At 34.0% G+C, this 72,089-nt stretch overlaps 1 protein-coding gene across 1 annotated transcript; it reads left to right on the forward strand.

The window, feature by feature from the left end:
• The first annotated feature begins 16,587 nt into the window (after positions 1-16,587).
• Positions 16,588-45,776, forward strand: OPRK1 (opioid receptor kappa 1). Its single transcript, XM_051970201.1, has 4 exons — positions 16,588-17,009; positions 17,727-18,048; positions 32,974-33,326; positions 41,821-45,776. Exons 2-4 carry the CDS (start codon positions 17,792-17,794, stop codon positions 42,351-42,353), a joined length of 1,143 nt encoding a protein of 380 aa, XP_051826161.1. The 5' UTR covers positions 16,588-17,009; positions 17,727-17,791; the 3' UTR covers positions 42,354-45,776.
• The last annotated feature ends 26,313 nt before the right edge of the window (positions 45,777-72,089 follow it).

A 72,089-nucleotide genomic window follows, 5' to 3' on the forward strand; every position in this document is an offset into this window, starting at 1 on the left:
GGCCAAATCAAAGTCCAGAATACAATTGTTGTCATTACTGTAGAAATGAAAAAAAAAAAATGAACAGTGGCTGACCTGATTTCCATCATGGTATTTTGCAACTCATCTTCCTGAGCAAAAATCCCTTTAAGAAAATGCTCCAAATTTTATGTTAGCCATTTTAGCAAATATCGCCTATTTTATAGATTAAATATAATTGGACTCAGAATTAGAGGACTTGCATTCAAATTCTGATTCAAATACTTATTCCTGATACAACTTATTCTTGAGGTTCCAGTTTCTTCATTTGGAAAAAAATGTGGGTTTGGTTTGGGAAAAGAGGTAGAAGATTACTTGTACGACATTGTAAAACAAGATTCCTGAATATTTTTGCTTAATTGTTTTTTTTTTTTTTACATTATAAGGGATGGTTCAGTCTGGGACTAGTGGAAAATGACCATGATACAAAAACAAAAGCTACTAACAAAACATATAACAATAAGAATTTTAAAGCAATATTAAAGGAGAGTTCATTTAGACAAGTCATTGAGAAGTAATTACAGTATTTTCAAATCAACAAAATATCAATATTTGTAATTAAATGAAAATTAGTGTTACTTTTGGTCCTAAATTTTTTGACCTAGTGACTTTCTAAAGTGTGGATTTTTTACACATTAAAGTTAAATATATGAAAAAGCATATGGATAAATATGTTATGGCAACATAAATTAGAACATGATGTTCTACTAGTTTTCTTAGAGAATTCTATAAAATAAAGACTGTGTATAGTTTTGTTTTCTTTGTGACAATGCATCTATATTATTTATGCTGATAATTCATGTATGTAAGTGTGATTTTTCTAGGTAAGTAGTACAATGGATAGAGTGCTAGATCTGGAATCAGAAATCTCTAAGTTTAAAATCCAGCCTCTAACTCTTACTCATGGTATAAGCCTGGGAAAGTCATATGACCTCTGCCTGTCTTCCTTTCCTCATCTGTAAAATGAAAAGAATAATAACATTTATCTCCCAGGGGTATTGTAGAGGTAAAATGAAATAATATTTGCAAAACATTTTGCACAATTCATAGTGCTATATACATGCTACTTACTGTGGTTATTATTATGATTCATGTTATTATTATGGTATCATGATATAATCATATCATGACCAATTTTAAGATTATGTTCCTGCTGTTTCCTGGATTGGAATTTCTGCCATGAGTAGGATGTGGTGGCAGAGATGACCAGACAAGTAACACAAAACTAAGAGAAATCTTTAGAAGCATCATTTTAGAACAGAAGAGACTGGCTGGGTTCCCAAATACTTCATCAATTGAGGTAAAACCCTTCTGGGAGGTCCTATCAAGTGAGAATGGCTTCAAATGCAGTTTAGATGAGTTTCTGAGTTTTAATCTACCTAATTTCAGAGAGACTCATCATGAGAATCTGAGAAGCACAGAATTTAAGAACTGAAAGACACCTTGGTGAAGTCTGTTCTAAGACAGGCCTTAGATCAGGGATTTACAACTTTCTTGTGTGTGGTAAGTGTTTTGGGCATTCTAGTGGAGCTTAGGAACCTTTCCTTAGAATAATATATTTAAATGAAGAAAACAAAATACATAGGCTCACAAAGGAAAATAATTATATTTCATTATATTCATACAATTACATCCATAATATACAATATAATATATTCATATAAATGTATTAGTTAAAGCTCTCACCTTGAAGGAATCCTAATTACCACATATATATTAAGTAATCAGGGAGGGATGGCATAATATATTTTTGGGGAAAGTATAATAGAAACTATAGGATCATAGAAAATAAGAAGAAGATAATAGGAACTTATCTAAAGTTGGAAGTGACCTTAGATGTCATTTATGCTACCTTTCTGTTGTGGGATATGAATCTATGAATCAGACGGAGTCAAATGCTACCTCTTCCTCAGGTGGATTGGTTTGAAACTCAGGCGCGACTCTTTAGGACAAATACTAGGTGTCAGCCTCTTGATCAGCTCTGGACTATGTAGACATCTTGGACTATATAGAACTTTCATGTGGGCCAGCTTTTATTGGGGGATGTCAAACATTCCTTGATAGAAGAAGGAAAAGGGAAAGGATGCTCACTTATACTTCTGTTCAGTAAACCATATTGGTTGCCTGAACATTTGAGCTTTGAGTCATTTGTTGTTACAGGTGAAGCAGCACTCTTTCAAGATATCCTTTTTCCAGATGAGAAAACTAAGTTCTAGCTACAATATTTGACCTACTTAAGGCCACCACATATGTAGTAAGTAGTAAATTTGAGCTCAGATTATGGGACTCCAAGTTGATCTTTCTTTCTATCCACATATAAAGAGATGACAATCTGTGTCAGGAATGGATATATTTTTGTGGGCAAAATGATGGATCTTTGGAGAACTGGGATAGCACATTGAGATAACTTATTTTTAGGAAATAATTGCTTAAGATGAAAATAATCCATTTCTGTATCTACAATCATAGTATTCTCCAGTCACATTTTCATTATGATCCTCATCTTGTAAGATAATATTCTGGACTTTAATGTCTTTATTGGGGCTCTCTTACTTAGCTCAGTGCCACTTTCTAACTTATTCATTGCCTCTTGCCTTTTATAAGCACTTATATTGCTTAAACAGGTGAAAGATTTCTCATATTACATTCCCTTGAGAATATTGTTTCTTTCAACAACTTATTAGAATTGTGAAAACATCAAATTTAATTCAGGTAACAGTATTTTGGGTCTCAATTGTATCTTCTTTCCCTCCTTTTTTTCTATTTCCATTTTTCCCTGGAAATATACATGGATGAGGTTTTTGTGGTTTTGTGTTTTGTTTTGTTTTTAGTTGATCCTGATACATTTCTTTATTCCTGGAAGCCAAAAATCATGTGTCTTATTTATCACTGTATCCCCTTCAATGTCTAGCCCTTTGCTTTGGTTATAGTTGGCATTTCATGTTTCTTTAAGGAGTTATTTCATTTTAAAAATATGGCTTCTAGATGTATATCCAGCCTGCTTCTCTGAACAAAAATCTATTCATGTCTGTTTTCCCAGAATTATGTAAAAATGAGCAACATCTGTGCCCTAAGGACCCACGTGTAGAAGCATCTGCTGAAGCTAAGATTTTGCAGATATTCCTTATTTATACACTGTCTTCAAAATTTATGTATATTAGAGGATTATAGACTTGAAGATCTAGAGATAAAAGAGACCTTAGAGGTTATTTGATCTAACCTCCTCAAAGTACAAAAGTGAAGCCCAGAAAAGTTGTGGCTTGTTGTAAATTGTATGCATAGGATTTGAACATAGATCCAGCAATTCAATTCATTTTTCCAATTCTGGACTTTATACTTCATTGCCCTGCTTCCCTATGTTGTGTTACCCTAAGTGAATTTTCCACATAACTGAAGATTAATTTCTTCTTTATTTACTTAGAACTTTTTTTCTAAGGAGCTAACAAAAAAATTAAAACAGTTTTACTTATAGTTTTGAATTTCAAATCTCTCCTTACCTTCCCCCAGGCCTTGTAATTAGAACTTTTGATGCAAATCTTTAAATGAATTTACACATAACTACCTTCTGAAACATGGGATCCTTAACAGGGAATTTCATTTTTTCCCCTTTTTTGATGAATTAATGTCAGTATGTATTATTTAATGAATGCTTATTGACGATGAAGATAGATTATCCAGGGTCAGAGTAACAAGAAGCATTCAGACCTACCTATTTGGTTTATGGTAATCTTGAGCTCATAAATAGCTCACTTAGAATGATCAACACTATCCTCTGACCTCTTATTTGATAGAAGGCCCTAATGAACTGCCAGTTCCCATTCTCTATGGATGGTCTTTGCTTCCACTGGGTTCCCATACTTCAGCTTCACAACATCTGTTCTTGTACTATGCTCCAATACACAACCAAATCAAGTCTGAGTTGCCATTTTCTCCTGCATTGCCAGGTTGACAATTTCCAATTTGACATCATAGTTGCCTCTAGGATTGCTTGAATGCTGCCTTTCAAACCACTATTTTGCTGTTTCCAAATAAGCTGGATGTTAATGTAAAATATTGTTTATTGTTCTGTCATTGTTATGAGTACACATGAATAACAATTAAAAGTCTGGAACCTCAAATCCAGATGTATAAACACCATAGTCATTAAAGTAGCTTCCAAAACCAAAAATGGTCTTCAAAGGCTTGTAATTCAATCAACTTCCTCTTTTTACAGATGAGGGAATTGAGGCCCAAAAAAGTATTCCCCTATAAATGTGAACTAGACTTCACACCCACATTTCCAAATTCCAGAGATAGTACCTTGTTCTCTGCACCATAACCAATACCAAATTATGGTATTGATTTTGTTGGGACTTCATTAATAGAAATCCAGGTAAAGAAATTTCTTTCATGGATGTAAATTGGCCATTGCTCTGCCACATGTAGTTTTTGAGAATTGCCTGATGCACTGAGAGGTTAAACAATTTCCCCCAGAATCACATAATATGTATCAGATAGACTTTCTGACTCTGAGGCATGCTGTCTGTCATCTACTTTGAGTCATCTCTATTGATTTTTTTGACTAAGTAAAAGAGGCCATTCTCTGCCTCATTTCTTACCTATCCTTAACCATTGATTGAGTTTTGCATCAGTCAGAGACATGTTAAAACCTTAGCTTCAAAAGGCCAAGGTTTCCTACTGCATCCAAGGTCATCTCCAGTTATCTTGTTCTATATCTTTCCACTGGATTGCAAGATAGCTCTGGAGGAAACATGAGGTTGATGACTGCACAGCTCTCCCTCACTTCAATTCACTTACATGTCATGACATCACCTTCCTGATGTTATGATTTTCAATAATGAAGGACAAAAAATAACATCTATATTTTTGTTCATCTAGATTGTATAATGGCTAAGGTATTAGACTTAGGGTCATGAAGTCTTGATTTCAAATGCTGGCTAAGACTCTTATTAATCTTAGGTGATTCATTTACAATTTTTTTCATCTATAGAATTGAGATAATAATAGCACCTACCTTACAGAATTGATATGAGGGTTAAATGAAATAATGGATATAAAACTCCATTTAAACCTTAAAACAATACAAACATTGTAGCTATTATTGTCCATCAACATTTTCCATTAAAACTAAGCTTCATTATGAAGTTTTGGAAGCATTTGTTCATTCAACTGTGAGTTGTGTGAATCAAATGTATAATTCCTATCCAATTTGTCTGAAATCCTATAAAGCTTGACTAAGAAGGGTAACAGCGCACAAAGGAGTAGGTAATAGGAGATTTTGTGTGCTAGGAAGGAAAATTGAGGAGGCTTATAGTATAAGAGAAGAGAATTGGGTTTTGAATTAATGAAATTGCATTAAAGTATAAGATCCCAGGCTGAAAGACACCTCTGAGACACCCTTATTCTGATCATTCCTCTATTGGTGAGAAAACTGAAACCCGAAAAGGTACAATGAAGCACAAACTACATGTTAGAATGGTAAGTCATTAGCTCTTCAGACAGATGACATGGTTTCAGAGCCTATCTCTGATACTTCCTATTAATGTGGTCATAAATAAGTAACTTACCCACCAAGCCTCAGTTTCCTTTTCTGTAAAATGATGGGGTGTCACTGGATGACATCTAATGTTCCTTGAACATTTTACTCTATGGTTTTATGATCTATGATTTGTTCAGGATCTCATGAGTAATAGAGCAATGATTCTAGGATTTTTAGCTCCAGTGCCATCATTTTATCTATTATTGCATGTTAATTCTGGACAGTTTCTTGAGGCCTGCTTCAAATAATTACTTCAATTCTTCCTAGTTGTTCTTGTGTAGGTGATATTATATTCTTTATTAGTGATATTAGCCTTTATGACCATGTAGATAATTTTCTAACTTTTTCACAAGTACACCACTCAAAAGTTATATCTTTGTTTCCTATGGAAACTGCTGATTGTGTATTTAAGACCACATCAATCAACACAAGACAATTAAATTGACCATTTTAGCCATTTTGACCAAATTACCAGTTATTTTAGACAAATAACTGGTCTGACTAATTTTTTCCTCCTCTGAATTACCTAGTTATTTGGAAGACACTTAGGGGATGAAGGAATATGATCGCTGTCTTTAAGTATTTGAAGAGCTAAAACTACTAGAAAAAGGATTTGATATGTTCTATTTGGTATTAGAGGACAAAAATAATAGAATGATGGAAGCTGAAAAAAGCCAATCTAGGATTGATATCATGGGAAATTACATGATAGTTATAATCAAAAGTGGAATGTGTACCTTCAGGATGCAGTGGCTTCCTACTCTCTGAAGGTCTTCCAATAAAGACTGAGTGACCATTTATTGTACATGTTGAGAGAGGAAAATCTTCTTTGTGCACAAGTTGTACTAATTGGCTATTGAAGTCCCTTTAAACTTTTGACATTCAGGGATTTTTATTTTGTAAAATGACTCATTTTAGTGTTGGGTTGACATAGCTTCAAAACAATCATTATCATGTAACTTTTGATTGTCTAGAAACTAGGAATAGCTTAAATTACAGCTAATTAACATTCAGTACAGTTCCCAATACAGTGCACTGATGAGTGATAGTATCATTAAATCTGTAAATGAAGCCTCAACACTAACCAGTGTTTTATTGCTTTCTGGTTTTCTGCCTTTATCCCCAATTTATTTTCTTTCCTTATTTGGTATTAATCCTAATAGCATAGAGCTTATAGTCTTATTTTATTTCCAAATCCATTAACACTGGAGTAAATAGCTTTCTGTATTTCTATTTCTTTATATTGTAGATTAGAATTGGCATTGAAACCAACGTGATGATGAAGTTATTAGCATCTGTGACTTGTATGCTATCATTGAAGACTAGTTTAACCAGTTGAATGAATTAGTCTGTCCCTATCCCTAAAAATACTAGATTTGGCTGTTGTGAGTGTTTATGTCACACACCCATGTGCATTCACATATACAAATAGTTTCTACATGTATGTATAACATATAATATATACATGTATCTGCATGTATATTATATTAATTATATATAAATAATAAAATATTAAAATTATATAATTCTTCCTTCATTTTGTGAAACAAATGATGACTTCCCATCTTTAACTTATTTTTCTAGGAAAGGGAATTCTGCTTGTTTTGCATTTGTTATATGAATTCGGGCAGCCTTGGGGGTTTCTTTTTTTGTCCACCTATTAATTAATCAATTTATTTGCTTTTTATTTATTTTTTAAAGTTATACGTGTACATTTTTACATATATCCATATGAGTTTTATAGGAAGAGAAAAATCAGAACAAAAGGGGAAAAACACAAGGAAAAAAACAGAAGGAAAAAAAGGTGAAAACATCATGTTTTGACTTACATTCAGTCTCCATAGTTCTCTCTCTGGTTGCAAATGGCATTTTCTATCCAAAATTTATTGGAATTGATTTGGATCACTGAATTGCTGAGAAGATCTAATCTATCATAGCTAATCATCACACAATCTTGCCATCTCTGTGAATAATGTTTTCCTGGTTCTGCTCACTGCACTCAGCATCAGTTCATGTAAATCTTGCTAGACTTTTCTGAAATCATCCTGTTCTTCATTTCTTACTTTCATATAACAACACATTCAGCCATTATCCAACTGATGAGCATTTTTTTGTTTTCCAATTCTTTGTCACCACAATAGAGCTGCTGCAATCATTTTTTGCACATATGGGTCCTTTTCTTTTTGTTATGATCCCCATGGGACAGAGAATCAGTAGTGGCACTGCTAGATCAAAGAGTGTGCACAATTTTATAGCCCTCTGGGTATAGTTCTAAATTGCTCTCTAGAATAATTGGATCAGTTCACAAGTCCACCAACAATGCATTAGTTTCCCTTTTTTTTTTTTTTTACATCCCTTCCAACACTTATCAGTATCTTTTTAAAAAAAAATTTTTATTGACAGAACCCATGCCAGGGTAATTTTTTACAACATTATCCCTTGCACTCACTTCTGTTCCGATTTTTCCCCTTCCTCCCTCCACCCCCTCCCCAAGATGGCAAGCAGTCCTTTACATGTTAAATAGGTTACAGTATATCCTAGATACAATATATGTGTGCAGAACTGAACAGTTCTCTTGTTGCACAGGGAGAATTGGATTCAGAAGGTATAAATAACCCGGGAAGAAAAACAAAAATGCAAGCAGTTTACCCATGTTCTTTCTTTGGGTGTAGCTGCTTCTGTCCATCCTTGATCAATTATCATTATCTTTTTCAATTATTTTAGCCAATCTTATAGGTGTGAGGTAGTACCTCAGAGATGTTTTAATCTACATTGCTCTAATCACTAGTGACTTAGTTTTAATATACAATACCTATTGTCTTTACCCATTGCTTAAATATTTTCTGTGCACATTGGTAGCAATTAGAAATTCAACATGCTTTTTGAAATGGCTTGGAAAACTAATTTCCTCCTTATTTTCTTCTCATTTTAGTGATTTAGACAAATATCTGTCACAGGTCAAATTTACATATTGCACAAAATATTCCTATAGCTTTTCATAATCAATGTGGTGAAATAAAAGGAACATTGAAATGGGAATTAGATGATTTGAGTTCTAGTACTAATTGAGACACTTAGTAGATTCTGATTCCTGAGTAAGCTACTCTACACCTCAGTTTATTAACAAGTAAAATGGAAATAATACTATTGAGTGTCTCTCAAATAGCTGTGAAGATCTAGTGAAATAAAACAATATAGAAAATGCTTACATAAGTCTTAACACTTTATATAAATGTGGGCTAATGTTTTTAACTTTTCTGAATTCTATGTTCTATAAAAATGGAGATAAGAATATATATGATCTATCTCAAAGGACTGCTAAGAAGTTCAAATAAAATATGTGTGAAAGCAAATTTAAAATGATAAATTTAATACCCTTCAAATGTAATGTATTGCATTCTCTAAACATTATTGTTTATATTGTTTATGCAGTACAGAACAGATTTTGAGTTTATCACAACAAGCCAACTTCAAAATTATCTGCACCATTATGTAACATTCATATGCCAATCCTGTTCTTGTTTATTTTTTATCATCTTTTCAAAAGCAATATTTTATCACACTTACTCCCTCTGCTGTTCATATTCCCTGATTCTCATATTTTATTCAATTTGGCAACATTAAAGAAAAGGAAAACCAAAATCCATTTCTGTAGGGTGTAATCCTAAAATATTCTTGCAATTTTTACTTCACTCTAACTTCTCTCTCTTGAGGACCTAGTATGTGGAAAGTACTCTGAAAATTGCAAAATGCTCTTATTAGTATAGTTTCTGCTTACAATATTTTCTTTTTTAACTCTCTTTTTTGTATTTTCTAGAAGCAAATTTTAATCCTGTTCTAGGGCCACCAGAGCCTGACTATGGCCTCTGGCTGTCAATGAGTTTGAAGAGGATCATTGTGATAAGAAAGAGGAATCAGGCAGAGCTTATATGATTATATGCTATTAGCTATTGTGGTTGCCTTGCTTTGTTAGGAGCTTAGTCTTTAGATTCTCAGAGCTATCTAAATAACTGTTAGCTTTGTGCCATCAGGAGCATGTTCAACAGTGTCATCAGGGGAAGGCTGTCAATGAGCTTTAAATTGTTTACTTTTTTTTTTTTTTTACAATTTCATGTCACCTTATATTTGTCTTTTTGTCTCTGATGTATAGAATACTATTAGCATATTGTTATGACAAAACAAGTCTCTCAAATCTTAGATTTTGTTTGTGTTTTTAACTTATCCCATGGAAATTCAAGCCTCTTCAACAAATACAACTATATACAAGGAAATGGAAAGGTAGTATAGTTAGTAAGTGTATTTGTTATTACTAATACAAATAATAATAGCTGTGTAAAACATTTCATCAATTTCCCCTTCCAAGCCCTAATACTAGTCCTTGAAAAGTATTAGAAAAACAAAATAAAACAAAACACAATAGATATCATTCATTACTTCCTGCAGAACTATGGAAGACAGTATGGTACAGCTGATAAAGAACAAATGTTGTGACTAGAAATTCATAGATTCAAGTGCTACCTCTGAAAAATACTGACTGTACACTAGGCTTTTATTTAACCTCTCAGTGCCCTCACCAATTAAGTGTTTTAGGTGCTAGCCTTCCTTGATTGGGAATTTTTTTTTTAATTAAGGATGTCCCTATATCAGTGAAATAACAATTCAAGTCTTTATTCTTACCACTTTCTTTGCCTAGAATGAGTGGACCAATAAATAGCTAATTAGAATATGCCTTATATTTCTTTATCCTGCTTATGTAGTATATGTGAAGATAAAGATAGATAACTATTCTATTGAGTGCCTAACTGTTAAGTCATTAGCTAACTTGTTAGCAAATTGAAACACTAAAAAGTCTATTTGCCTCCTAGGAGAATTTTGAAGCCTGTATCTACCCCAAACTAGCAAATCGATCATTTTAGCCATTTTGAACAGATTATCAGTTAGTTTAGTCAAATAACTGATCTGACTGATTCTTTTCTCCATTTATTGATTTGTCTAGTTGTTTGATAGACAGTCAGAGGTAGGGAAGGACATGATGACTCATTTGAGCTATTTGAAAGGCTGTTACAGGATATAGGGGCCAATAAGGGAAGGAATTTCTTCCTATTCAGTAATGGAATGGAGCATTCCCTTGTAAGGTTGCTTCATATAATCTGATTGTGGGGAATAAGGGTTGGACTAATAGTTCCCATCTGCTTCTTTTCTGGGCACACTGAATTATTACTACTTTCTCTCTTTATAATGGTTCTTTTTTTTTTTTTTCAAGAGGAGTTGGAAAACATATAAAGGACTGCTTGCCATCTAGGGGAGGGGGTGGAGGGAGGGAGGGGAAAAAAAATCGGAACAGAAACGAGTGTCAATATAAAGTAATTATTAAATAAAAAATTAAAAAAAAAGAGGAGTTGGAAAGTGCTATGTGGGTAACCTGAAAAGTTCAGCTACAGAAAAGTACTTTTAAATGCAAATTCTTAATTTATTTTGATTTTGTAGACATGACCCAAAAGTCCTGTCTTACTACAGCATATTCTTAGATATTATGGATATTCATAAAACAAAAGGTATCCAAATACTCATTGTCTTCCTTAAAACCAATAGCTCTTACAAAACAAAATGGAAAATTAGAACATTATAATACAGTGATCTAAGTGGTCTAGTGGTTTGAGATGGCTTTTTAAAATACTTTCAAAATTTTACTCTTGATGAATTGTGAATTGGATTGGCTAAATCTAGGCCACTTTCCCACTTGTGACCCTTTCCAGTTAAATTTCACTTTTTCGTCTTCATGTCCTTGATATTGCTAGTCAGAATGAATTACTATCTGTTTCCCAAAGTTGGTATGACATTTCTAGCCTCTAAACATTTGTGCAGGCTATCCCCCATGCCTAGAACATCCTCCACTTTTTCATTCTTTTCTTCCTGAATTTTCCTTTTCCTTTAAGCTTCTTCTAAGGTGCAACCTTCTCCATGAAACCCGAGGTCCACAGCTGAAAGGATCCTATTCATCCTCAAATTTTCAGCACCTTATTTGGATATCTTCCTTGCGTTCATTATATTTTTCCTTTTATGATATTTGTCTGCATTCATGTGATAACCTGCTTAGTAAAATCTTAAATCCTTAATGAAATGGATGGTGCAATTATTTTATTTTTACCTTTGTTTTCTCTGTGTAGTATCTTGTTTCTTCTCTAAACTTAATATTTGCTATCTTTAATTTGAGTTAACCTCAAAGAGTTTTATTTGTATTCCTGTTGAGTATTCATAGAAAGAGATCCAAGCCTTGTGCACCAGGGAAGTACAATACATTAATTTAATTCTCATTCTACCAGCATTTTGTATCCATCATCTAATAATAGCCTTGGAAGAAACAGATGTTGCATTGACTCATGATTTTTGACTGCTAAGAGTCATGAGCACACAAACTTCTTATCAGTGAATGTATTCAGTAGTAAACAACAACAAAAAACCAAAAATGCATTAATACTGGTTGTGAGGGAAATTATTTCTAGCCAGTCCCTTGAACAACCAAAAATTGAGACAGGATGAGGAAAATTATCTCAGTTGTCAATATCTGTCTTCTCTGACCTCAACAAAGCATGGGCCAATCTGATTGCAAAGAGAATCATAAGGTTTAGGAATATAAGGGACCTTAGAGATCTAGTGCCTCCTTATCATTTCATAGGTGAGGAAATCTGAGCTGGAGGATTATAAATGGCCAAGCATTTGGGGGATCATAGTGAGCATTATTCAATGTTTTGAGTTAGGAAAGCAAGATTAAATTACCTACTGCACAAAATAGAGTGTCAATTACAAAAGGATTTTCAGAAAGCATTTACTTCTGAAATGTACCTAACCAGAAAGGGACACGTTTACTTAAGTACAATATGTCTGAGTTTGAAAAGGCAACCTTGGTACGTGGTTTTTTCAAGGAGATTGGAAAAAGTACAATAACAGTCAAGAACATAGTTATTCAGACACCTCCTCGCCAGTGCTATTTTCCTTTGAAAGGATCCTGAAAGCAAGAAGCAGCTAATTCCCTGTGAAAAAATCTAATAGATCTTGTTCTAAGACTAAAGAAAGAAAGGTAAATGGAGGCCAATATAAAGAGAAGGAACTGGGACCCAAGATAACCTTGTGCCCTGCTTGCTAAGAAATTGTAGATAGGTGATGCAGATTTCCTGTGAAATTAGGAGTTTGGCACATGCATTCAACTTTACTCCTGTTAGAAGTCAGGGCTTGACCCAGGGAATAGCACAACTAGCATTTGGGAATTATAGAATCATAGATATAAATCCAGAAGAGATTTTAGGCAAAGGATTCCAAGTCCTTCATTTTATGAATAAGAAAACTGAAGGACATAGATGTTAAAATAACTAGGAGGTGAAGTACCTAGAGACTGGACTGTAAATCAGGAAGATTTCAATTTAGGTCCAGTCTCAGACATGTGCTAACCTAGTTGAACCTGGACTAGTCATTCCTCTGTCTACCTGTTTCCTCATATATGAGATGAAGATAACAATATCACCTACCTCTCAGGATTATTATAAAGATAAAAGTTGTGAGATAATAATTATAAAGTATCTTGTAAAATTAAAGTTCTATACAATTTCTAGTTATTATTATTATTATTAATCATGTGACTTACTTGAGGTCACACAGATGAAATTTGATGTGGAATGTGAACTGAATTCTTCCCATTTTTAAGGCTGGTACCTTTACAATGCCTGTTAGCATGAAATGGACTTCAATTTACCTTTTGGAAGGCCTGGATCTAAGAGACCAAATAGAATTTATCATCAATGTCTATGTTACATATGAATAAAGGATCTGCTTCTATTACCTTTTATCTGTGCTTAGGAAAAGCTTAAAATTAATTACCTGAAAAGAAGTAAATGAGAAACACAGTCAGGAGAGTTACTAAGTTGGTGGAGAAAAGGACAACAAACAAAATAAAATGATTAGAAGGAAATGTACAGATCCTTAGATGGATGAACGATGACACATCTGGGAACAATACAGGGGAAGAGCAAAGATTAGCAGCTACTTCCTGGAGATCCTGATGGGATACACAGGCAGGTTGTCTGATAGTCACAAATGTTAGCTGATATTGAGTGGGTCATATTATTTTTTAAGTTATGTTATTTTTAGAAATTATATATAACATTGTTTCCTTAACTTTAAAAATTTCACATATTGTAGGCATAGCTCATCTATTATATTCAGTAATTGCATTTTTTCCCTCAATGGAAAAAATTTTGAATTTGGAATCAGAATAGAGTTTGAGCTGGTGTTTATTATTGCTATGAAACAACCTTGTTTATTTACACTAACAAGATGAGGCAAGGCACTGAAACACATTTTTAAAATAATCAAATAAGCACAAATGTTCAGAGGAAGATAGCAGGTTGATTCCAAAGTCTCATTGTCCTGTTATCCATAAATGGGTTATATGTTCTAGTTTTTGCCAAGAAAACCCTAAAGTGGCATCATATAAGACTGAAGTGATTGAACAACAATAAGAAAAACAAAAAGGGAATCATTTCTGTTCTAATATTGCTCAGAGATTCATTCATTGAAGCAGGAAAACTTATTAGGAAATAGGGATAGTATTACCAAACACATGGTAGACTAAGAAAATAGCACTAGAGATGTTGCTAAGTCCTTGGGAACAATGTTTCCACTACCAATGCTTGTGACAATGAAACTGTGGTCTTAACATTAGGGCAATAAAGCTTACCTTAGTAGGTGTAGTTCTTCAAGGGTAGGGTTCCTTTCTACTTAAATCAAGTGGGTATTTTGTCCTTCTTTCCTTTACATATTTGTGATGAATGGTGAGGAAATGAGCAAACAGAATTAAATGACTTGTCCAGCACCACACAACTAGTAAGTGTCTATGGCCACATTTGAACTCAGGTCTTTCTGACTCCAGGCTTCATATTCTATCCACTTCAACATTTCAATACCTTTCCTTCCCCTAACATAATATATAGCCATGTCCAAAATTTTGTAAGAAGTTTATTTCCATGTGAAAGAAGTCAATGACCCCAAACCAACTTTGTGAATTTAACACAAATCATAATTATTTGACTCAAATCTACTAATTAATAAAAATTAAAGTGAAAATAAGTAACCTGAGGACTTAGAATGTGACATTTTTCTGTATAGTTTTACCAATGATAGATGCTTAATAAATCTTTATTAAAGAATTAAGTGAAGGTTATCTTATATGTGCATCTTGTTTTTGGCTTTTTTCAAAGCACTTTATCATTGCCTTGGAGGTAAAAGGAAACTTAAACACCATCTAGTCCAATTCCTTCAATTTAAAAGTGAAGAAAGTAAAGAACCAAAGAGCAAAATTATTTTCCAAAGGTCAGATAATAGTAGCAGAATCAGTATTTGAACTCAGATGGATTTCTAATCTACTATTCTTTTTTTAACTATATCATTTAATGAATACAGTCTTGAATTAGTTTTATTGTTAGAATGTCACCCAGGAGGAAAAGTATACACATACATATATACACATATATATGTAGGTACATATATGTAAATGTGGATGAATAGAATTGTGTATGTATATATATGTATAAATATATGCACACACATAATATATGTGTGTGTATACATGATCTAAATACTTATGCAAAATATAATATTTTAAAAGGGTATTTGTCTTTATAAGCTTTATCCAATCCTGAGATTAAATTTTATATGATTGAGAGCCAGACTCCACAGAAGCATCTGGTCTGAGTGTGTACAGAGAGATACTCTAGTTTCCCTTAGCAACAAGGTCCACCTGAAGGCCTTTAAAATGTTCCTCCCATTTAAGGTTTCATTTTATTCTAACCACTCATTTGGCAAAGAGTATAGGCAGACAGATGTTTGTATATTTGTATGTATATATGCATATGTATATAGGCATTTATAACCATGCACTTTATAAATTTATACTCTCTCCATAAATTTATACTCATTAGATATATAAGTATATGTACAAAATGTATAGATATAATGTTGGTATATATAGTAGATATATGTATATTTATATCTATATAAAACTAAAGGAAATAGTTTATCTTTATGACTATTTGCATAGCTAAAAGACTTAATCAAGTTTCACAATACCAGTAACAGAGAGGAAGGATGTGTGTGGAGCTAATAAAACTATTATTACAGTCAGGATGAGGGAATTTAAAGATATTGAATAAATAAAAGTATGTTATTTAAGTCAAATCAGATTTTGTAATCTATTCTTATTATAACTGAATATTCTCACCTCTTTTCCTAAGCTATCTTAAAAAGAAGTGTCATCTCTAGCTTTTCTTCTGACCCAAAGAAATTATTTTCTACAAGTTGTTCTTACACAGTTACAAGATCACAGATTTAGAGCTGCAAGGTACCTCAAAGATTATTCAAGCTCACACCTCCATTTTACACATGAAACCTAGACTGACAGAATGCCTTCTGCAGTGTCATTAGGTAGTAAACAGCAAAGCTAGAATTTGAACTCAAAGCTTCTCAGTCTGCATTCATGTTTCTTTCCACTATGTAGTTCAAAATATACCATTCACAGTATTTCCTAATATTGTTCCTCAACAACAACCTCCTTGCTTATATAAATACTGAAAGAACCTACCTTCTAATCATTTCCAAATTAAGGGAAACAGACATAGCAATCCCTAAATTCTGGGTTATGAGAACGAAAGAGAGGAAACTATGTTGAAGCACATTCACCTTACAAAGAAGTGCACACTTTGGGGGTGATTTTTATGAAATTAAGGAGGTATGTCTGGATTGGACCAGGAACGTCTGTATTTCTCAAGCAGAGAACACTGACTGAATGATGCTGTGTTGACAACCTCAGTTAGAGATTGTTAACTGGCTGTGTCTTGAAGACTTGGTGATGAGGGCAGGAACTTTGCCAAGTGTGTAAAAAGCAAAAACAAAACAAAACAAACAAACCACAATAGCAGCAACAACAAAACCGTACAGTTTACTGCAGAGTCGCCCTTTCTCCTCTTGTCTACCTTCCTCTTCAGTGTCTTGGAGTTGAGTTAGAAGTCATGTGAGCCTGACAGCCTGCGAGCTGCTGCGGAGACAGAGCTAAAGGAGAGTGTGAGCCCATTAGTCCTGAGCGCTGCTGGCTGGAGAGACTGGCAGAGAACTGGTGGTGTCAACAGGAGCCTGAGCCAGAAGAACTACAGGGGAGAAAAGAGAGAGCCGGCAGTGGTTGCTGCAGCTCTAGCTGTAGCTGCTAATTCACAACAATAATCACAACAATAACAAAAAAATCATTGCTTTGCTGCACTCTTGGTTCACCTCATGGCGCAGACGTGCCAGCATATCCAGCTCTGAGACTGTCCGGCTACGGAGTATCTGGAGGACTTAAAGGAGTTCAGCTCACCCGGACTTTGAAGAGGCACTATACAGGAACTGACGGTCCTGTAAGGGGAAAGAGGTGAGCTTTGTGGGATTAGGGGATTTTTTACACTTCATTGTTCTTGGAGATGTTGAGTTTATCCTTCCTCGGCAGTCTTCTAGAGGTTACATCGGTGTGGATATAATTCAGGGACAGGGCGCGTTTGTAACGTAACACGGGAAGAAGGGTGAACTCCCCTGTGGCTTCATGGCATATCACTTAATTCATCCACAGTCTGCCAAGGCTAAGGAGAACACAATTTGTGAGTGAGTGTGTGTGTGTGTGTGTGTGTGTTGTGTGTATACAAAGACTTGCATACTAGATCTGTACTCTAGTCTTCCTTATTTAGATCTAAGGCTCTGTCTAGACATTTTCAGGGGGGTGGCGAGCTGATGTTTCTCCCAGGGAGTGGGGTGGAGCGTGTGGACTTAGATCCAAGTAAAAAGACTCTCCCCTCCCAGGTAGCTCTGTGCTACGCATAAAAGAGTTGTGGATTTGGAATCAGTTTTCATTTTGGCACTGCGACTAACAATACTTGCGTGCCCTTGGGCAATCATTTGCCTTCCCCGGCCCTCAACTGATCATCTGTGCAATTCTGAAAGAAAGGGTTTGGGCTATATTACTAAGATTTTTTTCGCTCCAGATCTATGGTGCCCTGTTCCTTTATGCTTCATGAAACTTGAGATTTGCGTAAGGAAAAGTTTAATTCGAATTTGCCCTAGCATCTTTAGACACTTTCTTTTCTCCCTTCTTCAGGCTTCGTAGCTTCTCCTGACTTCCGGCCTCCTTATTCTCTTCATTCTGCTACAGCTTGCCTCTCAATGGAATCCCCCGTGCAGATCTTTCGCGGGGATTTGGGACCGACCTGCCCCCCAAGTTCCTGCCTGCTGCCTAATAGCAGCAACTGGTTTCCAGGATGGGCCGAACAGGATAGCAATGAGAGTGACAGCTATGAGGACCAGCAGATGAACCACACACACATCTCCCCAGCCATTCCCATCATCATCACAGCGGTCTACTCCGTTGTGTTTATAGTGGGTTTGGTGGGAAATTCATTGGTCATGTTTGTGATCATCAGGTAAGAAGAATGAGAGACAGGAGAGAGAGAAAGGAAGTGGACATCCTGTCTGCTTTTTAGAGAAACCAGAAAACTGGCAAAAGGGTGGATGGGTCTCCTTAGGCTAGGCGATCTGGAGCGCCCCCCGGAGAAAGAAAACTCTTAATGTGATCAGAGAAGAACAGTACAAGATTCTGCCTCTTGGGGGTGGGGAGGGAAGGGAGGGACGAGGAGGAGATAGGTCCTTCTAGGTGTCATACATCTGGGACTTTTGTTTATTCCCTTATGTAAAGATTTTGTGGAAATACATTTTCCTCTGGCAAACACACACACAATTCAAGGCTTTTTATGAGTCATCAGATTAGTGTTTTCGATAGTAAAGTTAAAGTCCAATATTCTATTAAAGTCTAATGATATATATATATATATATATATATATATATATATATAATCCTTTCTAATAACTTGAATTCCACTCTATAAATTACAGAAGAAAAACAAGAATTATTATGTTCCAATATTAACAGCTTTAGTTAATAAACCTTTTGACTTTCCTAATTATATATTTTGATGGAGGGAATAATGGATTTCTGAGATTTGACAATATTACTTTGATGTTTTCAGCCATAAAAAAATCAAAATCATCAGTCTTCTGTTATATTTTGAGAGGCCTCATTTAAGGTTTATAAATGTCCCTGGGTGACATGGATATGCTGGCATTCTGACTGCTGAGATCATTTAATAAGGCTTTGCCCACTTTCAAAAAGGCTTCACTTGTGTCCTGATATAGAATATTGATAAATTAGTCGCACATCTCTGGGACTAAATATGTGTCAAAACAAATGATAAAATTTAAGGAAGAAATGAAAAATGGTAATATACTGATTTCTCTTATCCTGGGTTAAACACAGGATCTTTATTTTTCCTGTTCTTAAGAAGAACAGAAACCATAATAACTAAGCTATGTAATCAGTAAACTTTATTCTTATTCCCTGATATTAAGTTGTATTTTTCCAAATATGCATGAAATCACATTTTTTAAAAGCACAGTCTGTTGATTAATCTCTGATGTGCATCTTTTAAAACTTATTTCACTCACTACTGGGATTTGTTAAACTACCTCAGTACATTTGTTTCTTGTAATTTGTTTCATGTTGCTGGAGTTCAACTAGCATGAAGGAAAGGGATAAAACAAGAAGGAACCTAATCAAAGAACAAAATGTATCTCAGTCTTTATTAATTTACTGTTAATCTCCATGAAAAAGATTATATGACTGAAGGGAGCTAAGAATGCAATTTGTAATTTTAAATGAAATTTCTTTTATGACACAAATGAAAGTTATTAATGGTAAATCAATATATACACATATATATATATATATTTCTACTTCATAAAATATGAATGTTCTTATTAAGAAATAGACAACATTATTGTTGTATTTACTAAGTGATTTATTGAAATCAAAGTGTATGAAAAAACCCAAGGAACAATGAAAAAGATAACCTTAGTGGATAAGCATCCAAGCTGCTTATCTTTTGAGATATCATTTCAAATATCAAAAGGAAGCAAAAAGCACTATGCAAAAATTGTTCATGAGTCACTTAAAATTGAATGGCAAATATGCATTAAAAATCCAAGGCAATCAAAAATTAAAATATACAAGATTTCACATCAGGGACCGATGCTCTGGCAGGAAGCCAGGCTGATACTGAGATGGTAAGTGAGGGCAAATTTGTCCAGCTACATGCAAGGAGCTAGCCAAAGAACTGATCAGATATATTTAACCTTAAATCAAAATTAGCTCAAAAGAAGAATTTTTCAAAAGTTCCTTTGGGGATTAAATCTAATAATAGAGATTGTGTTCTTTGAATACATTCTTGAATTAAAAATTAAAATCTGAGCTTCATAGCTCAAGAGTATATGGCAAGGCCAAAAATGGATCTGAGTGACAATCAAGGGATTAAAAAATATAATCTTTGTGCAAAGCTAATATTTAGCTTAGAAAAAAATACACTAAAGAGTTGAAAGGGAGCAAAAATAATAGGTATTATAAGATCAATTGCTTTACATCTTTTCAGACAAAAGAAGTAGAACACTTACTACATTATTTTTTATCACACATATATGCATATATATTATATATATATATGCATCATTTTATGTTTGTATATATGTATATGTATATACAGACTTACACACACACATACAGATGTCTATATACAGCAACAGTCACTGAATTTTATGTATGGGAACAGTGATTTTGAATTTGTTAAACATTGGATGTTTTCCTAGAGAAAAATTGTCTTTGTGAAGACCCCACCCTGCCTTCGACAAAAACAAACAAAACAAAACAAAACAAAAAATACCCCACTAACCTCAAATCTAAAACTAAATATTCCATAAAAATTTGGCTGTCAAAAATTCATTGCAGTATAGTAAAAAAAATGGGCCAAAATGTAATATGAGAGGCCATATGACATGATTGCTAGCAACCTGTTTTGAGAGTCAGGAAAATCTGGGTTCAAATCCTGCTTCTGACAAAAAATGATTATGTGACCCTATATACTGCCAATCTGCATTGGTAAAATATATTTCTTTATGAGGCATTTTCTACATCAATGAAATCTTAGTCCTGTGTTTGTGTGTGTTTGTGTGTGTGTGTGTGCGTGTGTGTGTGCATGTGTGTACATACATAAATACTTGGATTATATAGGCATGTATGCTCATATAAATGTTTATAAAAAGGTATGTGTATATGGTAATATGGGCAATTAAGTGATACAGTGCATAGAGCACTAGCACTAGAATCAGAAAAACCTGAATTCAAATCTAGCCTCAGATACTTGATAGTTGTGTGACTCTAGGCAAGTCACTATTTGTCTCAGTTTCCCCATCTATAAAATGAGCTGGAAAAGGACATGGCAAATCATTTCAGTAATTTTGCCAAGAAAACCCCAATGGGGTCATGGGGAGTCAGACATGACTATAACAACTGAACAACAACTGTGTATGTATAGACACTTTATCATCTCTCATATATATATATATTTTTTTAGTCAGAGGATTCCCAGATCTATATATCCTGCCTCATATCCCCCTGAGTTTCAGTTCTATTACACACTTTGATCCAATTAAACTGGCTTTGTCTCTGTTCATCGTAAACAAAATACAATTGCTTGACATTACTTTACATGTATTAGTCATTATATAAGTGCTTATTCTGTCCCCCACCCCAGCACTTCTCACTTTCCATGACTTCCCATTTACAGGTCTAAATATATCATCACCAAAAGTTTGCTTCACAATAATAGATACTTATTCCTCAAGGAGATAGTGATTTTTGTTTGGGGTGCAAGATTTTTTATAAGCTAGGCAAGAAAAGAATCAGATAAATGATAAGGAATAACTTTGACATAATATATTTATATAAATAGAAGTAATAATAAAAATAGCTTAAATATTATAGAAATTCAGGATTGTTTTATATTATAGAAATTCTAAATGTTTTTTTAATCGGATCCTAAAGGAAACTCAGATCTATGTCAGATTTAGAATAATAAACTATTATATTTAGAAGAAATTTTTATAACTATCTAATGTAACCTTGCACTCAATTCAGAATTCTTACAGGGGAGAAACTATGAAGAAGAAAGGTTGTTTGAATGTAAGGATGCACTAGAAATGTATCTGTGATGGAATAATGTAATACCATCTTTATGAAAACTGAAAATTTTCAAAAATGTACTTGTACATTCAAACCTATCCAGATGTTCAACATTTTATAGATGAAAAAAATTATTTTCAACTTTCAATTTGCAACTGGCTCTTAGCTATTATAAAAACAATTGTGTATGTAGTAGAACCATGAATTGCATTGTAGTTGAGCTAAAGACAGATTCATAAATAATACTAAGAGCAACTAGAGTGAACATTCCTAATATATTTCTCTTTCTTTTTCTTTTCCTATCTGCTTGTCTGTTGCTGTCTTTCTGTCTCCTCCTCTTTGTTTCTGTCTCCTCTTTGTCTCTATGTCTCTTTCTCTTTCTGTATCTCTCTGTTTCTCTGTCTTTCTCTATCTCTGTCTTTGTGTCTATCTTTGCCAGTTTCTCTGTCTCGGCCTCTGTTTTTCCTTTCTCTTTTCCCATCTCTCTCTCTTTTACTTCCTCTCTCCCCCTATCTCCTTATCTCCCTCTCTTTGTTTTTCTGTCTTCTCTTTACCCCTTTCTCTCTGTCTCTCTTGTATAGGATTATATAGATGTAGTTATTCTCTTACTTGCCACAGCAAAGATATTAGAACTCATAATTTTGGCAACTGTAATACCTGTCTGCCTTAATATGCAGGGTAAATGTTCCAACATCTTCCTAATTGTAACCTGGTCCCTTTATCCTTTATTTTTGCACACGTGAAGTTAATAAAGGCAAGAAAAAAAAGGGTTTATGAACTTGGACATTTTGCAATAAATGAGCAATAAAAGTAAGGTAATTGGAACTAATTGGACGTAATTTATGCTCCTTGATTAACTTAGTTGCACATAAACATTTGCTCATATGCATTATCTATTTTCATTTACTGGATTTTGTTGAAGCCAAATCAAGATTTTTTTTAAATGCCAGATTACTTTCCCTTAATAAAGAAACAAATTGCAGTGACAGTGCATTTAAATGGACATTTAGCAAATTTCACTGAAATTCTTTGAAGGTGTTTAAAGAATTTAGTGAATTGGATTCTGATTATGTTTTCAAATTACTCTGACAACTCAGATGGAGCATCCATTAATTCTTATTATTTTAGATATTTTTGAGCATAAAACCCATACATATTACACATTTAAAAGACAGGACTAGGGAAAAGAATAATTATGTGGGCTTATAGATCAGTGCCCCACATTTTCTCTAACTTGGTTTGTCTGTCCCATTTCTGAAAAATATAGGTTATATTCTCGCTAATGCTTGTCATTCTTTTCAAATAATTAATTACTTAGATAATTATACTAACCTTTCAAAACTCAGGATACTGCTTAGTGATTTATTAATTGATTGATCAATTAATGCTACTTTGTATATGATGTTGTCTTTTGGATTATCAAAATTTCCTAAAATCAGTTGGTTTTTGGGGAACCCTAAAGAAAAAGTATCATTTTAGATACCTTTTCTAACCCAGAGGTATCTTTCTACTGGTCTCCTAAAATAGGTAGAAACATGGTGAAATGAAAAAAAGAAAAGAAGAAAAGCTTTGGCCTTAGAATCAGAAAACCTGAATTGGAATCCTGATCCTGCCACCTTTGACTGTGGTCAAATATATTAAGCTTTCTGGGCCTTCCTTGACAGACATTTAAGATTAAACTACATTGTCAATACATTCTATCACTTTCTTAATTTAACCTTCTCCAACAACATAGCCAAATCTAGACCTAATTTATAATATTTGCTGATTTCCAAGATGAAAATACTCATGTTGGAAATATAACTATTAGTTCTCTCCACTCAATACAAACTATCTCTAGTACATCACCATTTTACCTTCTACTATTTTCCTTCACAATTCCCATGTTCCATGATTTTTCATCTGCCCTAAGATCATTGATAACTTTAAGTCTTTGAGTGGCTCTTGTTACCTAGAATTCCTACTTTTTCCTAATCATTCAGTTCTTCAAGATACAATTGAATGGTCTTCACTTGACCATCTAGAACAAGCTCACATTTATGAAATGATTAATACATAGGGAAATATTGTGGTTTGGTAAAAACAAATCACAGAATCTTAGATTTAGGAGGGACTTCAAAGATCATTTCTTTAAACCTGAGCAAGAATTTGGTCTATAGCATCTTTCCTAAAAAAATGTTTAGCATGAAGAACTTTATTATCTCTCATAGAAATCCATTTCATTCTCCACAGGATTATAGATTAAGAAGTAGAAGTGCCCTTAAAGGTTATTAAATCCAACCCTTTTTTTACAGATGAAGAAACTGAAATTGAATTACTTGACTAAAGTAATCATCCTCATTCTCACTCTCATCCTCATCCTCATCCTCAAAAAAAATCAATATGACACCATTAACATATGGAGTAAATATCAAAACTTCAATTTGAATTACAGTTCTGTAATTTCAAGTTAATGCTTCTTTTACTGTTCCATGCTACCTTTAATTATTAGACATTTTTCCTTAAGTTGCACTAAAATTTATCTCTCTACAATTTCCACTGACCATGTATAAGTCAGGCTTTATTAGATTGCGAAGCAGGGCAAGTATAATTCCTCTTTCTTGTGGCAGTTCTTCAAACATGCATTGAACACAACTATCTTGTTTTTCCTGTTTTTCTCCTCTAAACACCCTTAGTTTCTTCAATTGATGCTCAAAGATATTATGGAGTCAAAGTACACATGTATAACTGTTGTGGTGGTGTGTGCTTTAAAAATAGTTCTTCATTATGGTATTATAATTTGCATTTAGAATCAGATAGGCAATAATCCTCTGAATGTTAAAGTCAGCTGTAGTACTTGCCTGTTGCCTGACACTCAGCAAGAACATTGAGCAAAGAAGGAAATAGTTGGGAGACCAATATATATTGTCATTTTAAGGATTGCTTCTGTTTTCCAGCCTTCCTTGTTCCTATGCCTGTTTCTCAACTGGGGAGAGCCTCATTTTCATCAAAGCCTTGTCTGAAGATCTTTATTCTTGGCATCTCCACAAATAATTTAGCTCCCTTCATCATTTGCATAAAGCAGTACAATTTTCTTCTCAGAGAGGCCAACTTGTTAATTTTTTTTTTTCTGCAAAGAGCTATCTACTTTTGGTTTTAGATTGCTATGTGTTTGAATGACCTTTAGCCAAATGCCCTGAGAAATAATCTCCTATTCTTGGATCAAAGAAAGCAGGGAATAAATGTCTTCTACTGTCTGACTCAGAGCTGAGGTGTAAAAACCAATTACTGCCTTGCTTTTAACTGAAATCCACAAGTAGAATGGTTCATCTTCTCTTTCTGTTTTAATGGCTCTCAGCTTCCTTCTCCAGCATTCCCATATGCCACATCCTATGACAATTCCATAGTGTAATGGAGGGTTTAGGTCACAGATTGTGGTTTTTTCAGTCATATATACTGGGGTGTATGCAATGAGCAAATGAAGCAACTTAATATTGATCCCACCTCCAGCCTTTTTTACGTGAGCCAAACGTTCTCTCTGGGATGCCCACCAATTTACTTGAAATAAAAATAAACTACTAAAAAGTCCCATCTGTGGAATGAAAAGCATGTTTGGTTTGAATAAAATAGAGAAAGGCAATCAGGGTGAGTAAACTACTTATAGATTTTCCCCAGAAAAGTAGTACTATACAGTCCTAAAGCATAAAAATCTAATAAATAAGAGATATTTATTAACTTTTAGAAATTTACTAGGCAAGTATTTCATGGATATTCAATTAAATTCTTATCTCCTTGAAGGCATGTCCTCTTGTATTTTTTGACATCTCCCACAGCAATTCACACTGGCTACTACTGTCATAGACAATTTTCATTTTATGGCATTTGGGTTACCACAGATTCTTGTTTGTTCCTATATAGGCTGTGACAGAATATAGACTCTGTACTTAAAATAATAACAGGTGTATCCCCAGTGTCTGACACACAGGAACTGCATAAGTGAATGCTTTATCTTTCTGAATATCTACCAAATAAATTCTGGGAGATGCACACTAGAAGTATTATTTTCATTTTTACAGATTATAAAACTAGGAGTTCCAGGTGTTAAATGATTTGTCCAGGGTTTGGAGCTAATGAATGGTAGAGGCAGAATTTAAATCTACAGCTCTGCTGACTTCAGGTTCACTGACTCTCCACTATACCTTCCTGGCTTTCTATTCTCTTATGGTAGCTTGTCCCTTTATCTTTGCCATCTTTGAATATAAGGAGTTAGGACTCCATATATAGTATTAATACTACTTTATTCCCTGTAAAAAGTGGGGGGTAAAGGAAGGGCAGTGACTATGAAGAGCAAATAAAATTTCTGAAAAGGCAAAAGTCCTAATAAACTAGGAAAAATAGTGTCAATTATATGCCTTATATAGCTTTTATATGAGATAAATTTGGAGGTAAAAGTATTATCCATTCTCAAACAGTATTTCTCAATTCTTTTCTCCTAGATTGTAAATATATAATAATAGAAAAAGGAAGGAAAATGACATTCTTCCTCGTGCCTCTGAGATTCGATAAGGTGGCTGGGTTCAGGGTTGAATGACTTTGTCAAATTAGCATGGAATTATTACCAACATGATGCCTTCACAAAAGACTCCAAAGTCTCATCTTATTGTGGAGATAACTTAGGAGAAAGTTATAGAGGTAGAAGGGGAAATCTAGGAGAGACTTTTTAGCTGGAAAGTCTATACTACACCATCTAAGAAACTTATACTACAACAGAAAACTGAGGGTTTACTTAGTTAAGTATAGAGATGCTTATTGCCAGAAGGCTGCCCACTAGAGGATGATTTTTTTTTTTGAGGGGAGAGAGAAATGAAATTAATCTCATGAAATAAATGAGAAGAAAATAAGACTGATGAAAATTTAACAAACCAGCTAAGCCACATTGTCTTAGGAATATTCATAGGTGATACTAAAATAATATAGATACAATATAAAATCGAATGCATCTTCAAGCATTTTTTAAAAATTTATTTTTACCAATGATTGTGGTGTTCTCTTCTTTTTTATATAATATGTGATGGTTCTCTGGAAGAGCAGGTTTCTTGGGGAGGTTTTCTGGAGGTAGCCTTAGTTTCAGTTCCAAGTAATAATCACTTCAAATACAGCCAGCTGATAAAATCCAAACGTTTATTTTCTCCTTCCAAGTCTTGTCTCTTTCCTTGGGCCTGGGTAGCTTTCTCAGAGGGCTATCTCCTTCCTTGGTTCCAAGAACTCTTCCAGCTTCAGCCTCCACTCTCTCTGAATCTTGGTTCAGCCCAACTGCAGATTAGCTTCTCAATCTCCTAGAGTGCCCTTTGGCCCTGAGAGCTTCTTGCTTATATGCTGTACACTGAATATACACCAATCATTATATCATTAGGAAACCATTATTTGTTGTAGGATTAAATCAATTCTAAACTAGATTTAAACATTGTTTCTTCGATTCCACTTAGTATTTTGTTTCAAGTTCTGGCCCATAACATCTCCTTGCAGGATCAGATCAATTATAATGAACCATGCTAAATTAGATAATTATTGTCTCTATCAATTCTAATGACTTAACACTTTGTAAAGATTCCAACAAATGATGAAGATGGAATTCTCACATCTGGACTATGTTACCTTCATACATGATGTACTAGACAAGGAAATACCCTTAAGAAAAGGAAGGCAGGAGAGGGGCTGAGTGTCACTTAATACATACACAAGAAATCTTTAGTCTTTTAAAGTCCTATGTGATAGATTATTCTCCAAATGTTTATCTCCTCAAAAAAGGCAAAAATTTGAAAGAATAGCTAACATTTAAATAGTATTGTATGGTTTGCAAAGTGCTTTACAAGTGTTATCCTTTTATCCTGACTGCAGCCTGGCACTCTCTATATTAAGCCACCTAGCTTCCTTGAATCCCATAATCGTTTTCTTTAAATCTCATAATGCTACATAGTCTTCTTATTGAATTATATATAGTAATTAATCAGATGTCAGTATAATTATCCTTACTGGAGAAATTATCCTTTATTGTAGAAAACAAAAAGTTAATGAAAAAAAAAAATATTGTCTAGACCATGTAATAAAATTAAATGGATGGCCTATCATACTTAGGTTTGATAGTTGTTTCTTTTCCACACTGGAGGAGGAGCGCAGGTTTACCATTCATGACTGTAAATGCTTTTTGGTCTCCTGGTGTTTTAATAGAAGACTTCATGAAAATAGTTCTTGTAAGCCTTTAGGGAGTGCTTGGCACTCTTGGAATTAAGTTTTTTTTTTCTATAATTGAATTTAATTGATGCACAAAATATTTGTCTTTGTATTTCAAGTACAACAGGAATTTCATAGTTGTTTTCATCATATTCCATCTGATAGAATATCTTATTCTGCTATATAACTATACAAGGATTTTGGTATTTTTTTTTACCATATCTATGATTTCATTGGTATAGTGAACTTCCAGTGAAGAAACTCTACCAAATATATCAGTTGATTGTTGTCATTTGGTCCTTTTTAGTTGTGTCTCTTTCGTCTAGACATGATTTTGAGGGGTTTTTTGGTCAAAGATACTAGAGTGCTTTATCATTTCCCCCTCCACCTCATTTTACAAATGAGGAAATGAAGTCAAACAGGGTTGTGACTTACCCAAGCATACACAGCTAGTGAATGTTTGAAGCCATATTTAGACTCAGGTCTTCTTGACTGACCCAGAGCTCTATCCACTATGCTACCTAGCCATCAAAAGCATGTTACATAGTATCTGCTTAGAAACTTATATTTTTAGGGTTGTTTGGGATTCCTGACAGATTAGGTGATTTACTCTGGGTGGCACCGAAAGCATGTGTCAGAAGCAAGATGAGAACTCAGATCTTCCAAATAGTCATGCCATTCACCATTCACTGTCCTAAGCAGCCTCTCAGTCCTTCGTGCAATTTCATAAATCTTTACTCTTCTCTATCAAATTAGTATGTGGCACTTCATTCATAGCTATTCTTTATAGATACAAATTATAATTTCTTTTATTTGGCATAGAACATGGTTGTTATTCTTCTAGTTTTTATTGTCTATTTCTAAAGTTTTTAACCAGAATTTTTGGTGTGCCATATATTCAAGTATAATGCTAGTAATGGGAAAAAGTCCATTTTATTTCCTATTTTATCCATTGATTTTTATGTTTAAAGAACTTAATGACTGGATCTAATTTTCATACCCGTGTTCCTTATTTTGCTCTGTTTTCATCTTATTTCCTTATATTTTTCATATGCTACACTCCCATATTTTGTCTTTCTAGCTTTGTTTTAATTATAGGAATCATATTTTTCATTCTATGACATATCCTTGACCACAATGATGCTCATTTTTGAAGAAATGTTAATAAAGCATAACTAACTATATAGATAAAATATTGGGCTTAGAGTTAAGATCTGCAATCAAGTTCCGTTAGTTACCAGCTGTGTGACCTTGCACAAGTGTTATTCACTTCTGAGCCTGTTTCCTTATCTTAAAGGAAGGACATTGTATTTCAGGATATCTTCTATCTCAAAGGAAAAAAATCCTAATCAAGTTGAAATAGATACCTAAAAGTGAGATTGACTATTTTCTTCTTTTAACTTTTCTGGTAATTTGTACTTCTCTTATTCACTGTCTATATTCACTCCATTTAATTTTACATATGCCCCCCTTTGATCTTGTAGGTCCATTCAGAAAAGGTATTACATCTTATTTACCCTCAACACCTTTCAAAGTTCTTTGCAAATAATAATGATGCCCATCAATTGTCACTGTGGAAGACATTTTGGATGAGGAGAGATAGGTGGATTTTATTCTCTCTAAGCATGCTTGTATAACAAAATTTTTTGAGAGATAAAGTTGAATTGTGTGTAATTTAATTCCGTGTAGTTAATCATTTTATTAACATGTAAGCACATAATCAAAAATGCTTAAGATCCCTCCTGGAACCCACTCAATGCTTGGAAGAACTGGCCTTTCTGAGTATGGCCATTACCTCTAATTAGTTAACAAATAATGAGAGAATGGATATTATAATGAGAGATGGGCATATTGTAATAAAGAGACTTATCTATACCCATATTACTCCACATAAGGTTATCTAGACAAAAGGGAGAATCTACTTTTCCCCAGATCTGTCAGAAAAAAATACAATGGACCAAAATCTATCAAGTCACCAAAATTAAAATTTTGTTAACTTTGAACAGATTTGAGTTTTCTCTCATTATTAGTCTTGTATTTCACAGGCCCTGAATAATCTATAGGGGCTGATTTCTGAATGAAGATATAGAAAAGGGGAAAAACCTTGATCCTAATTCAAAATTGATTATTAATATGAGAAAAATAATAACCTGACTTCAACATTTGGAAGGACTTCTCCAGAATTTTCTGGCTAGTTCCCCATTCTCTAATCTTTTTCTTGCCACTAAGAGGGTGGGGTTGGGGAAGAACAAACCTAAAGGCTCCTAGGCTGAGTGACTGGCCTACTTAAGGTGAGAGTGGGTGGAAGTTTTGGTTTCATGTAGATTACTTTCTTTGACAATATAGAAAGTTTAAAACCACATTATAAATAAAATTCATAAAAGCTCTGAATACCTGGGAAATCTTGATTTGCAAGCTATGTTGGTGAACATCTAGACAGCTGAATTTAGTAAAATCAATTATTTTCAAGTTCTTCCTTCCCTTTTCTTCTCCTAACACTATAGCAAAAAATAGCAACACAGAAGGCAAAGAAAACTCTACCTAGAAAATCATTCTTTAAAAACCCAAATAACCATTAAGCACTATTTGAAATAACATAAATATATTTAACAATGAATCTTACCAGTCATTGTTTGTAGCAATAAAACTGAAGAGAGACATGAATAATGAAATAAATTTGTCATTGTTTCAGTGGTTTCTCTGAATTGACATAATTTAGTCACTCCCTGCTGGATATTGTTAATAAGCCCAGTGTTGATCCAGGGGAAGGCTCCAGCTGCCTTGGAAAGCATATTCATTCTGCGGTTCCTTTTATAGCATCTCCTGCTGCTCACTGTCTTCATTCCTCTACAGAGAAATTTCAAAGAGGTCACTGTAGTAGAAAATTCTATCTTCCAGTCCTTACCTTGACTTTTCTAGCTTCCTCTCATCCCAGATTGGGAAGAATCACAGGGTATTGCAAAAAGTCTTAGTGTAATCTTAAGCTTAAACTTGACTTTTTGGAATATATTGTACAAAACTAACTATTTAGGTGCTTTTTATAAGGCAACCAATCCAAATTTTGACAGAATGTTTATTACAATAGTCATTTATTATATGTCCTCAGTTGCTGAATTAAAGAGAGATACACTGTAGAATTGAGAGGATGGGAGAAATAGAGATTGAGGAAGTTGAATATACTGACCATCCATTTTAAATAGTCATATACACACAAATTCAGAGACAGAGAGAGACAAAGACAGTGAGAAAAAGAGAGACAGACAAGAAAGATATATAGAGAGACAGAGTAAAAAAGAGATGGAGGGAGGGAGAGAGAGAGAGAGAGAGAAGAGAGAGAGAGAGAGAGAGAGAGAGAGAGAGAGAGAGGGAGGGAGGGAGGGAGGGAGGGAGAGAGAGAGAGAGAGAGAGAGAGAGAGAGAGAGGAGAGAGAGAGAGAGAGAGAAGAGAGAGAGAGAGAGAGAGAAGAGAGAAAAAGGAAGTAGGAAGAGAGAGAGAGGAAGTAGGAAGAGATATGAAGATATAGTGTCCTAATAATATTCATGAATCATTGCTTTATATTTCCTCTGTTTCTCCTCAGGTCCTTAAATCTATATCCAGAAGGAACCTTAAGGTCATTTAACCTAACTTATGCATTTTAAAGATGAGAAAACAGAAACCTCAAGGGAAGTTAAGAAACTTTTCTCAAATTGCACAGTGGGATATAAAGCCAGTTCTTTGGCTCCATGGTCTATGCTCTTTCTCTTGTCCCACACTGCCTCCCTTTATTCTCTGTGTGCTACATTTTATTCTTTTCAACAGAATCATTGAGGCGTCATCCTAGGATCTTAAAAAAGAATTTATTAGAAGTTTTAAGAGAGGTTTTTCCCCTTTACCAGGTACCTTCTACTTGTTACATTCCTCTATGTGACCACTTATATTTTAAAGTATGAATCTTAATGAAACAAGTATCTTATCAATATATGACATTATTCCCATATCACCACTGTTTCATAAGATAAAAACCAAAGGCTTAATGTGGTAATAATAATGATAATAACAACTAGCATTTATATAATACTATAAGATTTGCAAAACATTTTACAAATATTTCATTTCATCCTCCCAACAATCCAGGGAGATAGGTGCTATGCTTATCCATATTTTACAGATAAGGAAATTGAGGGATGTAGTGGCTAAATGACTTATCCAGGACCACATTCTAGTATCTGATCTGGGATTTAAAATCAAATCTTTCTTACTCCAAATTTGACCAGAGAAGGAAATCTAGAATACAGTTCTGTCTCTATCACTAATTAGTGATAGATCCTAGTATGGTCTCTCACACAGAGTAGGATCTCATGAATGACTCAGGACAAGTCATTTAAGTTCATTTTTCTTACTTATAAAAAGAAATAATTGGATTAGATAGTCTCTTGGGTTCTTCTTAACTTAAATAATATTTCCTCCATTTCTCATGTACAGTTTGCCTACCTTTATGTAAGGTATGTGTCACCTTTCTGTCACTTTCAATATCATAATTTGTTTTTGAGTCATGCTCTAAGACTTAACAGCCTCTAACATTATTAATCCTGGTTTACTTGTTTTATCATTAAATGATACTCTTCAGTAGCTTGAAGCTTTGGAAGGAAGAATTTATGAAACAGTCAAAAAAGATATATTACTATTTTTATAAAATATGCATTCCAAAATTTATTTGGAAGAATATTTGATTTTATGTATCTGTATCTATATCTATCTTTATACACACATATATAATATATATATATACCATATATATACATAATATATGTAGTTATACTTATCTTCATGTTAAAGAGGAGGAAATTAAAATATTCAGTGACTCAGGGACAGCTCAACTTCAGAATAAAGAACCATATTAAATCTATTCCAGAATTTTTAGCTTCAACATTTCTAAGGGTTAGTCTAAGACGTTAGATCCTTCTAGATCTAAAATTCCATGGTTCTATGATTTAATACATAAATGTGTGTGTATATGTATATATGTCAGACATCCATAAATATATATCAGATACATGGAGATTGAAAAATGGAATTTTCTTTTGTATTGCAGATATACAAAGATGAAGACAGCAACCAACATTTACATATTTAATTTGGCTATGGCAGATGCATTGGTTACTACCACTATGCCTTTCCAAAGTACTGAATATCTGATGAATTCTTGGCCCTTTGGAGATGTACTCTGCAAAATAGTGATTTCTATCGATTATTACAATATGTTTACCAGCATATTCACATTGACCATGATGAGTGTCGACCGTTACATTGCAGTATGTCACCCTGTCAAGGCTTTAGACTTCCGCACTCCCTTGAAGGCAAAGATGATCAACATATGTATCTGGTTATTATCATCCTCAGTTGGTATATCTGCTATAGTCCTAGGGGGCACCAAGGTCAGAGAAGGTAAGTATAGTCAGCATACAACTCTTTCAATTTTACCTAAACTTTCCTTCCTCCTCCCCACCAATAGAAAATTCTGATGCAGAGTACAATCAGAGATAATCAATTGAGGAGACATATGAGAATTCAGAGGAATAAGGAAAAACTTCTTATAGAAGGTGGAAGGAAACTAAAAGAGAGTGATGTGGGGGAAAAAATTTTGGGCATAGAAAATAGTGACTTTCTTCAAGCAATCATTTTAACCTGTAGTACAGGGTATCACTTTTTAGTTGATATTGTAGTAGATGGAGGGCTGGATTTGGAGTCAAGAACACCTGAATTTGAAACCTTCTTAGCTATATGACTTTGGACAAGTCATTTAATCTCTTTCTTGCTCAGTTTCCTTATTTGTAAAATGGAGATGTAAAAGCACTTGGCAAATCTTGAAGTACTACTTATTATCATTAAGCAAAAATTTTTTAAAAGGTTTGAACTATTTAAAATACTTATGATTCCTTAAGTATGGAGTATCTATACTTCTTTATCAGGTTGCAGTTATGAATTACTTTGATAAAAAAACAAACAATAAAGATAAAACATTATCCAGTGACCATTCTTTCGTTGCCAGGCCCCTTTGAATTTATGTAGTTATATCTTTAGATGTTAGATAGCCATTATGTTACCAATTTGATTTAGATTCAAAATCTCTGTTTCATAGGACCTTACAGAACTAATACTTCTCTGATATAGTCCCTGAAAATCTAGGGTTAATTACATTATGATTATTCCCAATTTATCCTGTATTTAGCCTGTTTGTACTTGGCCATTTGCTAGTTTTCTCTACCATTAGACATCAAACTTCTCGGGAACAGAGGCTGTCTTTTGTCTTTCTTTGTCTTCCCAAAACTTTGAACAGTCTGGCAGGCACACAGAATACTTTTAATGAATGTTAATTGACTGGATAAGACATAAAACTAAAACATCAGAATAAGACATCAGAATAAAACTTAAGTACAAGTAGGCATGAAGTATTCTTTGAAAAAAGTAACTAAATTTATCTACAGCAATTTAAGGTTCTATGGAAGTTTACTTATACCATTCATTTCATTATTCCCTCATCACAGCCCTGGGATAGATGTTACAAGTATTATGATCCTATTTAACAAGTGAGAAAAATTAAATCTCAGAGAGGTTCTGTTTATCCATTGTCACACAACAGAAAGAGACTGTGAATCCACAACAATTCTGTTTACAAATCTGGCATTCTCCTTACCACAAGATAGTACTTTAATATAGGAGATATAATATATGATAGAATACCATTGGCTAGAATAAAGTATATTTGCGATTTTATTTGTTTACATGGCTTACTTTTAACTTTGTAAAATAGATTTGCCTGAAAAGTTTATAAACAAAATATAGTATAAGTTTATAATGATAATAATAGAATTTATATAACACTTTTAGGTTTGCAACTTTACAAATATTATTATATTTTATCCTCAGAACAACCCTGAGAAGTAGGTGCCATTATTATTACTTTTTTTTAGAATAAAGAAACTGGGTCAGTTAAAGGTTAAGTGTCTTGTTGGTGGTCATATAGTTAATGTCTGAGGTAAATTTATTAGATATCATATATATGGAGATATTAATGGAAAAGAATCTTTTTTTAATTTAATTTTTATTTAATAATTACTTTATATTGACACTCGTTTCTGTTCCGATTTTTTTTCCCTCCCTCCCTCCACCCCCTCCCCTAGATGGCAAGCAGTCCTTTATATGTTGGATATGTTGCAGTATATCCTAGATACAATATATGTTTGCAGAACCGAACAGTTCTCTTGTTGCATTGGGAGAATTGGATTCAGAAGGTATAAATAACCCGGGAAGAAAAACAAAAATGCAGATAGTTCACATTCGTTTCCCAGTGTTCTTTCTTTGGGTGTAGCTGCTTTTGTCCGTCATTTATCAATTGAAACTCAGGTCTCTTTGTCAAAGAAATCCACTTCCATCAAAATATGTTCTCATACAATATCGTTGTCGAAGTGTATAATGATCTCCTGGTTCTGCTCATAATGGAAAAGAATCTTAACAACACAATATGAGTTTTAACTAATCATGATCTATTTAGATTTTTTTAAAAAGTATAGACAATTCAGACAAGAAATTTGCGCTTAAACAATTCATACAACTAATAAAATAATTCATTTTTCAATTGAGTTTATGTGAAAATTCACATGAAAACTCAGTTTACATTCGTCATAAGAAGAGAATGAAAGAAAAGCGAATCCTTAGAATGACATTTTAAGTACCAACACCCATAAAAAAACAATAACAACAAAAACAGACTATAGGAAGAAAAACAGTACCTAAATCTTTAAGATAGGAAATCACTTGCCCCTCATTCCCCCAGCCCCAAGGGTGAAAAGAATTATTCTTGGTCACACTGATTTTCAGTTTGGTACATAAAATAGAAAAGGAAATGGATATGACAAACACATAATTACTTGGAGTGCCTATTCAAAGGCCATGCTGAATGTTTTGTGTCCCATGAAACAAGTTCATGTGCTAAATCCCTATAAAATAGACTGGGGCTTTCCCCTTCCCTCCTCAGTAACAAATCAGCACATCTTCAGCAGCACCATTTATTTAGTGTTGTGCATGTGAGAGTCGAGTCCACTCAGAATCACAATCACAGGAACCAAATTAATAAATGAGAGATAGACAAACTATTCAGGTTTAGGTCATTAGCTCATGTTCCTAGCCAAACTGGATCATTATTCTTTTCACTCTATTTCTAGGTTTTTGTATCTCTAGGGTAAAAAGTACAGTTATGAAAAGAACTGTGCTCTTAATAGAATTTCATTTTTGCTTGCAGAACAATCATTTTGAAAATTATAGATGATATTTCTCTCCCCAGCAATTGTGTAAGTGCTAGAATTCATGAATACTTGTGGGCACAGGTAATTGACTACATATGGCTATAAAATACTTTCAAGGTCATGGCTCAGGTACATGTTCTGAAATAATAACATATCTTATATGGTTAAAAAAATTAATAAAGTACATGATGTTTTTCTCTTATAAAACTGTGAACTGAATTTCCAACTTAGCCACAGAAGACTATTGATAAATATTTCAAGAGATACAAATTCCACTGCCTGCCTCTCTCTTTACTCTCTCACTCTCCCGCTCTCTCACTCACTTAGTCTTTCTCCATATATATCTGTTCTTTCTGTGTTTCTCTGTGCTTCTCTTTGAGTCTCTGTGTCTTTGTCCCTCTCTCCCTCTCTCTGTCTTTCTCTGTTTCTGTCTGTGTCTCTTTATGTCTCTTTGTCTCTCTCCATCTCTCTCTCTTATTGTCTGTCTGTGTGTATGTGTTTCTGTTTCTATCTGTCTCTCTCCATCTCTTCCTCTCTGTCTCTCTCTGTCTTTCTGTATTTCTATTACTCTATCTCTCTTTCTCTTCTCTCCCTCTTATTTCCCATTTTCCATCTGTGCTATTTCTTCAACTCATGCTGGTTTGACTCTCCTTACTCCCCTGCTCCTGGGAGCTCCTCAGTAACAGGCATTACATGCATTCACAATCACACTTGGTTCTAACTCTAGATGATGCAGTGAATAGAGTATGGGCCTTGAAGTCAAGAGGACCTGAGTTCAAATTAGGTCTCACATACATAACATTTACTAGCTGTGTGACTCTGAGCAAGTCACTTAACCTTAGTTATCTCAAAAAAAAAAAAACAAAACAAAACAAAAGAAAACAAAAGAAGAGAAGACATATTATAGACATAAACACACTTGGAATTTGTTTCTCATGTCCTCTCTTAGGTTTTTGTGCATAAGTAGATGTCAGAGATAAAGTAAGGAATAACATATATATGTCAACTATACAGTGTGAAGAAATGGGCTAAGTGATAGAAGAAAAATATAAACACATTGAAAGCAGAATCTGTTATTGTTACATTGCATTTATTGGGTACCAAATCAGCACAGAAAAATGTATTGCTTTTGTAGGGCACTTCAGGGTATAGTGAGCATCACAATTTTTCCTAAGAATTTTCTAAGCATAGAGTTTCAGTATATTGCATTAAATATTAAGTATGTTAGGAATTTTTGGTAAATAATATGGTGAAAAATTATATCTATAACCAGAGAAGGAATTGATTGTATTTGAATACAATTTGAAGCTTTCTTTCTTTCTTTCTCTGTCTCTTTATTTTTAACTTAATTTTTCTTGAGGGTTTTTTTTTTGTTGTTGTTGTTTTTTTTGCATCAGGGGGGAGATCTGTTTTCATTCACAACTTGACTTTTATGGAAATGTTTTGCAGAACTTCACATGTGGTGTCTCAATTGTGGGTGGGGATAAGAGAGAAAACCCAGAACTCAGCCATTTTAAAAACAACTGCAAAAAATTTGCTTGCATGTAACTGGGGTAAAATATTAAATTTCTAAAAAAAGGAGAAAAATAGAAAACACATTTTATGAAGACTATGGACAAACTGGTGAGTAAATATGATGATAAGGGTATCTCTAATTAATGCCAAATGAAAATGAATTCAAGAAACTGTGGATGTTTAGCTTGGAAAATTGATGACTTGAGATTTCATAGACACCTTCAGGTGTTTGAAGGATTGTTACATAGAAGAGGATTATACTACTTGATCTATGAGCAACTTTCTGAGACAAATTAAGACACTTTATGGAAGGAAAAAAATCTTTCTAACAATAAGAATTTCACAAAAGTAGCAAGTCTGCTGTGGGTGTTGGATAATTCTCTCTCCCTGAAGATTTTTAAAGAAAGGCTGGATGACCATTTGGGTATGAGGTATATAAAGAAAACGACTGCTTAAGTGCAGGGTAGACTCAATAGTCTCTGAGATCCTATGATTCTGTCCTTAAATTCTCTGGACTTCAGGTTCATCTTCTGTAAAATAATGGGGATAATAATAGTACTTATTTCTTCAGGACATTGTAATGAAAATATTTCATAGACCATAAGACCTTCATTTAGGTTTTTATTAGAGTGCCCTTTATTACTATGACTGGTAGGTAAATGGCTAAGACCTAAAGTGAGGAAGACATATAAGTTCAATCTAGCCTTATTGACTGTGGCCATGAGTAAATTATTTAACCCTATTTATCTCAGTTCCTTATCTGTAAATTGAGTTGGAGAGGGAAATGGCAAACTACTCATTAGCTTTGTTAAGAAAACTCCAAATTGGGTCGCAAAAAGTTGATTAAAATTGAAAAATATCTAAACAAAAAATAATAATTACTACAAAGATTACTATACTTGCCCTGGAATCTGACAAGTATGACTTATCATGGCATAGATATGATTCTACCACAAAAGGTCATGAATTCAGGAAGAGTTTACTCAGTTGGAAAGTCTTCAAGTGTGGGCTTTGTGATGAACTTACATGTCTGTTGTCAGAGTGTTCAACTTGGAAAGTTTGGAAGAGATCATTAATAAATAGTGGTCAACAGGTGATTAATTTTCTTGATTTCAGAAGCACATAAAAATAGTCTTTTGAGGCATAGGAGACATTTAGTCATTCAACAAACATTTATTAACTCACTAAAATATTTGAAGCAGTTTGATATAATGGATAAAGAGTGTTCCTAGCAACCAGAACTAGGTTCAAGTCCCACTTCTGACACATATTGAACTGAACCATCCCAGATAAACCAGCTAAACTCTTGGTGTCTCAGGTAACTGTATTCTAAAATTGTAGAGAATTTAATAATCTGCACTAGTAGCAGAAATTTCCAAACTCAAAGAAATCACAGATTCAATCCCTTTCCCAAATCTCTGTAGGCCTAAGAAAGACAAAAGTTAGATAGCCTTTTCCCTCAAGGAACTGCAAATAATAGCTCTAAGAAAATCTTTGAGCAATCACTATTTTTCTTTATTCTTTTTGATAATATTTTAAATATATATTTCCATCCAAGGAACTACTGGGTTGAAGAAGTGCAATTTTTTATTTTTTTCATCCTGTAGAACAAAGATTTTTCTTCAAAGAATCTGTCTGTAATCCTACCAGCAGGCAATGAGTCTACCTGTCTCTGCAAACCTATTTAGATTAAGATTTTTTTTTGATTTGTACTTATTTGTACCTCTGCAATTATTACTGAGATTAAAACTTTTCAAATGATTTTGAGCAATTGGGTATCCTTCTTTTGAAAATTATAAATTCATTTCCTGTGATCATTTATACATTATGGACTGAGAGTTAGCCTTATAAATTTTAATAGTTTTTTGGATATTTGTATTTGTTATGTTCGCCATAAATATTTTTCAAGCTGTTTTTTTCATTTAATCATATTAACTTTTCTTTAATATTTTTGTATTTTATATAAGTAAGCACATGAATTTTATTCATAGTTATTCTATCTGTTTAAGAGGTGAAAAAAGCAATTTTGTTTCACTATTAGATGACAATATTCAATTCTCTTTTACTTTTTATAGTTCTTTTTATGTTAAAGTATGTTTGCTGTGTCTGACTTTTTATGGATCTCATTTTGGGTTTTTCTTGTCAAGGATACTGGAATGGTTTGCTATTTCTTTCCTCAACTCACTTTTTTTAGGTGAGATAACTGAGGCAAACTTGACTAGGCCTTACCAAATAGTAAGTGTCTGAGACTGAATTTGAACTCAAGAAGATGAGTCTTTCCAATTCCAGTCCTAGAACTCTGTTCATTGTGTCACTTCTCTTAAGGGGTAAAAGTGACCATTTGCTTTTTTTTTTTTTTTTGTATTTTCAACTACTACTTACTCTTTGACTAGTTTTTAAGTCAGCACAAGAGATTGCCTCTAAAAAAATTATCATTATTAGTATTCACAAAATTCCAAGCTTTGTAATTTGTGGGATGACTAATGGTATTCTGAATATAGCATGTTTTTCTGTATTGTAAGTTATTTGTTGTGGAAGATATTTTAATATTTTAGGAAACGTGTTTTAAGGAATAGACTTCTTATGTCAGAAAAAAATCATTCCATAACATTATTGTTTATAATCTCTTTGTCTAGTAGAAAGATGTTGTTTTGAAAATGTAAAGAAAAGAGTCCCTCTGTTCTATCTCAACCATTTTCTCATCTACCAAAAGAAAAGGAGTGAGCAGATAAGACAGAGAAAGAAGGGAACTGGGTAAACCCCTTATGAATATAACCTTTAACAAGAAGGGACTAATTCTTCCTATGCAACAAGAGAACTGTTCGGTTCTGCAAACATATATTGTATCTAGGATATACTGCAACATATCTAACATATATAGGACTGCTTGCCATCTAGGGGAGGGGTGGAGGGAAGGAGGGGAAAAATTGAAACAGAAGCGAGTGCAAGGGATAATGTTGTAAAAAAATTACCCTGGCATGGATTCTGTCAATATAAAGTTATTATTAAATAAAATAAAATTAAAAAAAAAAAAAAACAAGAAGGGACTAGATTTCTGTTTCTTCCAATATTGAACTAAATCTATTTAACCAAAATCAAACGGGGAAGTGAAAGATATTTTTGGGGTTAAAAGATGAAAATTAACATTAACTTTTATACACACTGTAGTAAAAAAGTAAAAATAAAATTTTGCCACTCTTATTCAGATAATTTCAGATAAATTTTCAGACAAGTCAAAATTATTTTATTTGCATTTTGGGCAAAATTCTAAATATAACAAGTGGGATCTGAGTTACTTATAATTATTTTATAAAAATATATGTAACTCATAACTTAAAAGTTAGTTTCTTTTTGGACTCTTTCCTCTATAGGGGCTTGTCCCTGAAGAAAAGCTGAAATTGAGTGTCTTCTCTCTCAAAAATGGAAGCCAGAAAGCCAGGATTTTTTTTCTCCTTCAAGCTTTTATCTTCTTCTTTCCTTATTCAGGAGAAGATATATTGATCTTCACCTATAAGTAGAGTCCCATGCAAGTGGGTTTTAAGACAAAAGTTACATTTATATCAATTGGTTCATTACCAAATTCTTTGCAGTCAAGTTTTTTTCATATTTGTCATTCTTTGAAAAGTTTCATGACATTCACACTTCATTACTTAACACAATTGAATTTTATTTTATCTTGTCAGTGGTTTAAAAATTGGGGAAAAGTACTCTATAGAGGCAGTTTTCCTTTGGAAAAAATATCACTTCAGTTCCTTATGAAAATCTGCAAAGAAAAATCCATTTTAATAATTAGAAATGTTCTGTATTCTGAAGAAATGAACAAGGCTTATTAATTTTATGTATTGATTTACATTGTAATCAAAGTATATCATGTAACCTTTATGTAATTGGCTATTTGATACTCTTGATTTGTACTGAAAGGTAAATGCCTCCATGGGATGCAGCTTTTATTTGTACTTTATTGGCCTACTTTATGTAATAATATCTTATTATAATTCATTTATCCAAATAGAGAGGCTACTGGGTACATTCTAAATAATCATAACCATATATTTATAATAATTTATGGGATGTTCTAACCTTCCCCTAATTATTATTATTTTTTCTGTTATTTCTTCCAGATATGGATACCATTGAATGCTCTTTGCAATTCCCAGATGATGATTATTCCTGGTGGGATCTCTTCATGAAAATCTGTGTCTTTGTTTTTGCATTCATAATTCCAGTTCTCATTATCATTGTTTGTTACACTTTGATGATCTTACGCTTAAAGAGTGTGAGGCTACTTTCTGGCTCTCGAGAGAAAGATCGCAACCTCCGCCGAATCACCAGGCTTGTTCTGGTTGTGGTGGCAGTCTTTATTATCTGTTGGACCCCGATTCACATATTTGTACTGGTTGAAGCTCTGGGGAGCACCTCCCATAGTACAGCAGCCCTTTCTAGTTATTATTTCTGCATTGCTTTAGGGTATACTAATAGCAGCTTAAACCCCATACTATATGCTTTCTTGGATGAAAACTTCAAGAGATGTTTTAGGGACTTTTGTTTTCCATTTAAGGCCAGGATGGAGCGACAGAGCACTACTAGAGTTCAAAACACAGTTCAGGACACTCCCTACATGAGAGAGGTTGATGGGATAAATAAACCTGTATGACTAGTCGTGGAAATGTCTTCCTATAGTTCTCCAGGAAGAGAGGAATTCAATGATCTAGGATTAACTCAGATCACTACAGCAGTCTGAGCCTAGAAACATAGAATTTTATTTTGGAAAGACTTTTAGAAGTTCTTATGTCATGGAGTCCTGATGAGGGCAAACTGCTATGGCAATCAAGTTCAGTTGATTCCAAAGTTTATACTAAGGCAAGGTTTGAAGACAAATAGAAAATCCAAGTAGGAAGGTACCTTCTTTAAATCTAGGAGGTCAGACTATCTGACAATTTGTTACTAGGGAAAGGAAAGTCAGATCTCCATTTTCTAATATTAGACTTTTGCTTCCCACTATTTGCTATAGCCTTATAGTTAGAGATACTGTTCCTTGTATACTTGGTTTTTAAAAAAGGAAAATTATTTGCTTCAAACTGAAAGTGAATATTTTAAGTCCAGATCCTTGCATAGTGGTAACTTCAAAAATGATGGTCACTATGAAGTTGCTCATCCTATTTCCTTTTACTCTATATGGATAATAAGCATTTCCTTTAGCTGTATGACAAAAATTTCAGCTTAAGCATGGATTGAATTTACATCTAAAGTGTGCAATGTTTTGTGTATTGTGAAAGTCTTTTAATATTAAAAAAAATTCTTAGGATGCCTGAAATATAGTTTCTAAAATATTTTAGGCTATTTGGCACCTAGAGATGATGCTTTCTGGTTTTAGCTATGATTCTCTGGTATTTAACTTGAAAAATGATTAGATGTTAGGTCATACTTTAAAAAAATCTTCTCTTGATCATTTGTGTACAAAAAGAGAACTGGAGTCAGAGAGCCTTTGGTTTATTAAAATATACCAGAGCTTCATCTTGAAATATTTTGTATATGTAGCTAAAGAATGGGCTGGCCCATCATTAGCTCTTCTTGACATATGTGTCTAATTTGAAAATAAGGCAAGCAGCTAATTCATTCACTCAGAGTGATGACATTGCTGGCAATTATTATAGTAATTGGCACATTTCTCTAGTCATAAAGGTATTAATCATAGGATTCTAGCTATTTTTTAGATAGCTAGAGACCTTAATTGATCTTATAATCAGTATAGACCAGCAATTTCCTGTAGATACAGTCCAGCTTCACTCTTCTTGTGGAGGGATAGGAAATATCATTTCTGGGCAGAATGTGGAAATGATATGGTTTGTTTTTGTTTTTGTCATGCCTTAGCTTAGATCAGATGCCACTTAAAGAAGGCAGTTAAGATAAAGCCTTAGTAAACCATGCATTGTGATTTTGCCATTTGTATTCAAGACTCTAAAGTGAGGAAATTTTCAAAATAATATAGATATAATGAGAGATGTACTTCATTTGTGCATTGTCTCAACTCCAAAATTGTTTTGACATATGTGTGGACATTTGACTTTAGAACTTTATTTCACCAAATAGGCACAGGACAAACTCCACCTAGGGTTTAAAGGAACTTAGACATATGCACCTCTGTGAAACTGTAAGATATTTTAATTCTTCTTTCTCCTGTCTTATGTCAATGCTATATCAAAACTAAAACTTGGCATTTAAGGAGTTAAACAAGTATTTTCAAGCTTTACCTCAACTATATTAGCTTGTCTCTATCTTAAATCTCCACAGTACCTTAATTAGTATTCCTAAATTCTTTGGACTGTGACTGGACATATTTCTAATTGAAAATTAAAGAATTTTATATCATATTTCTTTGCCATATTTAAGCATATGTGCTTTTATATTTACAAATAGCCATTTTAATATTTATTGACTATACTATGATATATTCAAACACCTCAGCTACAGTACTAAATGGATATGTTTATACACATATATGTACACATATGGAAATGTGTATATATATATATATGGCTTGAGGATATAAGACTAAAGGAAGGGTAAAGAGACATGCTCCTTTCTTAAGAAATATTTACAAATATCAAAATAATCTCACTTATTTCCTGGAGCATTAAACTCATCTGTTAATATCCTAAGTTCCCCAACTTTTTTACTCTGGGGAGTAAATAAAACCATTGGTAATAAGGATGGCATGAGATTCTATGAAGTGCACATGAAGTGTCCTCATGCTAATGCCCTGATGAGCACTGAGGTCATCTGAGTCTTATGCCTGAATCTGCCCATCTCTTGTGCCAATGATACTAGAATTCTTATGCCACTCAATAGGGCTACATATGCTTCTTTGCTATTGCTGTCAATACTTCTCTCAAAACTTTTAGGGGATTCCTTCAATAAGAATAACAATAGGGAGTCACAAATCAATAGATCACAAAGTTTAGGGATATAATAATAAAAGAAGGATATGATGCATAAATATCTCTTTGTCAAAAATACAACTTGCATTTTTATGCTCTTCTCCAAAAAAATTTTTTTCTGATGTGTGACAGAAGTAGCAATAGTTGCTAAATGCATACTCTTGGATAATGGCATCATCAAAATCCTCTTCTATTAATTTTTTTCTTTAGTATTTTGATGTTCCAGTCCTCTAATTTCAACAATAAATCATAGCAAGATACATATGTGTCTTTCTGAAGTCAGAATCAGACTGTCCAAACTTAGGGACTGCTAGTTTTTCCAGCAATCATTTCAACATGGGTTTGTTACAGAGGTCTAAGTATTTGAAGGAGATAACAGTGAGATAAATAAGTTATTAACAAGAAGGATAGATAGAAGAGTAAATAGAAAGTTTTTTGAATGTGCAAGATCATTATTATGTTCCTGTCCAGAATAGCCCTTTGTAAATAATATTTTTAAATTTATAATTTTTATAAAATGAGAGATAGCCTTTGGTATAATGGATACCACACATCCTATCCACGTGATTCTAGATAAATGACAGCTTCTCCATGCTCTTGGAAATTCATATATTGTAGACAAGACTACAATTTAAATTAAAAAGGGGAGTTTCTTCACCTTAAAATTTCTTATTCTAAGGAAATTATAGGTATAATCCCAAGTCCTCTAGTTTATTGATGTGTAATAATAACAAAAAAAAAAAAAACTTCAATAACAATTTCAAAAGATAGTTGCTTAGTTCCTAATAATCAAGTGCTATATAAGGGTGTCTCTCTGAGCAAAACTTGGCCCTCGTCTTGTATAGTTACTCTCATCCTATTTATAATTATTTAAAATGTATAATGTAGCAAAACAAGATATATAATTGGCGTAAAAATGAAAATGTTTGGTGGGATTTCTAGTAGCAATTTCTCAAGGAGAAAACTGTGACTGGGCTTTTTGGTCCTTTCATGAGAATTTTTGGATTCAGCAGAAACTTGAAAACAATATCTAAAAAAAGAAGGAATTTATTTTGCCCTAGCAAATTCTTCTAGTCTCCAAAAAATACTTTCTTGTTTCTTTTCTAAGCTCTGATAGAAATATATATATATATATATATATATATATATATATATATATATATATGCATATATTATGTATTCTAAAATGGTGATAAATTATGCATTGTTGTGTATATGGTTGTGCCTTGTGATAAAAATATACTAAAAAAAAAAAAGAAAATCTCTCAACATTTATTTGTTATGTTGTTTCATTTATTCTATTACCATATCTCTTGATCTGTATTTAGAAAAAAATAAGGTAGAGTGATTTCATGGTATTGTAGAGGTGATTTGGAACTATTTATTTCTCATGGAGAAAATATAGAATCATTAAAACATAATTAAAGGAAAAGTAGAATATTGGAATCTAATTACTTTGGAATTTTTTCCCCCAAAGTACATTGGATTTGGAGTAAGAAAACAAAAAACCTGGATTCAATTTCTAGTTCTCCTTTTTACTTGTTTGACCAAAGGCAAATCTTTTCAATTCTAATGGTGTCAGTTCCACCCTTATAAAATGAAAGGGTCAGAATAGATAATCAATATGGCAATTTCACCTCAAAATATTATGGCTCAGTTCAGTTTAATATGAAAAGCATTGAATAGCCTATGTATTAGGTAATATGTTAGGCTCTGGAAGTTAAAAAGCCAAGAAACAAACACCTAAAACTTGCTTTTAAGGAACTAGGATTCTAAAATCAACCCTAAAATTTAGAAGAAACAACAACAACCAAAAATTGATTTAGAATTAATTGGAAGTTCTCTTTGTTGAAGTGCTAAGTCATTTAGGGATTTCATATTATTGGAGAAAGACTTTTTTAAGTGGATACATGGATAATTAAGAATCTCTTCCAATTATCAATGTAATACATATAAGCTATATGTTATCTAGGCAGGGTGACTGAGCCAGATTGTCCCCAGAAGGCCAATATTAAATTTGTTTTACTCAAAGGTAGGTAGAAGATAGAATCAGCAAATCAAGCTGATTTATTGTTGTCCTTTTATCTTCTGCTGAACAGGTAAAGTAATATCTCTGTTTCCTTGCTACTGATTTTGAGTAGCTTTCTCAGCATCTCAATTGGATAGATCAACCTGAACCTACTCATATTTAGCTTGTAAGGTTTTGCAACACATAGATCTTACAAGGTTTCTCATTACATACACATATATAACTATATATTAAAGATAACTAAAAACATTCTTGCTTTCACACAAAAAAATTAAATTAACTGGGGGGAAGGGTTACAATATGCTTTGACTAATTCCTTCCTTTAGGTCTCCTATATAGTAATACATTTATGAAGTTTTATTTAGCACATTGTCAAAATTCAAGGCTAATACAATTGTTGTTCAGTGGGGCTTTAATTTGCCTTCCCTATATAACCAGGGAGGGCAGATTTGAAATAGTTTCCTGTAAGGTACACTACCAAAGAATGGGGATACAGTGAAGCTTCTTTAAAGCTCCTATAATTCTGAAACATTGTAGAGAAAAAAAGGCAAAAACTCTCTCTTTTTATCCCTCATCCTTCCTCTGGAAAGAACTTTCAATTCTTGACAAGTGGAAGAAAAACTTAAGCAAAACTGCCAACAAGGTCTCATTTACCATTGCCACACACTTTGATCTGATGTTTTCTTACTAGGTGATCCTAAAGTTCTCAAAGGGAGCATATCTCATAGTGACTACTCAAAATATTTTCATGACTTCCTAATCATCTTCAAGCACAATTCAATTCAATTCAATTTAACCTTTCTTCAATTACCTATTATACACAGAAAAACAGATGGCCTGAAATGAAGGAAACTTATATGCATCAGATATCTGGACCCTTAGGAATCAGAGGCAGTAGAAAGTATGCACCAATCAAAATTCACATTCATCAGAGATATGTCTAAATGGAAGTCATTTGTGCTAGATCTAATAGGATGAATAGTAAAAAAAAAAAAAGAAAGAAAGAAAGAAACCAAAACCAAAACAAACAAAAAACAGAAGAAAGGGATTTTTGACATAAAATCAATCAATAAAAATGTCTTTTTACAACTCACCTCCAGCACCACAAAATTCCTGTTCTCAAGGAGCTCAGACAATATACAAACAACTTTCTTCAAACAGGAGCAGCTGGGTGGCATAATGGCTAGAGGCTTAGGTATGGAGTGAAAAAGTCCTGAGTTCAAATTTGGCCTTAGACAATTATTAGCTGTGTGATGCTGGTCAAGTTACTTAAACCTATTTACTTCAGTTCCCTCTTCTGTAAAATGTGTTATAAAAGAAATGGCAAACCATTCCAGTAAACTATAAATAAGGTCATGCAGAGTTGGACAAGACTGCAACAAATAATCAACAATAAATGTTCAAATGAAATCAATGATGATGATTATGATAAGAAATTAATATTTATATAACATCTAGGTATGTTATATATGTACTATATACATATGTACTATGTACTAGGTATGATACTTAGAAATTTATAGATAAACAAGATAAATATAGAATAATTTATATCTAGAAGCACAGTTTTAAGTGGGCTTTAAGAAGATAATTTTGAGAACTGAATCCTGAGCTTTCTAAAGGCAAAGCAACACCAGATGAAGCTCCAAAGGGAGATATGATCTGGTCCCCATTTCACAAGGCTTTCTTGGAAGATTGCATAAAGGATCTTAAAAGAGAGTTAGAAAAAATGGGGAAAGGAAATGAGATCATTGCAAAAAGAAATGGAAAAAGCATAGAATGCCCTACAAAATAGATGTGGAAAAGATACCAATTTACTAAAAAACAAAATTTGTGAAATGGAAAAAAAATGCAATGAACAAAATAATTCACTTGGCCCAATACAAAACAAGCTAAAAAAAAAGGTAATTGAAGGAAATAATACACTAAACATTAGAATTGAACAAATGGAAGTGAATGACTAAAAAAGACATCAAGAATCAGTCAAACCAAAACAAGAAAAAAATGAAAAAGTAGAAGTAAATATTAAATACCTCTTAGGAAAAACAATTGATGTGGAAAATAGATCTAGGAGAGACAATCTAAAGATTATTGGCTTTCTTGAAAGCCATGATGAAAAAGAGAACCTAGATATTGCCTTACAGGAAATCATAAAGGAAAACTGCCCTGACATCTTAGAATTAGAATACAAAATAGCCATTGAAAGAATTTACCAATCACCTCCTGAGACCCTAAAATTAAATCCCTAAGGAATATCATGGTGAAATTTCAGAATTATCACATCAAGGAAAAGATATTGGAAGCAGCCAGAAAGAAACAATTTAAATCCCAAGAAGCCACAATTAGGATTACCTGGGACCTAACAGCATCCAACTTAATGGATTGAAGGGCTGGAATCTGATATTTCAAAAGGAAAAGAAATTGGATTGCAGCCAAGAATAAGCTATCCAGCTAATATGAGCATTAAGTTTCAGGGAAGAAGATGAACATTCAATGAGATAGGTGAATTTCACCTATTTTAATGAAAAGACCAGAACTGAACAAAAAATTTGATCTCCAAACACAAAAATCAAGAGACATTAAAAAGTAAAAAAGAAAGAATTCTTGATAACTATAAAAAATGCAGGTATAATATGATCTCCTTATGATAATATGAAAAAGAAACTAGAGGTGAAAAGGGAATTGTACTGGAAAAAGAGGAAAAAGGAGATAAAATAAGGGAAATTACATCTTACAAAGAGGCAAAGAAGGCCTATTATAATTGAGTGAAAAAAGGGAAGGGGATGAGTATTGTATGAATCTTATTCTCTTCAGATTTGGCTCAAAGAGAGAATATCAGACATATATTTGGTTTCTCAGAGAAACTTGTTTCTTTGTGGAAGAGTGGGAGGGGAAAAGCAAAAAGAAAGGGGAAGGCTAATAGAAGGGAACATAGAAATATTAGGGGAAAGGTGTAAAAAAAGGGGGAGGGGCTTTAAAGGAGAAGGTCTGGTTGAGAGACATGGTCATCAAAAGCAAAATACTGGGGAGGAGGAAAGAGGAAAAGAAAGAGAAAAGCATAACTTAGGGTAAATAAGATGGCAGGAAATACATAATTAGTTATTTTAATTATGAATGTTAATGGGATGAACTCTCCCATAAAACAGAAGCAGATAGCAGACTGGATTAACAACCAGAATCCTACAATATGTTGTTTACAAAAAATACACTTAAAGCATAGTGATACATACAGAGGGAAGGTAAAGGACTAAAGCAGAATATATTCTTCAGGTGAAGTTAAAAAAAAAAAAAAAAAGCAGGGGTAGCTATCCTGATCTCAGATCAAGTAAAAGCAAAGATAGCTCTAATTAAAAGAGAAAAGAAACTATATCTTACTAAAGGGTACCATAGATAATGAAGCAATATCAATACTAAACATATATGCACCAATTGTTGAGCATGGAAATTCCTAGAGGATTAAGAGAGATGCAAGAAGAAATAAACAGCAAAACTATACTATTGGAGTATCTCAACCTTGCTTTCTCAGAACTAGATACATTGAACCACAAAATAAATAAGAAAAAAGTTAAGGAGTTAAACAAAATGTTAAAAAAAAAAAAAGTTAGGTATCTTTGGATCTTTGGAGAAAATTAAGTGGAGACAGAAAGGAGCTTACTTTTTTTCTCAGTGGTTCATGGAACCTATACAAAAATTGACCATATATTAGGGAATAAAACCCTCAAAATCAAATGCAGAAAGGCAGAAATAGTAAATGCATTTTTTCATGTCATGATGCAATAAAAATCACATGCAACATAAGGCCAGGAGAAAATAGACCAAAAGTTAATTGGAAATTAAATAATCTAATCCCAGTGAATGAATGGGTGAAACAATAACAATCAAGTACTTCACCCAAGAGAATGACAATAATGTGACAACATACCAAAATTTGTGGGATGTAGCTAAAGTGGTGATAAGGGGAAATTTTATATTTTTATGTGCTTACTTGCATAAAGTAGAGAAAGAGAAGATCAATGAATTGCACTTACAACTAAAAAGGCTAGAAAAAGAACAAATTAAAAACCCCCAAATACCAAATTTGAAATTCTGAAAATAGAAGAGATTAATAACATTGCAAATAAGAAAACTATTGAATTAATAAATAAAACTAAGAGTTTATGAAAAACCCAACAAAACCTTTAGTTAATTTGATTAGAAAAAGAAAACAATGAAATCGAATTGTCAGTTTCAAAAATGAAAAGGGAAAACTTTCCATCAATGAAGAGAAAATTAGAGCAATAATTAGAAGTTATTTTGCCCAACTTTATGCCAATAAATTTGATAATCTAAGTGGAAATCTACAAAAATATACATTGCCCAGCTTAACAGAAGAAATAAATTATTTAAATAGTCCCATTTTAGAAAAAGAAATAGAACAAGCTATTAACCAACTCTAAAGAAAAGATGTCCAGGGCCAGATGGATCTATATATGAATTCTACCAAACTTTCAAAGAACAATTTCTTTCAATACTATATAAACTATTTGGAAAAATTAGGAAAAGAAGGAGTCCTACCAAATTTTATGACACAGATATGGTGTTGATACCTAAACCTGGTAGGATGAAAATAGAGAAAGAAAATAATAGACAAAATTCACTAATGAATATTGATGCAAAAAATATTAGTGGGGGTGGACCCAAGATGGCAGAGAGGACACACATTTCTTTTTGAGCTCTCTTACTACTCTCACACTAATTATGAAATTCAGACTCTGAAATAGTGCTGGACTGGCAGAATACACAAATATTTGGAGTGCACCAAATTACCAGCATAAGATAATTTCAAAGATCACCAGAAAAGGTCTGTTTTAATTGGGTGCAGGGAGAGGCCAGATGCAGGTAGGGAGGCAGAGCACAAAGGCCAGCATATGCTAAACAGACCCAGGGTGGGGTGCAGTTTTTTTGGGGTGGAGAATCTACAGGAGGACTCTACCACAGGGTTGTCTACTCTGCTCTGGTTGCAAGTCAGTAGATCAGCAGAAAACTTATAAAACATTCAGCACAAACATAAAAGGTAAAGAGTGTACCACAAAACACTAGAGTCTTTCGGAACTGGACACACCCACCCAGCACTTGGAATGACTCAGCAAGATCTCAAAACTGCCACTACCTGGTGGAAGCTTGGAATGCCTTCCCTGCCCTAAAAGCAGATATCAACTTTTTTTTTTAATGAGTAAAAAGACAAAGTAAGCTCTAACTATGAATAGCTTCTATAATGAAAGAAAAAAAAAAAAAAACAGATTTCAAGCCCTGAGGAGACTAAAAGGAGATTGTCTCCAGATGAAGCCCCAAAGTACCCACCACACAAGGGTCTTCTAGAAGAAATAAAAAAGGATCTTGAAAGAGAGCTAAAAGAAAATTGGGGAAAGAAAGGGAAAACTTTGCAAGAAGGTTTGGAAAAGACATGTAACTCATTAAAAGGTAGATTGGAAAAAGAAAACAATAGAAGAGAATACAGAAATAGTAAGGGAAAGGTATAAGAAAAGGGAAGGGACTCTAAAGGGGGAGGGCTACTTGAGGCAAATGGTTCCCCTAAGTTTAATACTGTGGAGGGGGGTAAGGGAAAAAGGAAAGAGAAAAGTGTAATCTGGGGATAATAAGATGGTAGGAAATAAAAAATTAGTAGTTTTAATCATAAATGTGAATGGGGTAAACTCTCCCATAAAAGGGGAAGTGGTTAGCAGACTAAATTAAAAGCCAGAATCCTACAATCCTACAGAAACAAACAATTGTTTACAAGAAACAGATTTAAAGCAGGGTGACACATATGGAGTAAAGATAAAAGGCTGGAGCAGAATCTATTCTGCTTAAGGTGAAGTTAAAAAACAAAAGCAGGGGTAGCCATCCTGATTTCAGATCAAGCAAAAGCAAAAATTGATCTACTTAAAAGAGATAAGGAATATCAAGATATCTTGCTAAAGGGTACCACAGATAATGAACAATATCAATACTAAACATATGCACCAAGTGGTATAGCATCTAAATTCCTAAAAGAAAAGTTAACAGATCTGCAAGAAGAAACAGACAGCAAAACTATAATAGTGGGAGATCTTAACCTTGCACTCTCAGAAGTAGATATATCAAACCACAAAATAAATAAGAAACAAGTTAAATAGAAAAATAGAATACTAGAAAAGTTAAAAAATTGTATAGAGACAGAAAAGAGTACACTTTCTTCTCGGCAGTCCATGGAAGCCCATGCAAAAATTGACCATATATTAGAACATAATGACCTCAAAATCAAATGCAGGAAGTCAGAAATAATAAATGCATTGTATTCAGATCACAATGCAATAAAAACTACATTCAATAAAAAGCCAGGGGAAAATAGACCAAAAAGTGATTGGAAACTAAATAATCTCATCCTAAAGAATGAATGGATGAAACAGCTAATCATGGACACAATTAATAATTTCATCCAAGAGGAGGACAATAATGAGACAACATACCAAAATTTGTGGGATGGAGCCAAAAATGGCAATAAGGGGAAATTTTATATTACTAGAGGTTTACTTGCATGAAATAAAGAAAGGGAAGATCATTGAATTGGGCTTGCAACTAAAAAAGCTAGAAAAAGAGCAAATTAAAAAACCCCCAATCAAATACTATACTTGAAATTCTAAAAATAAAAGGAGAGATTAATAAAATTGAAAGTAAAAAAAAAAAAACTATTGAATTAATAAATAAAACTAATAGTTGGTTTTCTGAAAAAAAAAACACAAAATAGATAAATTCTTGGTAAATTTGATTAGAAAAAAGAAAGAGGAAAATTAAATTGTTATTATTAAAAATGAAAAGGCAAAACTTTCCATTAATGAAGAGGAAATTAGAGCAATAATTAGGAGTTACTTTGCCCGACTTTATGCCAATAAATTTGATAACCTAAGTGAAATAGAGGAATACCAACAAAAATATAGGCTGCCCAAATTAACAGAGGAGGAAGCAAATTGCTTAAATAGTCCGATTTTAGAAAAAGAAATAGAGCAAGCTATTAATCAACTCTCTATGAAAAAATCCCCAGGATCAGAAGGATTTACATGTGAATTCTACCAAACATTTAAAGAACAATTAATCCAAAATTATATAAACTATATGAAAAATTAGGGAATGAAGGAATCCTACCAAATTCCTTTTATGGCACAGACATGGTACTGATACCTATTTCAGGTAGGATGAAAACAGAGAAAGAAAATTATAGACAAATCTCCCTAATGAATATTGATGCAAAAATATTAAATAAAATATTAGCAAAGAGATTACAGAAAATCATCCCGAGAATAATACACCATGACCAAGTAGGATTTATTCCAGCAATGCAGGGCAGGTTCAATATTAGAAAAACTATGCATAATTGACTATATCAATAACCAAATTAGCAAAAACTATATGATCATTTTAATAGATGTAGAAAAAACATTTAATAAAACCCATCAGCCATTCCTATTAAAAACACTAGAGAGTATAAGAATAAATGGACTCTTCCTTAAAATAGTCAGTATCATCTATCTAAAACCATCAGTAAGCATCATATGTAGTGGGGATAAACTGGAACCATTCCCAATAAGATCAGGAGTGAAATAAGGTTGCCCCATATCACAATTACTATTCAATATTGTATTATAAATGCTACCTTTGGCAATAAGAGATGAAAAAGAGATTAAAGGAATTAGAGCAAGTAATGAGAAAACCAAATAGAACGTTTTGCAAATAATATGATGGTATACTTAGAGAACCCCAGAGAATCTACTAAAAAGCTATTAGAAATAATTCACAATTTTGGTAAAGTTGCAGTATACAAAATAAATCATCAGCATTTTTACATATCACTAACAAACCCAACAACAAGAGATACAAATTGAAATTCCATTTAAAATAATTGTTGATAGTATAAAATATGTGGGAATCTATCTGCCAAGGGAAAGTCAGGAACTATATGAGCAAAACTACAAAATATTTTCCACACAAATAAAGTCAGATCTAAGCAACTGGAAAAATATTAAGTGCTTTTAGATAGATCCAACAAATATAATAAAGATGACAATACTACCTGAACTAATGTACTTATTTAGTACTATACCGATCAAATTCCCAAGAAACTATTTTGACTTAGAAAAAATAACAACAAAATCCATCTAGAAGAAAAAAGGTCAAGAATTTCAAGGGAACTAATGAAAAAAAAAACCAATCAAATAAAGGTGGCCTAGTTGTACTAGATATAAAATTATATTATAAAGCAATGGTCATCAAAACCATTTGGTATTGGCTAAGAAATATACTAGTTGATCAGTGGAATAGATTAGGTTCACAGGACAAAATATTCAATTACTATAGCAATCTAGTGTTTGACAAATCCAAAGACCCTAGCTTTTGAGATAAGAACTCACTATTAGACAAAAATCATACCAAGATAAGATCTAAATGGGTTTATGATTTAGACATAAAGAGTAATATTACAAATAAATTAGAAGAACATAGGATAGTTTACCTCTCAGACCTATGGGGGGACCAAAGAAGAACTAGAGATCATTATTGATCACAAAATAGATAATTTTAATTATGTTAAGTAAAAAAAAGTTTTTTGTACAAACAAAATTAATGCAGACAAGATTAGAATGGAAGCAATAAACTGGGAAAACATTTTTATATTCAAAGGTTTGGATAAAAGCCTCATTTCAAAAATATATACATAATTGCCTCAAATATCAAGCTGTTCTCCAATTGATAAATGGTCAAGAGATATGAATAGACAATTTTCAGATGAAGAAATTGAAATTATTTTTAATCATATGAAAAGGTTCTCCAAATCACTATTGATCTGATAAATGCAAATTAAGACAACTCTGAGATACCATTACACACCTCTTAAATTGGCTAAGATGACAGGAAACAATAATGAAGAATATTGGAGAGGATGTGGGAAAACTGGGACACTGATACATTGTTGGTGGAAATGTGAACAAATCCAACCATTCTGGAGAGCAATTTGGAACTATGTTCAAAAAGTTATCAAACTATGCATAGCCTTTGATCTAGCAGTGTTACTTCTGGGCTTATATCCCAAAGAGATCTTAAAGAAGGGAAAGGGACCCACATGTACAAAAATGTTTATGGTAGCCCTTTTTGTAGTGGCAAGAAACTGTAAACTGAATGAATGCCCATCAGTTGGAGAATAGCTGAATAAGTTATGGTATATGAATGTTATGGAATATTATTGTTTTATAAGAAATGATCAAGAAGATGCTTTTAGAGAAGCCTGAAGAGACTTACATGAACTGATGTTAAGTAAAATTAGTAGAACCAGGAGATCATTGTACACGGCAACAACAATATTTTATGATGATCAATTCTGATGAACGTGATTCTTTCCAACAATGAAATGACTAATGCCAGTTCCAATGATCTTGTGATGAAGAGAGCTACAACAAGATATTTGAAGCCAGTTACAATGATTTTGTAATGGGGAGAGCCATCTACACTCAGAAAGGGGACTGTGGGAACTCAATGTGGATCACAACATAACATTCTCACTCTTTTTTGTTGTTGTTCACTTGCATTCTGTTTTCTTATGCATTTCCTTTCCTTTTTGATCTGATTTTTCTTGTGCAGCAAGAGAATTGTATAAATATGTTTACACATATTGGATTTAATTTATATTTTAACATATATAACATATATTGGATTGCTTACCATCTAGGGGAGAAGATGGAGGGAGGGAGGGGAAAATTTAAAACATAAAATTATACAAGGGTCAATGTTGTCAAATTATCCATTTTGAAAATAAAAAAGCTTTAAAAAGTTAAAAAAAATTGATTTGAGTCTTGCTATTAGTAGAATTATCTAGGAGCCTCTACATTTAGAACTAGAGAAGCAGAGCTCCTTTTAGAACTATCTTGAGAATAAATCTATTGTGCAAGGAAAAATATATGGAAACCAGATGCCTATGTGAGAAATCTAGGACTCAAAATTTTCTGGTTAAATGGATATTGAGAATAGCTCACTAGAATACAAGGAGACTTGATTTTAGTTATGTTTACTTTTCCTTGATTACCTAGGTGACATGTATCTTCTTTGAATCATTATGCTGTAAAAACTTTAAGAAGTTTCATCTGTGTTGGAATCTTTACAAACTGCTAACTAATTAGAGTTGATCTAATCCTACAAGAAGATGTTTTGGGCAGAACCTGAAACAAGGTACTAAGTAGAACTAATTAGTACAATGCTTGTGTTTGCACCTTTATTCATTGGAGTTCACAAGTATACCAGTTTCACAAAGTAAACTTTGTAACTTTGGGAATTCACACCTCCCTTAAAGCTCTTAGGGACAGAGAGCACTATGGGACCCATAATCCCTCTCTCTCATATCCCACAATTCCTCCCTCTTGTATAAAAGAAACAAACAGAGGCTCTCGGTCAGATTTCACCAGAAGGACATGAAGAGTGGTGCTGGCTCTGGAGGTTGAAGAAAGCAGAGGCAGAAGCAAAGGCTGAAGGACAAAACCTTTGGATTTGGCGACATTCGGAGGAGCTGTTGGAACCAAGCAGAGAGATAGACCTCTAAGCTAACCGGGCTATATTGGAGATAATAAAAGATCTGAACTTTTATCACCTGGCAGTGTTTTGAGAAGAAGAAGCTCACCACATTTTGGCGCCCGAACAGGGACCAACAAAATCCTGATTCCAGGGAAGGCACCCAGAGAGAACTTTTATAATATTTTAAAGAAGAACATTTGAACTCCCAACATACAAACAGAGTGGAAAAGTCTTCTTGACCCAGAAATTAGAGTGAGTACAACAAAGAAATTTTGTTAAAAGAGTTAAAGTAGAATTTCAGCTAAGATGGGACAGATATTTAGAAAATAGCCTGTTTCTGTTCAAGGAAAATGTTTAGAGAGCATTGTCAAAGTTATGGAAAGCCAAGGTTTAATTATAAGTTTACAGCAAATCACTGAACTTTTACAAACTGTAAAGGACATATCTCCTTGTTTCTCTCTGGAAAAGGAATTAGATCTAAATGAATGGAAATTGGTTGGAGAGGATCTTTGTCAATTCTATAATAAAAATGGGCCTAACTCAATAATTAATACATATAATGTAATACAATTGGCTATAAGAAGTTATTTAAGTGATAGAATGATGAAAAGGAAAGTACAGGAGGAAGAAGTGCCAACTTTACTAGGTGAAAAGGAGGACAAATCAGATGAGAATGGAGTTAATTACAATTCTGAGTATGATACTTCACAGCAGGAGGAATTAGGTGATTCCACATCTCATGACCCTCCCCCCTCAATTAACCCTTCATGGGTGGAACAAGGGGGAGGGAGAGAGACAGAAACACAGTCAGCTTCTCCTGTAAAGCAGAATTTGACAAGATTAGAAAAAGCATTAATTAAGGCAAAAAATGAAGGAGAAGATATATCTGATTTTATAAATGCATATCCTGTGATTGAAAAGATCAATTCTTCAGGTCAAAAAGAGAGAAAATACACTCCTTTTAATTTGGGAAAAATCAAAGATTTGAAAAAGGGTTGCACTCTTTATGGGGCTACATCATCTTATGTGAAGATGTTATTAGATAATTTGTCTTATGAAATCTTAACCCCGAATGACTGGAAATCCATAGCCAAAACATGTCTAGAACCGGGACAAAATTTATTGTGGCTTTCAGAGTTTCATGAATTATGTAGGATTCAAGCCCAATGCAACAGGCAAACAGGAGCTTTTGTACAAATCACTTTTGATCAACTAGCTGGTCAAGGTCAGTATGCAGAGAGTTCAGAACAGATTTATTATCCCATAACAGTGTATGAGCAAATTTCTAAGGCTGCAATAAAAGCTTGGAATTCTCTCCCTGGACAGAAAGATGGAAATAATGCTTTCACAAAAATAGAGCAAGGTCCCAATGAACCGTTTGCAGATTTTGTGGGGCGTTTACAAACAGCTGTAATAAGAACCATTGGAGATAATGCAGCAACGGAAATAATGACTAGACATTTGGCTAAGGAAAATGCCAATGAGGTTTGCAAAAGAATTATATGGGGGCTAGACAAAGATGCTCCTTTGGAGGAGATCATAAGACGCTGTGCCACAGTGGGCACAAATGCTTATTATACCCATACTATGATGAATATGGGAAGACAGGGTCCCTCTTGGCAAGGGACTTCTAGAGAAACTCGTCGATGTTTTCAGTGTGGAAAAGTTGGACATTTGAGAGCTCATTGTAGATATGGAGATAGAGTGAGAAAACAGGGTGAGAGAAAACCCAAAACCCCATTCCAAAATGTAACCAAGGCTTTCACTGGGCCTTTGAATGTAGGATGACCCAGAGAAATGAGAGGCAGGATCCAATTCCAAAGTATCAATCAAAGGACAGGTAGGGCATGATAGCAGCTGAGGTTACACCCAGAGAGACTTTAGAAATTCAGAACTCTGATGTCATCAACCAACAGAAAAGCAATCAGGATTACAGTTGGGAAGAGTACAGGCCTTTTAAGACAACAAGGCAATATCCAGTGCAAACAGCTCCAATGTAATTACCAGATGATGAGGAGAAATCCCAAATTTGGTAATAGAAGGGAATTAGGTTAACTGCTTGGGGAAGAGGATCTGCTTATATTTCCACAGATGGAGAAAGAATCAGATGGCTGACAATGAGACTGTCAAAAGGACTCTTAAAATCTTCAGAAATCATTGGATTTCCTAACACACGATGAAGCTGTTTTAGTTCTTGAAAAATCAGCAAGAATCATTGGATTCCCTGAGATGAAAAATTGTTGATGAGACTTTTTGCAGTACTTCAGGGCTTACAGGAATTATTAGATTCCTGGCACATGAACTAATGGACAATGGATTGCTTATGGACTATTTCTAGGACTTATGGACATGTGTAAATTTTCAGGTTGATTCATGTTGTTACATTACTACTAGCCTGTGTTATATTGCTATGTGCTTATGTAAATTATGTATAATGCCTCCCATATTGATGGATTTATGTATACCATGTATATCTGTTACAAAGTTCTGGCCCATATTGATGGATTTATGTGTACCCCTTCAGAAACCCACTAATCTGATTTGATTTCCTATTTCCTTTGGTGTTTTCATCTCCCTTCCTGAGATGTCAGGGAAGGCGTGATCACCTTTTAGGTGGGGTTCTCACCTCCTTGAGAAATCAGGGATGTCATGACCATCTTATGTTCCAAAACAAAAGAAAGGGAGAGATGTGGGAATCCTTACAAACTGCTAACTAATTACAGTTGATCTAATCTTACAAGAAGATGCTTTGGGCAGAACCTGAAACAAGGTACTAAGTAGAACTAATTAATACAATGCTTGTGTTTGCACCTTTACTCATTGGAGTTCACAAGTATGCCAGCTTCACAAAGTAAACTTTGTACCTTTGTGTTCACACCTCCCTTAAAGCTCTTTTGGGCCAGAGAGCACTATGGGAGAAAACCCATAATCCCATTCTCTCAGAAGATTCACATATAAGGCCAATGAAGAGAGAGCTATGCCAGAATATATTTTCCACTTGGCTGGCTGGTCGCAGAGGAGAGTTCAGCTGGACTGGAGAGGAGCAACTCTGGTGTAGACAGAGAGCACTTTGACAGATTTCAGCGGAGTTACGCCAGAAGCCCTCTCTCCGAGGCAAGGCAAGAGAGAATATATTCCACTTGGCTGGTTGGTCGCAGAAGAGAGTTCAGCTGCATTGAAGAGGAGCACTCTGGTGCAGACACAGAGCACTTTGGGAGAACTCACACCACTGTGGTAGGTGGCTGGGCTCCTGCACGCCCCCCACTGAGACCAAGCTGGTCTGAAAGACTCACCAGAAAGCTAGCCAAGCCCCAAGTGAAGGAGACAAGAGATTCATTCCATCTCTGTGCTGGTTGGAGGCTGAAGAAAGCAGAGGCGGAGGCTAAAGGACAGAACCTTTGGATTTGGAGACATTTGGAGGGCTCTAAGCTAAACCGTCTGTGTTTTGAGAAGAACAAGAACAGATTCAGATCCATCTGAACTAGATCACAACATTTTTTCAGGCTGTTTTCTAAATATCTATCCCATCTTAGATGAAATTCTACTTTAACTCTTCTAACAAAATTTCTTTGTTGCACTTACCCTAATTTCTGGGTTGAAGAGTCTTTTCCAATGGATCAGGATCAGAGGCTTTTCCACTTGAATCAGGATCATAGCTTTTCCACTGAAATCCACGGAGGGGGGCTCTGTTTGCCCCACGTTGGGCGCCAAAACGTTGTGATCTAGTTCAGATGGATCTGAATCGGTCCCTGTTCGGGCGCCAAAATGTGGTGGTTCAAAATGTTGGAGTTCTTGTTCTTCTCAAAACACAGCCGGTTTAGCTTAGAGCCCTCCAAATGTCTCCAAAATCAAAGGTTCTGTCCTTTAGCCTCTGCCTCTGCTTTCTTCTGCCTCCAACCAGCACAGAGATGGAATGAATCTCTTGTCTCCTTCACTTGGGGCTCGGCTAGCTTTCTGGTGAGTCTTTCAGACCAGCTTGGTCTCAGTGGGGGAAGTGCAGGAGCCCAGCCACCTACCACAGTGGTGTGAGATGAAGATGAATCTGGTTGTCCACTGAACTCTCGACTCGTAGCTTCTTCCTCTGAAAACATTCGGAGGGAGCTGTTGGAACCAAGCAGAGAGATAGACCTCTAAGCTAACCGGGCTATATTGGAGATAATAAAAGATCTGAACTTTTATCACCTGGCAGTGTTTTGAGAAGAAGAAGCTCACCACATTTTGGCGCCCGAACAGGGACCAACAAAATCCTGATTCCAGGGAAGGCACCCAGAGAGAACTTTTATAATATTTTAAAGAAGAACATTTGAACTCCAACATTTGAATTCACCAACATTTTGGTGCCCAACGTGGGGCATCCTATCATGACCATCCTATGTTCCAAAACAAAAGAAAGGGGGAGATGTTGGAATCCTTACAAACTGCGAACTCATTAGAGTTGATCTAATCTTACAAGAAGATGTTTTGGGCAGAACCAGAAACAAGGTACTAAGTAGAACTAATTAGTACAATGCTTATGTTTGCATCTTTACTGATTGGAGTTCACAAGTTTGCCAGATTCACAAAGTAAACTTTGTACCTTCGTGAATTCACACCTCCCTTAAAGCTCTTAGGGCCAGAGAGCACTATGGGAGAAAACCCATAATCCCTCTCTCTTGTATCCCACAATTCCTCCCTCTTGTATAAAAGAAACAGACAGAGGATCTCGGTCAGATTTCACCGGAATGATATGAAGAGTGGAGCTGGCTGGAGGCTGAAGAAAGCAGAGGCAGAGGCTGAAGGACAAAACCTTTGGATTTGGCAACATTTGGAGGGAGCTCTTGGAACCAAGCAGAGAGATAGGCCTCTTCATTGCATTATTTGAACTTAGCTTTGTGTGTCTGGGAAACTGCATTACCTCTGTGTTGTATAGAAACTCCTAACAAAGGACCTATTTTTAAAGGTTGATGCAGAGAGTTTGTTCTAAGGGACTCTACCAGATTTTTCAGACTAATTTTATAGCTATAATACTTATATATGTGGATTCCTGGATCATCTGAAAAAGCCCTTGCTTCTGAGTCAATAGTAGAATCCTCTGAAGACATAGGAAACACTCAGAAACAGCCAAAATCTAGGTGAGATGGCTGTCCCAAGATTCTGGATGAGGGCTGACTATAATGTTCTAGTTTATTTTTGTTTTGTTTTTTTCCTCTTTCCTTTCTGCCTTTCCTTTTTTCCTCTTCATCAATGATGAAAGCCTTGATTCAGGAATTTATTGGAATTTTCTCCCTCTACATTCTTGACCGCCGCTTTTCTTTTCTGCTTGCAAGCAAACAATGGCTAGCATTGATAACTTAGCCATACTCCTTGGAAAGGTCCTGTCAAAGAGCTAACCTCCTGAGCAACATCTCATTTTTATTTAACCAATATTTCTTAGTATCTTGGCTTATACCTGCCTCTTTTTTATTGGTCCCTTCATTTGGCAAAAAGGGAAAAATGTTAAGATTTTCCAGAACTAAGGCTCAGCAAGCAGCCAGTGTCCTGAGCTTAGCAAAGCTGCAATCTTCTGCAACTAGCACAAAGTGTTCTTTGAGCTCAGGTAAGTTCAGATCATAAAGCCCTGCTATGAATCCAAAGTATTACATTGCTGCTTTTACCCCTCATTACCAGAGCCACAACTCATTGTATAGCCATTAGTACAAGTACTGAGATCTCATATTGCCTTGGGTTTCCCCCACCTCACTAGAGGCAAGGTCCCAGTACATGTGTTTTTGCTTAGAAGCCATTTCCCTCACTTTGAAATTAAACTTCTTTATTTCTGTCTTTCCTGTCTCCAGCCTGCTTTGTTTGGTTCCAGCCACCCACAGATTAGAGGCCAGATCTGGTTGTCTCTGGTTGACATGCTTAGATTAATGCCTGCCTGGCATATCATAGACATTTAGCATAACAAATGTTTATTAGATCCTCGGAATAAATTATCTGATTGATTTCATGAAGAGTGTACCATAGGCATGTCCTTCTATATAAAAAAGGAAAAAGAATAGACTTGCTTTGCCAAAGATAAGAAAGGATCAATAGCTTAGCCCAATACAATGAAATACCTCATTTCAAGTAGTTCTAATATAATGGTTTCCATTGTGTAAAGAAATTGTTAATTGCAAAGAAGATTTACAGTTTTTTCTTATTTTATTTCTGAAACATACCTAAGTTTATCTTCAAAAGGGAAATTTTATGACTTGTATTAGAAATGGAATTGTAATAAAAAGACTAGTAAGAGTCAGAGTGGAGCTGGGTTTAATTCCTGATCCTGGCATCCATTATCCATATTATATTCATGCCTTCACCTCTTAGAACTTCAGTTTTTTTTTCTTGTTTCCATAAAGGAACAGCTGAGATCATATAAAATAATTTAGTGTTTTAACTTTTTTTCTAAGTTTCATTGCCAACAGTAGGAGCAAAATAGGATTATGAGAGCAGCTAAATGTTAGACTTTAAGGAAAAAAAATTACAGGATAGAGCCTGTAGTATAGAACTGACCTGGTTCACCAAGCAATTGATTTTGAGGAGGGGGGAGATTTTATCTAGTTTATGAGCTGGAAAAATACCATGAAGTGGAGGGATTAGAAGTTATGATGAATATCAAAATTAAAAATTGTAAAATGGAAAAAATATATAGAAGGAGAAAATATTGATCAAAGAAGATAATTTTAGAGTTTATCAACATGGATATAGAACATCTATAGGTGATATCAAAGTATGACAATGTTTGTATGTAGTTGAGATAATGTACATTTTGGAATATGAAATGCATATGTTGAGATACCTAGTCTGCAAAGTATGGATTGGAAAAACAGTTGCCAGACACCTAATTCATTGAGAAAAAAAGAAAAATAATATTTGAGGGGGATGAGAGTCAATAGATAATAGAGCACAAGATTTGTTTCAGGTACTAAATTTGAATATTGTGAACCACAAAGTAAATAGAGTTGTTAAGCAGTAGTGGTAGAAGGAGAGTTTAGGTTTAGACATGGAGATAAAGGAGTATTCAGATTCCCTTATCATGCTGAGTTGGAAATAAAAGAAAAGTACTGCCACTTCTCAAAAAGATGACCAAGAAAGCAATATAATCAAGTGCAAGTCAGGTTTCAGTGTGTTATAAATGAAAGTAGTGATAATGGAAAAGACAAGATAAAAACAGTTTGTTAATTATGGAGTAGTCATTTCAAAGAGTATAATATTAAGCAAGTTCAGAGTGGGTCATTGGGGGAATAGAGCAGACATAAATATGTATAATGGAATGAAGAGTTGGGTTGGGGAAAGAAATATGTCTTTCAGCAGCTGCGAGTTCAAAACAACTTAACTAGAAAGAATAAGATGGTGGGGTAGAAGAATAATAAAATAAGTAAAAATAAAATATAATAAATAAAATGAGTGAAGAATGAGTACTGACACAATATTGTAGATGGGGAAAAAGTGTTGAAGATAACAGATAATTATTTGGTTCAAGGATGTTCGTTGGGGACTGAAGTCATGGAAGAAAGATGACTTGTAACAAATGAGGAAAATAAATACTAGGGGAGATGGAGAAGTCAATCAGGAGGCTAAAGATCGTAAAATGAATTGAAATTGGTGCTGGAACTAGAGTTGTGCTAGGAATTATGTTCAAATATAGAAGCTAATAGGCAGCATAGTATGATGGAAAGACTACTTTTTTTTTTTTGAATCGGAGAATCTGGGTTCAAATCTTGCTTATTATCTTCATGATCTTGAGCAAATCTTTAACTTTCCAAAGATTCATTTTTCTGATGTATAAAATGGGAGGGTTGGACTAAATAACCTTTGATGTTCCTTTCACCTTTATGTTTTGAGGTTATGATTCTAAGATTCAAGAACAGCTTTCCACAGGACATAGCACCTTAGTTCTAGTGAGAGAAAAATCATAATAATTTCCAATTTAGTTCAGTGTAGATTATTGGTAACTATTTTTAAATCCTCCATATGGTCAAATTAATAAAAAAATTTTGTAGAGTTGGAATGGCCTCAGGGTTCAACATTTCACACGGAGTAGATTTGTTTTCTCCATCCTTCATTTAATTAGGTTCTTTTTAATTACATCAATTGCTGAGGAACTCATTAGCTAGTAGGATAGTGCCAGTCCCTTATTCGACAGTTTTGATAGTGAGAAAATTATTTTTTAAGTTGAGATGAAAAGTTGTTCTTTGTGAATTCCATCTATGCATTATAGTTTTGATTTCTGTAACAACACAGAACTAGTCTGTTCTGTTTATTTCATGACAGATTTTCAATATTTGAAGGCAGTCACTACTTCTTATTTAAATAGCTTTTTTCCTTAAAGGCACTGTCAGGTGCAAGCTATATAATGTAATATATTTCTCTTTAAGAATATTTATAATAGGGATTGCCATTTTATATTTTAAATATTGGCTTTGGACAATTGGGAAAATGTATTTGTGTGATAAAACACCCATGTTTAATGCTTCAATTCCTCTCCAAACTGATAGACAAGAATTACTCTATTGTCAGGATTCTTTACTCAATATTAATCTCTTATCTACATTTTTTTCATAATATTTGCCCCCTACTGGGGCAGCTGGGTGGCGCAATGGATGGAGTACCAACCCTGAAGTCAGTAGGACCTGAATTCAAATCTGGTCTCAGACACTTAACATTTCTTAGCTGTGTGACCCTGGGTAAGTCACTTGACCTCAATTGCCTCAAGAAAAAAACAATTGCCTCTACTTACTCCATGCTCCAGTCAAAATGGACTACTACTCATCTCCTGGACACAGACTAAACTTGACAAGAGTGTTCTCCATAGTTGGGCTATGCTCATTTTGTCTCTTTTTTTCCCTTTTTCTCCTCTCTATTGTTCTTTCCTATTTCTTTTATGTTTTTCTGTCAAATTCTTACCATACATTAAAGCCCACCTCAAATGCATCTAATACCACAAGGCCTTTCCTCATGTCCCTGGGTTGATAATGATTTCCTTTATCAGATCTCACATAGCCTTTATTTTATGACTTTATATAGATGTAATATAATATTCTGCACTATAATTATCCATGTCTGATTTTGTTGTTCTCTTTACTATGAAATCCTGTCTATAAGGACAGGAATTGTGTCTCACATAATTTTGTGTCTTTTACAGTATCAAGTATAGTGTTCTGTACATCCTAGGGTCATAGAATATTTATAGCTGGAAGGAATCTTATGCCTCATCTAGTCTAATACCCTTCTTTTGTGGAGAAAAAAAATTTAAGACCAAAAAGGTGAAATGATTTGTAGGACTCAGTGGAATTGTAGAAGAGGGAAAAGTTAACAAATAAAGACTCAGTTATGAAAGATTTGGAAATGTTCTAGGGTGGGATAGGTGGATATGGTAGATAGAATAAATGAGTACCTGGAACAATGGGATTGTTAGCATAGACTGTCATAAGACTTAGGAAACAGGGAATTTTCATAATTTTCACTCCTCATTGATTTGGGTTCCAGGTTTTGCTATAACAAAAAATCTTAAATTCATATATACTACCTTCTGAATATTAATGCTGAGGAACCATTATAAAACATCAGAATTAGAACTATGCAACAATAGAATATTAAAAAAATAAGTGAAATTTAGCGTACCAGACAAGAAAGATTAGTAATATTTTTGAAGATTTTTCTGACACTGGAAATATTTTATAAATAGTACAAAGTGACATCTGTGTTCAGAGGGGGAAAAGTATCTACATTTGTTAGGTTGGCAGACATTTGAAAAGGCATAACTAGTACCAAAACAACATACAAAACCTACTTGCCAATGGAAGACCAAAATAATTCTCTTTTTTGCTTTAAAATGATTTTTATATTTTAACAGTATATTATTTGTGCTATATATAATTCATTTCTCTCCAGTATACCCATTTCCTAGTTATTTTTTCCTTTCCCTTATCTTAGAGGCTATTCTCTCTGCCTGTCTTTCTCTCTCATGGAAAATTGAGACATTTTGTTCCAAGGGAGCAGCTACCTCCCAACAAATACCAATATGCAGAGGGCCACAGTTAATAAGGGAACTCTGGGTAAATATCATAAATTGTGCTTCAGAAGTGTGTATCAATAAACCTGATACTACTACTTCTCCTAGATGATGTCACACATTGTCTGCCTGTATTAATGACTGGGATACTAACTACACATTCCCCAGTTTCCCATATCAGTGTATTGATGAACACTGTTTTATAAGCACTTTCAGAAGGTGAAATGGTCAAACCTACTGTGCCTGGAGGCAAAGGATCCATAGCCGGATAGAGACAGGTTTCACCTTTCCAGGAGATATCTCAATAGTCCCAGCTGAATACATCTCCATTCTCCCCAACTGTAACAGAGGCTTCCATTGGACATCAGAGTGTAGATTGACTCAGGGTAATGGGAAGGGGGGCCCATCTTCAGGGACCCAGGCAAAAAAACATTTGGGGAATGATGGCTGCCAATGTTACATCCAGAAAGTTTTTAGAAGTTCAGTATTCAGGCATGATCAATCAGCCAAGAAGCAATCTGATGAGAGAAAGGGATTACATGATCAATCAGCTGAGAAGCAATCTGATGGGCAAAAGGATCTTATACCTTATCCAGAGTTTCCTTACTATCTGCAGCCCTCTACACCTATACTAGTAATCTTATTAAAAACACACTCATAGAAAGATTGTAAATTATTAATAGAAGCAAATACCATGTCCTTTGTAATGCAGTGCTAACATTATCTATTACATTAGAACTGAAATATTTCAATCTTTGCTTCTATGACTGATTTTTTTTTAATTAAAGGTTGTTATTTTCAAAACATATGCATGGATAATTTTCCAACACTGACCAGTGCAAAACCTTGTATTCCAAATTTTTCCCTCCCCCCCCCCCAGCTCCTTCCCTAGAAAACAAGTAATCCAATATATGTTAAACATGGTAGGAATATACATTAAATCAAATATATGCATATATATTAATACAATTATCTTGCTGTACAAGAAAAACCAAATCAAACCAGAAAAGGAAATGATGAAGAAAATAAAATGCAATTAAACAATTAAAAGAAAGAGTGAAAATTCTATGTTGTGAACCACATTCAATTCTCACAGTCCTCTCTCTGGGTGTAGGTGGCTCTTTTGATCACAAGACCATTGGAACTGAAGAGAGCCATGTACATCAGAACTGATCATCATATAATATTGCTCCTACTATATACAATGATCTCCTGATTCTGCTTATTTCACTTAACATCAGTTCATGCAAATCTCTCCAGACCTCTCTGAAATCATTCAGCTTATCATTTCTTATAGAAAATAATATTCCATAGCATTCATATACTTATTAAACCATTCTCCAACTGATGAGCATACACTCAATTTCCAGTTTCTTGCCACTACAAAAAGGACTGCCACTAATATTTTTGCACATGTGGGTCTCTTTCCTTCCTTTAAAATCTCTTTGGGATATAAACCCAGTAGAAACACTGCTGGCTCAAAGAGTATGCACAGTTTGATAGCTCTTTGGGCATAGTTCCAAATTGCTCTCCAGATTGGTTGAATCCATTCACAACTCCACAATAATGTATGTGTCCCAGTTTTCCCACATCCCCTCCAACATTCCACATTATCTTTTCCTGTCATCTTAGCTGATCTGAGAGGTGCATAGTGGTATCTCAGAGTTGTCTTAATTTGCATTTTTCTGATCAATAGTGATTTAGTGATTTTTATTGCATCATGATCTGACAAAAAAAATGCATTTACTATTTATGCCTTTCTGCACTTGATTTTGAGGTTTTTATGCCCTAATACATGGTCAATTTTTGTATAAGTTCCATGAACCACAGAGAAAAAAGTAAACTCCTTTCTGTCTCCATTCAATTTTTTCCAAAGATCTAGCATATCTAACTTTGAAAATTCTGTTTATCTTCTTATTTTCTTTCTTATTTATTTTGTGGTTTGATTTATCTATGTTTTGAAAAAGCAAGATTGAGATCCCCCAGTAATATAGTTTTAGTCTCTATTTTTTTTACATCTCTTTTAACTTCTTTAAGAATGTGGATGCTATGCCACTTGGTACTTATATATTTAGTATTGATATTGCTTATTATCTATGGTACCCTTTAGCAAGATATAATTTCCTTTTTTATCTCCTTTAATTAGATCTAAGTTTGCTTTTTCTTGATCTGAGATCAGGACTGCTACCCCCTGCTTTTTTTTTTACTTCACCTAAAACATAATAAATACTGCTCCAGCCTTTTACTCTGTATGTACCACTCTGCTTTAAATGTGTTTCTTGTAAACAACATATTGTAGGATTCTAGGTTTTAATCCAGTCTGTTATGCGCTTCCATTTTATGGGACTGTTCATTCCATTTACATTCATAGTTTAAAATAACTAAGGCTGTGTTTCCTGCCATCTTATTTACCCCAACTTATGCTTTTTTTCTTTCCTTTCCCCTTCCTCCTCTAAAGTATTTTGCTTCTGACCACCACCTCCCTCAACACTTCTCTCCCTTTACAGACCCTCTTCCTTTCTTACAACTTTCCCCTACTACTTCTGTTTTTCCTTCTATCAGCCTTCCCCTTCATTTTTGCCTTTCCCTTCCCACTTCCCTATAAAGTGAAACAATTTTTTTTCTATGAAAGCAAATATGTCTGATATTCTCTCTTTGAACCAAATCTGATAAGGATAAGATTCACACAATGTTCATTTCCCTCAATTATAATAGGTCTTTTTTTTCTCTTCAAGAGATGTAATTTCTCTCATTTTACCTCCATTTTTCTCTTTTTCCAGTACAATCCCCTTTCTAGCTCTAGTTTCTTCTTCATATTATCATGATATCTGATAAGAGTAAGATTCACACAATGTTCATTTCCCTCAATTATAATAGGTCTTTTTTTTCTCTTCAAGAGTTGTAATTTCACTCATTTACCTCCATTTTTCTCCTTTTTCCAATACAATACCCTTTCTATCTCTAGTTTCTTTTTTCATATTATCATAATAAAATCAAATTATACCAGCACTCTCTAAGTATACCCATAACAGAAATATAGTCCTCAAGAGTTCTTTCTGTTTGCCTTTTTAAGTTTCTCTTGAGTTCTGTGTTTGGAGATCACATTCTTTGTTCAGTTCTAGTCTTTGTATTAGAAATAGGTGAAATTCACCCATATCATTGAATGTCCATCTTCTTCTCTGAAATATAATGCTCATTTTAACTGGATAGTCTATTCTTGGCTGTAATCTAACTTCCTTTGCCTTTTGGAATATCAGATTCCCTTCAATCTCTTAAGATGGAAGCTGCTAGGTTCCAGATAATCCTAATTGTGGCTCCTTGGGATTTAAATTGTTTCTTTCTGGCTGCTTGCAATATCTTTTCCTTGGTGTGATAGTTCTGAAATTTTACCATGATATTCCTTGGAGATTTACTTTTGGGGTCTCTTTCAAAAGGTGATCCAAAAATTCTTTCAATGGCTATTTTACATTCTAGCACATCAGGTCAGTTTTCTTTTATGAATTCCTGAAAAACAATGTCTAAGCTCTCTTTTTCATTGTGGCTTTCAGGAAGTCCAATAATTCTTTGACTGTCTCTTCTAGTTCTATTTTCCAGATCAGTTATTTTTCATAGGGGGTATTTCATATGTTCTTCTATTTTTTCTTTTTTTTTTTTTTTTGATTCTGTTTCACTGATTCTTAAAGGCTTATTGAGCCATTCACTTCCATTTGTTCAGTTCTAATTTTTAGTGTATTATTTTCTGCAGTTACTTTTTAAGCTCCTTTTGTATTTAGCCAATTGAATTTTTTTGTTCATTGCATTTTTTTTTCCATTTCACTAATTCTGTTTTTCAATGAATTGATATCTTTGTCATATCTATTTTGTAAGTTATTAAATGTTTTTTTCTATTTCATCAAATCTATTTAATAGGGAGTTACATGCTTTTCCTATTTCATCAAATCTATTGTTAAGAAGTTTTCTTTAGATAATTTCTGTTTTTTTCTTTTCCATACCTTCTTGCAAAGATCTCATTTCCTTTCCCCATTTTTCTTTTCTCTTTTAAGATCCTTTTTGTTCTCTCTCTGCATAAGACTTGTTTATGGTCAGAGTTCTTTTTGCTTTTTTGCTCATTGTTTTTAAGAGTTGAGATCTTCTCTTAGGGCAAAGAGGTGACAGCTGTTTTAGTTTGCTCTGGGGCCAGTGTTTCTGACTGCCTTCTTCTACTGGGTAATCAGCCAGGTCTCACTTTCTTCCCAGCTTAGTGGCTTTCAATTTGCCTTTTTTATTCATTTTTTGGGGGTTTACAGCAACCACCTATTTGCAACTAGGACAGAGTAGCCTAAAAGCATCACAGAAGACTCACTGTTGTGTGGTCACTGCAATGCTATGCTCCCTACCCCAGCTTCTTGCCTGGACCCCCTGTGCTGTAGTCTAGCTGGGATTGGCAGACTGTCCTCCACCCAATTAAAACAGACTTAGTCTGAAGTTCTTCTAAAGTATTTTCTTCTGGAAATGTATTGTGCTCAAAATATTTGTGGCTTCTGACATTCCAAAACCAGTTCAGAGGCTTAATCTGCTGTTGATTTGAGAGAAGGTCAGAGGCCACGGAAAGCCATGTGTGATCTGTGCCATCTTGGCTCTACCCCACTAATGAATTTTTTTGACATGAAATAAAAATGGTAATCTTTTAAAAACATAGGGCTTCATCATAAGGTTTCTATTTGTGAATAAAGTACTCCTAAAGAACCTCAGATTGTTAATTTATTTGAATTTCTATCTTCCTCAGGTTCAGAATTTGCTGAAGGTGGAAATTTGGGAATGGTATGGGAAACTGACCAAAAAACATTCATATTGGTTAGT

This window comes from Antechinus flavipes, chromosome 1 (genome assembly GCF_016432865.1).
Source record: "Antechinus flavipes isolate AdamAnt ecotype Samford, QLD, Australia chromosome 1, AdamAnt_v2, whole genome shotgun sequence".
Lineage (NCBI taxonomy): Eukaryota > Metazoa > Chordata > Mammalia > Dasyuromorphia > Dasyuridae > Antechinus > Antechinus flavipes.

Excerpts from the sequence above, each read along its gene's own strand:
- OPRK1 (XM_051970201.1), top strand. The coding sequence starts at position 17,792 with ATGGAATCCCCCGTGCAGATCTTTCGCGGGGATTTGGGACCGACCTGC. Across the intron at positions 18,049-32,973 it reads GTCATGTTTGTGATCATCAG|ATATACAAAGATGAAGACAG; the intron begins GTAAGAAGAATG and ends TTTGTATTGCAG. Across the intron at positions 33,327-41,820 it reads GGGCACCAAGGTCAGAGAAG|ATATGGATACCATTGAATGC; the intron begins GTAAGTATAGTC and ends TATTTCTTCCAG.